General features: G+C 48.7%; 6 protein-coding genes and 1 pseudogene across 9 annotated transcripts; 3 read left to right on the top strand and 4 right to left on the bottom strand.

Annotated features, from left to right (window-relative positions):
• Positions 1–3,024: 3,024 nt before the first annotated feature.
• Positions 3,025–10,056, bottom strand: fah (fumarylacetoacetate hydrolase (fumarylacetoacetase)). The gene is made up of 14 exons (XM_086152952.1): positions 9,926–10,056; positions 8,914–9,024; positions 8,307–8,428; positions 8,186–8,235; positions 8,000–8,090; positions 6,247–6,344; positions 6,121–6,173; positions 5,953–6,052; positions 4,134–4,264; positions 3,945–4,020; positions 3,646–3,692; positions 3,465–3,566; positions 3,277–3,394; positions 3,025–3,189 (listed from the first exon to the last, which is right to left on the bottom strand). Exons 1-14 carry the CDS (start codon positions 10,004–10,006, stop codon positions 3,113–3,115), a joined length of 1,257 nt encoding a protein of 418 aa, XP_086009078.1. The 5' UTR covers positions 10,007–10,056; the 3' UTR covers positions 3,025–3,112.
• Positions 10,057–11,004: 948 nt separating this feature from the next.
• zfand6 (zinc finger, AN1-type domain 6) lies at positions 11,005–14,192 on the bottom strand. Its single transcript, XM_086153142.1, has 6 exons — positions 13,740–14,192; positions 13,510–13,649; positions 13,373–13,427; positions 12,526–12,581; positions 12,232–12,450; positions 11,005–11,470 (listed from the first exon to the last, which is right to left on the bottom strand). The coding sequence occupies exons 1-6, from the start codon at positions 13,757–13,759 to the stop codon at positions 11,322–11,324; spliced, it is 639 nt and encodes a 212-aa protein (XP_086009268.1). The 5' UTR covers positions 13,760–14,192; the 3' UTR covers positions 11,005–11,321.
• A 669-nt stretch (positions 14,193–14,861) lies between these two features.
• On the top strand, positions 14,862–21,895 carry pdcd7 (programmed cell death 7). The gene is made up of 5 exons (XM_086152948.1): positions 14,862–15,763; positions 18,135–18,273; positions 18,904–19,134; positions 19,206–19,293; positions 21,604–21,895. The coding sequence occupies exons 1-5, from the start codon at positions 14,954–14,956 to the stop codon at positions 21,731–21,733; spliced, it is 1,398 nt and encodes a 465-aa protein (XP_086009074.1). The 5' UTR covers positions 14,862–14,953; the 3' UTR covers positions 21,734–21,895.
• LOC147231519 (kelch repeat and BTB domain-containing protein 13-like) lies at positions 21,774–24,932 on the top strand. 3 transcript variants are annotated; one of them, XM_086152947.1, is made up of 3 exons: positions 21,774–21,796; positions 21,943–22,059; positions 22,746–24,932. In XM_086152947.1, the coding sequence occupies exon 3, from the start codon at positions 22,845–22,847 to the stop codon at positions 24,417–24,419; it is 1,575 nt and encodes a 524-aa protein (XP_086009073.1). In that variant the 5' UTR covers positions 21,774–21,796; positions 21,943–22,059; positions 22,746–22,844; the 3' UTR covers positions 24,420–24,932. The 3 variants fall into 3 exon arrangements, with proteins under 3 accessions (XP_086009073.1, XP_086009071.1, XP_086009072.1); XM_086152945.1 differs by lacking the exons at positions 21,774–21,796; positions 21,943–22,059 and adding an exon at positions 22,313–22,390; XM_086152946.1 differs by lacking the exons at positions 21,774–21,796; positions 21,943–22,059 and adding an exon at positions 22,348–22,390 and having other exon boundaries at positions 22,743–24,932.
• Positions 24,933–24,950: 18 nt separating this feature from the next.
• Positions 24,951–29,570, bottom strand: ubap1lb (ubiquitin associated protein 1-like b). 2 transcript variants are annotated; one of them, XM_086152949.1, is made up of 6 exons: positions 29,313–29,570; positions 28,384–28,495; positions 27,854–28,306; positions 26,282–26,416; positions 26,011–26,112; positions 24,951–25,116 (listed from the first exon to the last, which is right to left on the bottom strand). In XM_086152949.1, the coding sequence occupies exons 2-6, from the start codon at positions 28,486–28,488 to the stop codon at positions 24,982–24,984; spliced, it is 930 nt and encodes a 309-aa protein (XP_086009075.1). In that variant the 5' UTR covers positions 28,489–28,495; positions 29,313–29,570; the 3' UTR covers positions 24,951–24,981. The 2 variants fall into 2 exon arrangements, with proteins under 2 accessions (XP_086009075.1, XP_086009076.1); XM_086152950.1 differs by having other exon boundaries at positions 29,365–29,570.
• A 1,611-nt stretch (positions 29,571–31,181) lies between these two features.
• uqcrfs1 (ubiquinol-cytochrome c reductase, Rieske iron-sulfur polypeptide 1) lies at positions 31,182–33,035 on the bottom strand. Its single transcript, XM_086152951.1, has 2 exons — positions 32,767–33,035; positions 31,182–32,119 (listed from the first exon to the last, which is right to left on the bottom strand). The coding sequence occupies exons 1-2, from the start codon at positions 32,975–32,977 to the stop codon at positions 31,509–31,511; spliced, it is 822 nt and encodes a 273-aa protein (XP_086009077.1). The 5' UTR covers positions 32,978–33,035; the 3' UTR covers positions 31,182–31,508.
• Positions 33,036–42,999: 9,964 nt separating this feature from the next.
• Positions 43,000–47,034, top strand: LOC147231516 (tetratricopeptide repeat protein 21B pseudogene; annotated as a pseudogene).
• The last annotated feature ends 9,939 nt before the right edge of the window (positions 47,035–56,973 follow it).

Below are 56,973 nucleotides of genomic sequence, written 5' to 3'. Positions count from 1 at the left end.
CTTCACCTGCTTTGAGGACCATCGATTGAGAGGCAACCACTTCCTGCCTTTCTGCCTGCACAGAGACAGAGCAGTTCCTCCCAGATAGCAATGCTAGTTTAGCATCTGGCTTCTTCTGCCTGGGTTCCCCCCATATTCTGCATCTCCTCCCACATTTCTCTGGTGTCTAATGGTCTGCAGGAGCTGGGAGCAGCTGATTGGTTGGTCTGGGCCAAGGACGCCATGAAGGTCGATGAAACATTAGCGTTCTATGCTAATAAGGTTCTACGGCAGGAGAATGCCAAGCAGGGCATTCCTTCTCCCCGATGGTGTGGAGGTTCCTCCACAAGGAACCTTCACGGACAGGAGAACCACAGTTGCAGGCTCAGGACCTCAGCCTTGGGACCCACAAGCAGGTTTCACTCATTCATTTGTTTATTAATTAGTTTATTTGTTTGTTCATTCAGTCATTCATTGTGTTTATGAGTTCACTTGCATATTCATTCAATGTTGTTTTTTTCATTCATTAATTGGCTTATTCATGAATCTAATTTATTTATTCATTCCATCATTCATTTAGTCATGTAATTTGTTTATTCATTCATTTTGTTCATTGATTCATTTTGTCCCTTCATTCATTCATTTATTCATTCATTAACTCAATTGGTTACGTCATTCATTGTTTATTCATGTAATTTGTTTATTGATTTATTCACTCAATTGTTACATCATCCATCCATCCATCCATCTTCCCTCGCCTATCCGGAGTCATGTCGCAGGGGCAGCAGCTGGAGCAGTGAGGCCCAGACCTCCCTCTTCCCCGCCACATGGTCCAGCTCCTCTGGGGGGACCTCGAGGCGTTCCCACGCGATGTGTCCGGCCACCCTGCGGAGGAAAATCATTTCGGCCTCTTGTATCCGCGATCTCGTTCTTTTGGTCACTACGCACAGCTCGTGACCATAGGCATTGGCTTAGCTCCCTCTTCACCACGACAGACCGGCACAGAGTCCGCATCGTTGCGGACATTGCACCGATCTGCCTGTCGATTTCCCGCTCCATCCTTCCCTCACTCGTGAACAAGACCCTGAGATACTTGAACTCCTTCACTGGGGAGGAACTTCTTCCCGGACCTTACCAGGGAGGCTGAGGAGTGTGATCCCCCCTGTAATAGGAGCACACCCTCCGATCCCCTTAATTAAAAAGGGGGATCACCCGTCCAGCGGCACTGTCCCTGATATCCACGCAATGCAGAAGAGGCTTGTCAGCCAGGAAGCATCCAGAGCCTTGAGGAACCCAGGGTGGATATCATCCACCTCTGGGGCCCCGCTATTGAAGGGGTTTTTGACTGCTTCAGCAACTTCAGCCCCAGAAGTAGGTTTGTCCACTCCAGAGTTCCCCAGCTCTGCTTCCTCATTGGATGGCGCTTCAACAGACCACTGTTTCCCCATCCTGAGTTACTGCATGGTGGACCGGAATCTCATCGACCCCGACCGGAAGTCGTTCTCCATGGTGTCCCCGAACTCCTTCCTTTGCCTGAGTTTTTGCCTCAGCAACCACCAAAGCCTCATATGCCGCTCGGCCTGCTGGTACCTGTCAACTGCCTCCGGAGCTCAACAGGCCGGAAAGCTCCCGATAGGACTCCTTCAGTTTGACGGCATCCCTCACCGCTTGAGTCCCCCAGTGGATTCGAGGGTTGCCACCCCAACGGGCGCCAACCGCCTTACGGCCGCATCTCCAGTCTACCTCCTCAACAACGGAAGCACGGAACATGGCCCATTTGCAGTCAATGTCCTCCGCCTCCCTCGGGACGTGGTTGTAGTGCAGCCATAGGTGGGAGTTGAAACTCCTTCTGACAAGCGACTCTGCCGGATGTTCTCATCAGACTCTCACATTACGTTTGGGTCTGCCAGGTCTGAATGGCATCGTCCCCAACCTTCGGAGCCAGCTCACCACCAGGTGATGATCGCTTGACAGCTCCGCCCCTCTCTTCACCCCTGTGTCCAGGACATGTGACCGCAAGTCCGAGAATACGACCACGAGGTCGATCAAAGAACTGTGGCCCATGGTGTGCTGGTGGCAAGCGCAAAGACGGACACCTTAATGCCTGAACATAGTGTGTCTTATGGACAATCCGTGACAAACACAGAAGTCCAATAGAAAACACTGCTCTGGTTCAGATCAGGGGGGCCATTCCTACCAATCACATCCTTATAAGTAGCACTGTCATTGCCCACGTGAGGGTTGAAGTCTCCCATTAGAATGAGGGAGTCTCCGGTAGGAGCGCCCTCTAGCAGCCCCTCTAGGGACCCCAAGAAGGGTGGGTAAAATGAACTGTTGTTGGGTACATAGCCACAAACAACAGTCACAACCTGTCCCCCAACCTGAAGGCGGAGGGAGGCTACCTTCACATCCACCAGTTTGAACCCAAATGTGCAGGTGCCAAGATAGGGGCAATCAATATACCCACACCTGCCAAGCGCCTGTCAGCGGTGACAACTCCAGAATAAAAAGAGTCCAGCCCCTCATGAGAGGCCTGGTTCCAGACCCCACACTTTGTCTCGAGGTGAGTCCAACTACATCTAGTCAGAATCTTGCACCAGTCGCGCCAGCTTTTCCCCGCCAGAGAGGTGACATTCCATGTTCCAAGAGCCAACTTCTGCAGCTGAGGATCGGTCTATCAAGGTCCCATGCTCCGACTACCGCCCGTCCCACACTACAGCTGACCCCCTTGGCCCTTCCTGTGGGCAGTGAGCCCAGGGGAAGAGGGACCCATGTTGTTCCTTTGGGCTGTGCCCGGCCAAGCCTCAGAGGTGAAGGCCTGGACACCCGGTGTTTGCCATTGAGCCATGTCCCTGGCACTTTGTGTGTCCATCCATCAATCCATTCATCCCTCTCCACCTCTTATCTTGCTGATGGCTGAGGAGCCCATCACGGGACAGGTGGCAGGACTTTTTTTTTTTTTTTTGGGGGGAGGAAACCAGAGAATCTGGAGAACATAGAGAAGGTTCCACACCTCTAGAAGAACCACACCAGGGAACTCCAGGATTGAAAAGGTCTGCTTTTACTGGGACACACACACACACACACACACACACAGGGTTCTGTGGTTCTGTCAGGTTGGTTCCTGGGTCCTTCAAGGCTGCAGGGCAGGGATGATGGTTCCACAGCAGCTTCCAAATCCAACACGGATGCCGTCGCGCTCGCAGTGACCTGACACACACACACACACACACACACACAGTGTCTGTCACGTTCCACCCAAGATTTTCCATCAGCAGGCGGTGGGCTCCATCTCACCGGTGATGGTCACCTCGTCGCCGTCCTCCAGGAAGGTCCTGGATTCTCCGTTCCCCAGCTGGATTCTGCGGGCTCCTCTCCAGGAGAGCTCCAGCATGGAACCGAAGCTTTCCTGCTCCTGGAGGGGGACAAAGAAGGTCAGCAAGGAACCCGGAAAACCTCAAATGGGGAACGTGGGCGGGACCCACGGGACCGCTGATGGTTCCGGAAGCCAGAAGGTCTCCTGGTCTGAGGTTGCAGCCGTTGACGGTGTGATGGGCCACCTGCTGCTTCATGGTCCAGTACATGTGCTTCACACACACACACATACACACATGGTCAGGTTCATCTGAAGGAGAAGGTTCTAGGCTGCAGGAAAAGCCAGGGTACCTTGAAGTTGGACCTGCAGATGGTTGTGGGTGCCGCCATCCCGGCTCCTGAGAAGAACACAGGAGGAAGATTCAGCCCACGTGAAGAAGGTGATTGACTGAAGGTTAGATGGAGATGATTGTGGGTTAGATGCAGATGCCTGGCTGAAGGTTAGATGGAGATGATTGTGGGTTAGATGCAGATGATTGGCTGAAGGTTAGATGGAGATGATTGCGGGTTAGATGAAGGCAGATGATTGGCTGTGGAGCCTCCAAAAGCAAGCAGTCCAGGGTAGGAGAAGATGTCCAGATGTTTGGGACCTCTCAGGGACACCAGCAGCTGGAGGTCGAAGGTAAAGGGGTCTGGGTGCCTCAGGTAGGGGAGGGGCTCCGGGTCCTGCAGGGACAAGACACTGGAGTCAAGGTGGGGGGGAACCTAAGAGACACCGGTCCACCAGGAGGTCCCTGAAGGAGACAGTGGTCCTCGAGGAGGTTCCTGAGGGCTCTGACCTGCAGCGGGTTGGGCAGGGCAAAGGGCAGCAGGGCCTCCAGAGGAACCACCCAAGGGGAGATGCTGGTCCCGAAGCTCTTCCCCAGGAACGGGCCCAGAGGAATATACTCCCACGACTGGATGTCCCGGGCTGGAGAGCATACACACACAAAGACACACACATAAGCATGCATCCACGCACGCACACACACACACACACATGCATGCACACACACACACACACACACATATATAAATACGCACGCATAAACATAGACCAGACACATATATGCACACACAAATACATGCAGATTCACACACCCAGGCATGCACATGCATACACAAGTACACACACGTGCACACTTGCATGCGTGCACATACACACACACACACATGCTTGCACACACACACACATATACACATTCACTCACACACATATCTACACGCATCCAGACAAACATATATACATACGTGCACACACACACACGCATGCACATGTACATGCACACACACACACACACACACACACACACATATATAAATACGCACACATAGACATAGACCGGACACAGGCATGCACACACAAATACATACACATTCACACACCCAGGCATGCACATGCATACACAAGTACACAAAAACGCACACTTGCATGCATGCACATACACACACACACATGCTTGCACACACACACGTATACACATTCACTCACACACATATCTACATGCATCCAGACAAACATATATACATACGTGCGCGCGCACACACACACACACACACACACACACACACACACACATATAAATACGCACGCATAAACATAGACCAGACACATATATGCACACACAAATACATACACATTCACACACCCAGGCATGCACATGCATACACAAGTACACACACACGCACACTTGCATGCATGCACATACACACACACACATGCTTGCACACACACATATATACACATTCACTCACACACGTATCTACACGCGTCCAGACAAACATATATACATACGTGCACACACACACACGCACGCACATGTACATGCACACACACACACACACACACACACACACACACACACACATATATAAATACACACGCATAGACATAGACCAGACACATGCATGCACACACAAATACATACACATTCACACACCCAGGCATGCACATGCATACACAAGTACACACACACGCACACTTGCGTGCGTGCACATACACACACACACATGCTTGCACACACACACGTATACACATTCACTCACACACATATCTACATGCATCCAGACAAACATATATACATACGTGCACACACACACACACACACACATGCATACACATGTACATGCACATGGACACAAAAGTACACACACACACAAACACACTGTTACCACAGCAACCACCCAGGCCAGCACGCACCGCAGAACTCTACAATCAATGAGCCACTCAAAGGCATCTGTCTGACAAAAAAAGCCAACCCTTCAACCCAGCAGCTGCTCCTAATGCCTTGCTCACAGGCTTGCTGCTCTTCATCATGGGGTTTGCACTCAGGACTCGATGAGACATCTCCATTTAAAAGGGACCTCCTCCACCATCTCCATCCCCATCCATAATTCATCCAGGGATTAAAGAACAAGTGATTCCTAAGTGACCTGTCACAGCAGATTACCAATGAGGCAGATTAACGTGGGGGATTAAGCTCCGCTCCCCGGTGGGACACGCCGCTGCTTCTGAGTGACAGGCAGGAAGATCTGGGAGCTACTCCCAGATGCAGATGTTAAAGGAATAGTTAAAAGCCCCCCCCCCCCGCCAGAGGAAGTGGTTTGGCCCACTCTCACCGCTCCAATCGTTCATCAGGACCAGGCCAAAGATGTGCTGGTGGGCCTTGTGGATGGGGATGGGATCCCCGAGTGCATTCCCCCCTCCTACGAAGAACGCCTGCCAAGGAAGACGGTACCAGTCAGTGGACCAATCGGGGGGGGCGAACAGGAAGTGGTATTACTCACCATCTCCAGCTCAATGTCCAACTGCGTGGACGGGCCAAACACCGGCGGCTTGGCTGTGGGACGAGATTTAGCGTTGTGAGCTAACAGACTTGTGATGGATCATGCTGACAAGCACCTCAGTCTTACTCTGGTCAGGTCTCTTCTGGCCTGAAGGGCGCCGGATGGGGGTCCCCGAGACCACGATGGAGGAGGCACGGCCATGGTACCCCACAGGAAGTCTGAGCCTGGAAGAAGGGCGGGAGAAACACTGCAAAATGCCAAATACTAACTGCGTGAGGCTAAAATAGAGGCGGAAGACCTGACTTCAGTTTTCACAGAGCTAAGTTGCTAATGTATGTGGCACTGCCTGGTGGCCACAGGTAGATGACTTCTAGTTGCTAACCAGATGAGGCTAAAAGAAAGATGGAAGAACAGATGTTAGCATCTTAAAGGCTAGGATGCAAATGTATGTGGTGCTGCCTGGTGGCAACAGGTGGATGAATTGCTAATTACTAACATACTAAGGTTAAAAAGTGGTTGAAGAACTGATTTTAGCTTCCAAAGTGCAAACATGCTAATGTATGTGGCGCTGCCTCACGGGCACAGGTAGAGGAATTGCGAATTGCTAACCAGATTAAGCTAAAATAGAGGTGGAAGAACTGATTGTAGCTTCCAATGTGCTAACATGCTAATGTATGGGCACGGGTGGAGGAACTGCTAATTGCGAACCAGATGGAGCTAAAATGGAGGGGGAAGAACTGATTTTAGCTTCCGTTGCACTAACATGCTAATGCATGTGGTTCTGGCTGGTATTCCACAGGTGGAAAAATTCATAATTGCCAACCAGATGAGGCTAAAACAAAGGTGGAAGTTGTTAGCTTTGAAAGTGCAAACATGCTAATGCATGTGGTGCTCATGATCGGCCATATATGGATGATTGCTAACATTATGAGGGAAAAAGGGGGGAAAACTGTTGTTAGCTTCTAATTGCTAACCAGATGAGTCTAAAACAAAGGTGGAAGAACTGATATTAGCTTCTAATGCTTAAACATGCGAATGCATGTGGTGCTTGTTGGTAGCCACACGTGGATGAATTGCCAATTGTTAACATGATAAGGCTAAAATAGAGCTGGAAAAACTGATTTCAGTTTCCAATTCACTAACATGCTAATGTATGTGGTGCTGCCTGGTGATCATAAGTGGCTAAGTTGCTAATTGCTAACCAGATGAGGCTAAAACAAAGGTGGAAGAATTGATGTTAGCTTTGAAAGCACTGACATGCTAAACTATGTGGTGCTACCTGGTGGCCACAGGTGGATGAATTGGTAAATGCTACCAAAATGAGGCTAAAACAAAGCTAGAAGAACTGATTTTAAGCTTCCAAAGCACTTACACGCTAATGTATGTGGCGCTACCTGGTGACCATAGGTGGATAAATTGCAAAGTGCTTACCAAATGAGGCTAAAACAAAGGCGGAAGAACTGATGTTGGCTTCAAAAGCGTGAACATGCTTATACATGTGGCGCTGCTTGGTGGCCACAGGTGAATGAATTGATAATTATTAGCCAGATGAGGCTAAAAGGCTGAAGAACTGATATTTGCTTATACTTGCCAAGATGCTAGCATAGCTGGTGCTCCCTGGTTGCCAGTGGTGGGAGAATCCATTTTAGCTTCAATAGCTGTCTTCTGGCCCCGGGTGGAGACTCACATCTAGTTCATGACACAGCTAACACAGCTAGGCTACTTGGTGGCCCAAGGTGGAAGAGCCTGTTTAGCTTCTGGAGCCCTAAGATGCTAATGTAGGTGTCACTGCCTTATGGAATCAGCGTTAGTGTCTCAAGCTACACGGTGCCTTCAGAACCCTCTAGAACCTTCAGGCATCCGCCGGCTAAAAACTCACCAGTTGGGCATGAGGGCGTTCTCCTTCCCGCGGAACATGATGCCCACGTTGGTGGCGTGGTCCTTAGACGAGTAGAAGTCCGTATAGTCTCCTGAGGGACGCCAGAATGTTCCATCATTGGTCAGTGAAGCTAACACTAGCAGGGCTAGCAGTCAGTTCCTCCATATTTTCAGACGGCGATCTTACCGATGTCTGCTGGGAGGTGCATGGAGGCGGAGCTCTGGTCCACGAAGGCCCTGGAGACAAACGTACTTTGGAAGACGACAAGGGGAACCAGAAAGTGGTACCTGTTTGGATGATAGCTCACCTGGCACGGAGGGTGTTGTCATCCCTCAGCCTGCTGTTATTGGCCGACAGCAGCTCCTGCAGCGTGGACCTGGTTTCCTTCCAGGCCTCGTAACCCAGGGCCATCAGGGCGTTCAGGGTGGGCTGGGGACGGAGCGATTTCATCGGCATTTTCATCACAACCTTCAGCGTCATCTTCAACATTGTCAGCAATACTTTCATTGTTAAAAATCATCACTACAATCATCATCATCATCTTCATCTTCATGATCAGCCCCATCACTAACGTTGTTATTATCGTCATAATCTTCTTCAACACCAGTTTCATTATTATCGTCATCATCATCTTCTTCATCATCAGTTTCATCATCATCATCATCGTCGTCTTCATCATCTTCATTGTCATTACCATCACCTTCATCAGCACTACCGTCACCATCCTCATCATCACTACTTCACTATCATCTTCATCAATTCCAATCACGATCATCTTCATTATCACAGCTACCATCTTCACCACCTTCATCATGGTCTTCATCTTCCGCACCCTCTGGCTCTGGTGGCCATGCTGTCTAACTGCAGCATGGTTGTGCATGTGTGAGTGTGTTTGTGTGTGTGTGTGTGTATACCTTCTGGAGGACGTCCTGGTGCTGGGCCATCAGCGGCCCCTGGAACAGGAAGGAGACCACGCTCAGGTCCAGGATCTGGTCTCCGATGGCGACGCCGATCCGATGTTGGGGCTGCGGAGACACGACCGGGTCACGTGACTTGGTCTGAGCCAATATGAGCGATTCAGGAAGTGACCTCCAAGACAACATCAGGGGGTCCAAGACCAGGAGAGACTCCCAGGAACAAAACGAGCTTCCCAAACATCTCCGAGGAAGTGGGGAAAATGTCAATAAGAAACTACCAGGAAGTAGATAGCCTTTTAAAATAAATATCAGGAAGTAGAGAAAACGTCAATATAAACTACCAGGAAGTAGATAGCCTTTTAAAATAAATATCAGGAAGTAGAGAAAACGTCAATATAAACTACCAGGAAGTAGATAGCCTTTTAAAATAAATATCAGGAAGTTGAGGAAACATCAATATAAACTACCAGGAAGTAGATAGCCTTTTAAAATAAATATCAGGAAGTAGAGAAAACGTCAATATAAACTACCAGGAAGTAGATAGCCTTTTAAAATAAATATCAGGAAGTTGAGAAAACGTCAATATAAACTACCAGGAAGTAGATAGCCTTTCTAAATGAAGAATCAGGAAGTAGATAACCTTTCCAAGTAAACTACCAGGCAGAGGATAATCTTTCAAGGTAAATACCATTTCAAATAAACTACCACAAACACAGTACCTTTAAAAACTCCCAGGAAGTATTCAGCCTTTCAAAATAAAATAACAGGATGCGGAGAACATTTCAAATTTCAGGAGATAACCTTTCAAAATAAAAGGACCAGGATATAGAGAAGATTTCCAAACAATATGGAAGTCGATAACCTTTCAAAATAAAGTACCGGGAAGTCTTCACTCTAAACACAAACTCCCAGGAAATGGAGAACTTTTCAAGTCGGAATTTCAAAATAAAAGTACAACTTTGAATTATCGGCAGCTCTGCAGCAACCAGAAAGGTCTGCATGCACGTACGTTCTCGGCGGTGGAGAAGATCCCATAAGGCAGGTTCTGGAAGGAGAAGTCCGACTGCGGCTGAACGCGGATGAAAGACATGTTGAATGTGATGGAGGAGAAGGACGAGAAGGTCCGTCCCGCGGCAGGGACTTTGTACCGGAGTGCCTGGCCCCGCCCCCTCAGCCAAGCGGCCAATCACGACGCAGGACGCTCAGCCAATCAGACGCCGCCCCTCGTGTCCTCCCTCGCGCCCCTAATCGGAACCAGCCGGCGGCGTGACTCAGCGCAAGCGTGCGCTGGGGGCCCCCGACCTACTTCCGGGTGGACAACTCGCAGTAAATGGGAGTACTTCGCAGTACTTTTGAGTACTTCCGATACTTTTTCGGTGAAGCTTGATGTTTTGAGCGTCCTGTTATCAAGTCCCATTCTGCTTTGAACAGTTTCCTGTTCGTCCTCGAGACAATACTAAAAAGTACTATTTTCTGGCCAGGGGGCGGGGCCAGAAATGAGTACTTTTTAGCACTTCGCAGTATCTTTACAGCACTGCTTTAACAGTACATTTCATACTTTTGCACTTTTCAGAATTTTCTCAGTACTTTTCTGTACATTCCCAGTACCCTTGTAGTACTTTTCACTACTTTGCATTACTTTTGCAGTACTTTTCATACTTTTGCAGTTCTTTGGGGTACTTTTCAGTACATTCCCAGTACTTTGTGGTACTTCCAGTTACCGTGTAGTACTTTTCACTACCTTGCATTGCTTTTACAGACTTACAGTTCTTTACACCACGTTTGCTGGACATCCAGTACTTTTGTAGTACTGTTCAATATTTTCCAGTAATTTGCAATACTTTCAGTACTCTACAGTATCTTGACAGTATTTTCAACTTCTTTAACAGTACATTTCATACTTTTTCAGTACTTTTCACAACTTTCTCAGTAGTTGTCAGTTCATTCACAGTACTTTGCAGTACTCTTTAGGACTTTAAACTACTTTTGCAGTATCTTCAAGTATTTTGCAGTTCTTTACACTATTTTGCAGTACTTTTCCAGCACTTTCCAGTACTTTCACAGTACTTACAGTAGTACTTAAAATACTTTTGCAGCATTCTTACAATTCTCTTTATTTTCGCAGTACTTTTGATACTTTTTCAGTCATCTTTGCGTTCTGTGGCCCCGCCCCTTCCCTTTGAACTACTTCCTGTTTCCTAACCGATGGACTCATTCGCCAATTTATTGAAAACAAATCAATCAATCAGTGATAGGTTATCGATCGTCTGCCAGCCCGGGGTGTCGACCGCTTTTTCCGACGCCGTGACCCCGTGGCGTCGCCCGGCGGCCAACCGTCGCCGCCGGGTTCTCTTTGGCAACTGCAGGCCCACTCTGTGGTCCGGTTCTCCGCACCACCCCGGGTTCTAGATCTTGTGGATCTTCTCCCCGGCCACCACCGGGTTCTCCCTGCGTATCCGCTCGGCGCCGGCCGCGCGATAGTCGAAGGTGCAGTCATGGGCGTCCGAGTAGCGGTGGGTCGAGCAGAAGATGTTTCCACACCTGCAGTCGAAGCCTGGAAGAACCCGGAGAACATTAATTAGAAGCCTTATTAGTCTTATTTACTGTCTGTACGTACCTTTGCGTGTGTGCGCTTGTGTCCCTTGGATACTTGTCTGTGTGTTTGTGTGTACGCGTGTGTGCTTGCGTGTGTCTTTGTCAATGTTCGTGTTGTGTGTTTTTGCATGTCTGTGTGTGCATTCATGCATGTGTGTGTTTGTCTGAGTGTATTGATGAGTTTGTTTGTCCCTTCGTGTGCTTTTGTGTCTGCGTGTGCGTACGCTCATGCTTCTATGCGTGTTTGTAAATGTGTGAGCCCATTCTTATGTATTTGCCCTTGTGTATATGTGTATGTGTGTTTTAATGGGTGTGTCTCTAAGTACAGTATGTGTGTGTTTGTCCGTGTTTGGTACCTGTCCGTTTTGTCCCTGTGTGTGTGTTTAACCTATGTAGATGTTTCCTTGTGTTTCCCCGTGAATGTGTTTGTGTGGTTTTGTCCCTGTGTGTTTGTCCCTATGTGTGTGTCCATGTTTGTGCTTGTGTGCCTGTGTGTATATGTGTTTGTGTTTTTATCCCCGTGTGTGTGTTTGTCCCTATGTGCTTGCATGTTTATGTGTGTGTATGTGTTTTTATCCATGTGTGTGTATATATATGTGTGTGTGTTTTTGTCCGTTTGTTTTTGTCTGCACATGTATTGTTTGTGTTTCCCTGTTTGTCCGTGTGCTTGTGTATGTTCGTGCTTGTATGTTTTTGTCTGTGTGTGTGTGTGTGTGTTACCTGTAAGTCCAACCCTCTTGCGGCAGGTGTAGCACCTGGTCCTCTTAGGTTTGGGTTTCTCCTCCACGTCGGCTCCGGCCTCCTCTGGTTCCTGCGCTGTCACCGCCGTTTCAGCAATGGCGGCGTCCCGTGGCTCCGCCTTCTGCTTCCTCTTCTTGCCCCGGCGTGAGCGCCCAGCCTCGGTGGCCTCGGCAGACCCACGGTGCTCTGGGGGGGAACCTGGGGGCCCCAACAACCGGCTCATCAGAACCAATCGATCGATCGATCAATCTTTGCGCCACTGCTAAAACATACTTTGGGTGCCATCGGGAACTTGAGCGCCTCCCGCCGCCGAGGATGAGGCCGGCTCGCTGGAACACAGGGAACAGCAAAGAACGTTAGGGGCGTGGTCAACGAACATGAGCCCTCTGATTGGCTGGCATCGCCGGCACCTGATCGTGCCGGAGACCCTGAATGCAGCACCAGCTCCACCTGGAGTGGAGGTCTATGTCTCTATGTTGAGTATGTGTTTGTGTCTATGTATGGGTTGTTCTTTGTTTATAAGTGTGTAAGCATCTGATTATTTGTCTTTGAGTGTGTCTGTGGGTGTTTTCATGACTGTGTATTTGTGTGCAATGTCTGTGTGTTGTATGTGTGTGTCAATCAATACTTTCATTTAAAAAACAGATAAGCTATCTTGTGTGTTGAGTGTGCGATCTGTGGTATATGACTCATCTGGAAGTGTGTGCAAAATGTAGGGTGTGTGTATGTAGATATGTGTATACATGTGTATAAATTTGTGTGTGAATGTATTAGTTTTACTGTTTGCATGTGTATCTATCTGTCTTAGTGTGTGTATGCATGTCTGTGTGTGGATAAGTATGAATATGTATGTGTCTGTGTATTTGTGTGCCCTGAATGTGTATACATGTTTATGTGCATGTGTGTATGTGTGTTTCTGTGTTTGCATGTACAGTATGTCTTAGTGTGAGTGTATGCATGCAGTGTGTGGATATGTACGTGAATGTTTATGTGTATGTGTGTGCATGTATGTGTATACATACATATGTTTGTATGTGTATGTATGCATGTGTCTATGTATGTTTATTTATGTATGTACGTACATGTATGTGTTTGCGCGTATATGCGTGTGTGTGTATACCTGCGGTCTTCCCTCTCCTGTGTGTGTGATGAAGGTCTGGTTTCATTCGAGGGTCCTAGAGGAGAGAGTAAGGTGAGTGCAGCGTTAAGCTCCCCCCCCCCCGGTAGAAGGTGGAGAAGGTCTACGTTGGAGCAGACCTGCGGGAGGGGCGTGTCTTTGCAGGAGGTCCCGGTAGCACACCGAGCACATGCCGTTGTTCCTGGGGTTTCCATAGTAACCGCAGCCCGTGGAGCACAGCAGAGGGGCGGGGCACTCCGTCTCCTGGGAAACGGTCCTCCTGCGAGGGGGCGGGGTTTATTCCTTTGTTTACACGTGTCTCACAGGGGCAGGGCTTATCCCGGACAGGTCACTTTGTCAATCATCCTACCCTTTGCGCTCGTCCGTCATGGTGTCCTCTTGGGATGGTTGCGGGTCAAAGGTCGGGTGAGATGGGGGGCAGGGACTCCGGACGGCGTGACCGAGCTCGCTGCCGCCACCCGCCCCCACTTATGCACATCAGCATCGCTACTTATCACAGCGGCATCCTCTTCCTTGCCACCTGTGACCTTATATGGAGCATCACAGATGTGGCGTGGTGACATCACAGCTTCTGGGTCTTCTTCTTCTGCTGTGAGGCTGGAGGACCTCCTGTGTGTGTGTGTGTGTGTGTGTGTGTGTGTGTGTATGTGGCGTCTGATGACAGTGACATCACAGGGTGGCATGCTTCCCTCCCGCCATGGCGCTGCTTGGCCCTGTCATCCCCAGCATCACAGAGCTGTGATTGACAGCCGGGGTGAAATCCCGCCCCCGGGGAAGGCTGGGATTGGTTCCGCCCACCCGCATCCTGAGGGCTCATCGGATTGGCTTACATTTGTTTCACAATAACATGAAATAAAATAACAGAATTAAAGTGAATTGAGATTGAAACGAAAAAGTGACTTTAGAGTAAAAAGGGATTAAATTCTTTATTTGTGTACAATTAAATTTAAGTCATTATCCTCCATTATCCATTATCCTAAAAACAAACAATGAAATGTAAAAAATGGAGATTTGAAAAGAATGATTTTAAATAATGATCTGACTATGCGTATTTCTCAAGAATACATTTCAGTAATTTGGATTTTGTTTCGTAATATCAAAATAACAATGAAATCTAAAACAATGGAGATTTGAAAAAAGGTTGATAAGAAAAAGGGATTTCACTCTGAGTGTAATTTGTATATTTTAAAAATACATGTATACAATTAAACCCCTGTATTTCTTTTTAATTAGTTTCACAATATTAACTATAATAACAATAACATCTCAAAAAAGACATTTAAAAAAAAGTTGATGTATTGAAAAGTTTTAGAATGAAATGTGATTTCAGTGCATAACTTTTATTTATTTATTTGTTCAATTTAATAATAAACTCAAGTAATGATTGTCAGTTATTATGCAGTTCCCATTCCCCACACCAGATGGCGATGTTGCGGTGCGGCGCTGTTCGCCTGCCGCCTGTGTGCGCGGCGAAGAAGAAGAAGACGGAAGTACCGTGCCGTTTGCTACACGGTCCACTCGCGCCTTTGTTTTGGTGGATCAACCTTGAAATTGTGAGTGGAAATGGACCGTCCGTTCCACCCGGGGCCCCCGGAGGCGCCCCGGCTTCCGGGATACACCGGCGGCTACCAGCAGACACCGTACCCTGCGGACCCCGCTGTCCCCCGGTGGACGCCACCACCGTCTCCAGGGTACGACGGACACTCGTTGGGCTTCAGGAGCGGCTTCCCGTTGCCAGTTCCCGCCGCTGGAGGCTTCGGCGGCCCGCGGTTACCTCCCCCGTTCGCCTTCGACCCTTCCGTTCCGCCGCCGCCGTTTGGGTGCCCGCCGCCAGCTCACTTCCCCGGAGCGTTCCAGCCCTTCGCCCCGGGTGAGCCTGACGTGGACCGGGGTCCGCGGCCGCCCGACGCCGAGACCGACGTCCAGAGGAAGCAGGACGAAGTCTGGGTGCGGAGCTTCGCCCAGACCCGAGTGAAGGGCACCCCCGACCCGGCGGCACAGGAGCCGCGGCGGCTGTCGGTACCGGAGCTCCGGGAGCGGCTCTACGGCGCCGCCGCGCTAGCTAGCCGGCTAGCGGAGGCATGCCGCGGCCTGCGCACTCAACTCGAGGACCCCGGTGCCTGGAGCTGCGCCTACCCGGCGGCGCTGCGTTTGAGAGCGGAGCTGGAGGGGCGCTTGTCGCGGCTCGGCACATGCGCAGAGAGCGCGGTCGCCAACTTAGCGCGGCTGCGGCGGCGGCGGCAACGACTGCGCAGGCGCAGCGAGGCTCGCGACGCCGAGTGGCGTGAGCGCGAGGAAAGGCGGGACGCGCGCGAGGCCGCCATCGACGCCTGGAGGGGCAAGCAGGTGCAGCGCGTGGAGGAGAAGAAGAAGGTTTGGATAATGAATGAAGAAGTTTATTTGTAATTTCATTTTTTAAGTCAAATTTCTGTCACAATGTGACCTACACTCACCGGCCACTTTATTAGGTACACCTGTCCAACTGCTCGTTAACACTTAATTTCTAATCAGCCAATCACATGGCGGCAACTCAGTGCATTTAGGCATGTAGACGTGGAGTTCCTGCAGTTCAAACCGAGCATCAGTCTGGGGAAGAAAGGTGATTTGAGTGACTTTGAACGTGGCATGCTTGTTGGTGCCACAAGGGCTGGTCTGAGTATTTCAGAAACTGCTGATCTACTGGGATTTTCACGCACAACCATCTCTAGGGTTTACAGAGAATGGTCCGAAAAAGAAAAGATATCCAGTGAGCGGCAGTTCTGCGGGCGGAACTGCCTTGTTGATGCCAGAGGTCAGAGGAGAACGGCCAGACTGGTTCCAGCTGATAGAAAGGCAACGGTGACTCAAATAACCTCCCGTTACAACCAAGGTAGGCAGAAGAGCATCTCTGAACGCACAGGACGTCCAACTTTGAGGCAGATGGGCTACAGCAGCAGAAGACCACGCCGGGTGCCGCTCCTTTCAGCCAAGAACAGGAAACTGAGGCTACAATTTGCACAAGCTCATCGAAATTGGACAATAGAAGATCGGAAAAACGTCGCCTGGTCTGATGAGTCTCGATTTCTGCCGCGACATTCGGACGGTCGGGTCAGAATTTGGCGTCAACAACATGAAACCATGGATCCATCCTGCCTTGTATCAACGGTTCAGGCTGGCGGTGGTGGTGTAACGGTGTGGGGAATATTTTCCTGGCACTCTTTGGGCCCCTTGGTACCAATTGAGCATCGTTGCGACGCCACAGCCTACCTGAGTATTGTTGCTGACCACGTCCATCCCTTTATGACCACAATGTACCCAACTTCTGATGGCTACTTTCAGCAGGATAATACACCATGTCATAAAGCTGGAATCATCTCAGACCGGTTTCTTGAACATGACAATGAGTTCACTGGACTCAAATGGCCTCCGCAGTCACCAGATCTCAATCCAATAGAGCATCTTTGGGATGTGGCGGAACGGGAGATTCGCATCGTGGATGTGCAGCCGACAAATCTGAGCCAACCGTGTGATGCCATCATGTCAATATGGACCAAACTCTCTGAGGAACGCTTCCAGCACCTTGTTGAATCTACGCCACGAAGAATTGAGTCAGTTCTGAAGGCAAAAGGGGGTCCAACCCGTTTCTAGCATGGTGTACCTAATAAAGTGGCCGGCGAGTGTATAATCCTGATAAACTTGCTGTGAAATTGCCAAATTTTCACAAGCTGGCGCCGCTGGCATGGAAGATGTTGCACAACCATCAGTTTTCACCCGAGAATTGCTATCTTTGGAATAACAGAAGTATTCACTACTAAAAGATATCATTGTATTATAAAAGCTGGGTCGACAACAATATCATTTTGATTGCACAACTTTTAAAGGTTAATGGTCAGTTATTACTATATGAAGGATTTATTACCATTTTTTTGCTGTTCCACCAAAGGAATATGACTTAATCAGTAAGGCTATCCCAAAAAGTGTTTTGCAACTGCATTTTGGGTCCATGGCAGGGCGTACTGGTCAATTCTGAACAAAGTCTTTCTGGGAAGGGTGGATGTTACAAAGGTCAAATGTCCAAATAAATATATTCGCTAGGTAAAACTGTTCCTACAGCAACAGTTTTTCGGTCTTCTTTGTATAAGGATTTAAATTGGAATAAAACATGACCGACCAGTAATAAATTCTGTCTAAATTCTGTAAAGGAGGTATCTTATAAAATTGCACACAACATATACCCAGCAAAAACAATGTTGCAAAGATTTAGGATTGATATTGGTGACTTCGGTGATATTTGTGGTATACATGTAGAATGTACTTTACATTTATTTTACTATTGCTTGTATTCACAACTATTTTGGTTAGATGAACAAGCCTTTATTGAGAGGAGGACTGGATTCTCACTGCAACTGCAGAATGAGGACATTTTTCTTTCCTATGAAGACTGCATCAAGGAAAAGGACTTTGTTTCCTTTGTACAACTTGTGTTGCTCTTGGGGAAATTTCCTAGTCACAAAAGGAAATGGATGAAGAGCAGACCAAACTTCAGTCTTTCTTCAGGAAGTGGGTCACTACGGCACCACTATTATTGGCCTTCTGAATCGGAAGGCAGTATGAACGAATTTTATTTGGGAAAAATTTGTTGAATATTTGGGTGTATGTATCAGCGTAGATAGTATTTTAGTATAAAAAAAAAGCAAGAGGTTTGGTCACTCCCCCATCCCAACTCTGAGCCCTCTCTCTGACATCACTTCTGCTTCCCCCGCAGGAGGCGGAGCTTCGGCGTACAGCCGACGCAGTGCTGTGCGAGGTACGCCGGAAGCAGGCGGACGTCAAGCGCATGCTGGACCTCCTGCGATCCCTGGAGAAGTTGCGCAGGCTCCGGCAGGAGGCAGCATCCCGAAAGGGTGCGGTGCCACTTCATGTTTGGCAAGGAGGGAGGTTGACCCCGGGGGTGCCACTTCCTGTTTGGCAAGGAGGGAGGTTGATCCCGCGGGTGCCACTTCCTGTTTGTAGAGGGAGGGAGGTTGGCCTGAGGAGCGCCACTTTTTCTTTGGCATTGAAGGGAGGTTGACCCCAGAGGTACCACTTCCTATTTGACAAGGGAGGGAGGTTGACCCCAAGGGTGCCACTTCTTGTTTGCTTAGGGAGAGGAGTTCATCCCAGGGACTCCACTTCCCAATTGGCGAGGGAGGGAAGTTGCCCCCAGGGGAGCCACTTCCGGTTGTGCGGAGGAGGAAAGTTTACCCCAGGGGCACCACTTCCTGTTTGCCGAGGGAAGGAGGTTGATCTCAGGGGTACCACTTTCTCTTTGGCAAGGGAGGGAGGGAAGTTGACCCCAGGGGTGCCATTTCTTGTTTGCTGAGGGAGGGGGTTTCACCCCAGGGACTCCACTTCCCAATTGGCGAGGGAGGGAAGTTGCCCTCAGGGGAGCCGCCACTGGTTATGCAGTGGAGGAAAGTTCACCCTGGGGGGACACTTCCTGTTTGGAAAATGAGGGAGGTTGACCTTCTAGCGCCATCTATGTATGTCTGCAGGGATCCTGGCCGACCCCGAGTGTGAGTGCGAGTTCGTTCGGCGCCTGGAGCGCCTGCGGGTGGTGGCCAAGAAGAGGACATCCATCTACAGCGCTGAGGAGAAGGCCCTCAGGGTGATGCTGGAAGGCGAGCAGGAGGAGGAGAGGAGGAGGGAGCAGGAGAGGAGGATGAAGAAGGAGAGGGAGCGGCAGGCGCACAGGAGGCGGCAGGTGGACGCCATGCTCTTCGGAGGTATTTCCCAACCTTTTGGAACCCGCTGTAGAATGTTCCGCTCTGTGGCTGACCAGCTGTGGTTTCTCCAGACCAGGTTCCAGGGGATCCGGCCCTGCAGCCCATGGCAGGATTCTACGCCCATGTGGAGCACTCGCTCTACGCCCTTGTCCACATCAGGTATGCTCCTCTTCTGCACCGCTGAACTTCTAGAACTGCAGATGCAAAGAAAGGGGGGCGCCAACAGGGAGAACCCAAGAATTGGGTAACAAGGGTTGGAGCTGGGATTTGGGAACCAATGGGGAGAACCTGAGGGTTGGAGCACGGTAGAGGACCAAACTGGGGTTCCGGAACTGAAGGGGAGAACCAGAGGATTGGACCTCAGGGGGAACCAGGTTCCCAGGAACCAAGGGGAGAACTGGGATTTTGGAAACAGTGGGGAGAACCCGTGGAGAGGTGTGCACAGAGCTGGCAGCCAATAGTCTAAATCAGGGTTGTCAAACTCATTTCCAATGGTGGGCCACATTCGACCCGGGTGGATGTCAAGTGGGCCGGACCATTAAAATAATAGCATACTCAGCAATAAATAACCAAAGTATTATGTATTTCCTCTGTTTTGGTGTGAAGAAGTGCAAGGACATAAGGAAAATCTTGGAATTTAATGAACAATCCTTTTACAAAACATTTCATGAAACACCTCATATTTTCTTAGACAAAAAGTGCAGTTTACTTCTATGATTCACATGTATGCATTGCAATCATGTGATCATGCGATCCCACTGATCGTGCAAAGGCACAAAACTTTAACAAGTAATTGGTATTGAAAAATATAGTAATCCACTTTAAGATTAAATGAGACTTATAAAGAAAATTTTTAAACCACTTCCACACGTGCATATAAAATCTAAATTGAATCCCTACACCTTACAAACTAAAGAGAGTGCTATGAAATGTGTAAGGATGAGAGTATTTACCTGTCCTGTAAATGTGTAAACTTCATCCATGAAACATGCAAACACATATAGTACATACTGAAATGTATGGAGTTGCATGAACAGTAGAATTCCACCATACTAGTTTGTAGTGAAGCTGCTGACTTACATTAAATTGCACATTTTTGCTAGCATGAGTCTCGTGGTGGCGCCGTGTATTATATTCCCTAAATACCGAAACTTGTTGCAAACACGCCAAGCACAAAGGTTTCCCGTGCGTCTCGGTAAATAAATAGGACGTAGTCCATTTTCCTTTGAAAATTCTACACTCTCGATCTACTTTTCTCTGTTTTGATAACGACATTTTGGCTAATGAAGGAGTAGCAGGGAGGTAGAGAACAGGGTGGAAACGATGTCATAACAAGCAGCAGGTGGTGCATTGATAACGTCTCCTGATTGGTCCGTCTCAGTGATGCGGATTGTCTTCTACTCTGACCAAAATAGTGCGCCCCCTAGTGGAAAATTCTTGAATTGCATTCAATTTAAAAAAATAAATCCTTGTCTTTTATGCACTTTTTCACTTTCAAATTATCCTGCGGGCTTGGTCGAACCCCTTTGCGGGGAAAGAAAAGTCACTGATTTATTGAGAATTAGAAAAATTGATCAGTGGACACAAAGTGATCAGCTCTGGAGGAACCTGATCCCAACATGGGTTCAGTTTTCACCAGATCAATAGGTATCACTTTCAATTTTCATTCGGTCGGTAGTTCAGTATTGATATGTTCAATGTTGATCAGTTCCGTGTTCATTTTTTCATTCATCAAATAGTGATTGTTCAGTTCAATATTTATTCATTTATTAGTTCAGTATTGATTTGTTCAATGTTGAGTATAATAATGATTGATTCGGTTCATTATTGATTTGTTCCTCGTTGATCGGTTCAACAGTGATTCAATCAATGTTGATCAGTTCAATATTCAGTTCTTCATAGTTGAATATTGATATGTTCAATGTTGATCAGTTCAATATTGATTCGTTCATTATTTCAGTATTGATTTGTCCATTGTTGATCAGTTCAATATTATTTTGTTCATAGTTCAATAATGATTTGGTCAATGTTCATTAGATCAAAATTGATTATTTCTGTATTAAGCAGTTCAATGTTGATCTGTTAGGTTTTGATTGGGTTACTATCACTTCATTAGTCCAATGTTCACCAGTATTGATTGAATCATCAGTTCAATTTCAAACTGTTCAACACTGATCAGCTCATTAGTTCAATTTTGATCAGTTTAATATTGATCAGTTCAGTAGTGATCAGGTCAATCCTCAGGTCGAGTTGTGTGTTGCCCTCCGGCTGGTGGACTTGCTATGAATGACAGTCTGAATCAATCGGCAGTGAATCAGTGGTTTCATTCCAGACATGGATCAATAATCAAAACCCGGTCACCTGGTTCCGTAGTCTGCTCCGAAGAAGAAACGAGATGGAACGAAGTATCAATAAGTTGCCTCCTCGATCAGCAGAGGCCTGATGTGTTATTATTTGATCTGCCCCCAGGAGGGAGTGGGACGCCTTCCTGGTCCAGGACGATCACCCTGAAGGTTCTGCAGTTCCTCAGAGCTGGGTTCTGCCAGACGTTCCGTCCGACCCGGCTTGGGCCTCGGCCCTCGTGGGCGACGGGACCTGACCGACTCAGGCGGAACCTGGATGTGGAGAATCGTCCAGAATCATGTCCTCTCAGCACCTCCAGGTCCGGTTCCCTCAGCTCCCTGGTTAGAAGGACTAGGACACCAGGTCCTTAAAAAGTCTGGAAATGTTGCTGTGTAATAAATTTTAAAATGATAAAAAAGGTGCTTCAGGAGATTTTCATTTTTTTTTCCTATCAACGTAGGACAGGTGTTCTCCACGGTAACACTGACAGGGAGCCTGATGGTTCTCAGTGACGTTTGGTGAGGTTCATGGCTGGTGAGGCACTGACTTTATCATCACATGTCTCTTCCTCAAAATTGAACGGTAAATGGGAATTTTTTTTGCGATTTTGGAAAAAAAAAAACAACTGAAAATGGCAGTGGCAGTGGCAGAGGCCCCGCCTCCCACTGCCACTTCTCCCCCCCCCAGATGGTCACATGTGGAAGGTGTACTCCTGTCCTCTGCTGCCCCTGGTAGTCACATGTATTTGTTCTGTCCTCTGCTTCTCCATGGCGTTCATATGTACTTTCATGCTTGCTCCCTGCTAGTCAAGTGTACTCTTGCCCTCTGCTGCCCCTGGTAGTCGTATGCACCTCTGCCTTCTGCTGCCCCCTTGTGATCAGGTGTAGGTGTATCCTCTGCTGCCCCCTTGCAGGTACGTGGAGTAGTAGTTTTGTCTTCTGCTACCCCCCGCTAGTCAAGTGTACCCTTGCCCTCTTCTCCCCTGGTAGTCCCAAGTATCTCTATCTTGAGCTACCCCGTCTACACATACTTAGTCCTCTGCTACCCCCTGATTATTAGGTCTACTTCCGTCCTCTCCTGCCCCCTGTTGTTCTGGGTGGTCAGCTGTAGTTCAGACCCCTGTCGCCCTCTGGTGGTGGTGTATCCGGATGTCTCTGCCCTGTCAACAATCTGGAACTATTGTCCTGTCTGTGTGCTGAGGTTCAAGGTCAGATACCCCCCCCCCCGGATCACATTCCCTACAGCCATGTGTCTCCCCCTGTCAGCAGCTCCCCCTCCCCGTGGATCGAGTCACAAGTCCCGGCTAAGTTTAGTCAGACAGACCCATCCCCGGATGGAGGACCCCCTTCTCCGCTGGGACACAGTAGATGACCTCCCCTCCGACTCCCCTCCCCGATGTTCGCTCCGGACCCGACGGATCCACAGCGGCAGAGGAGCCATCGGGATGGTCTGACAGACGTTTTTCTCCAAGGGGGAGAAGTGGGGGTGCGATGGAGGTGATGGAGTTGGACAGCTGCCGGGCGCCGACCCGGATAAGGGTGAAGCTTCAGGACCGGGTTTTTGTGGTGGAAAAGAAGCTCCTGACCCAGAACTGCGAGTATTTCCAGGCGCTGTTCCGTTCCGGTATGAAGGAGTCTGGTTCCAGCGAAGTCCGATTGCCAAGCGTGGGAGTCCTGGGGTTCCTGGTTCTAATCCAGGTCCTGGAAGGGGAACGCCCGATGCTGGACAGCGACCAGATCGTGGAGGCCGTCCAGTGTGCGGCGTTCCTGCAGGCGCCGGCGCTGACTCGGCACCTTATCCGTATCGTGGACTCCGAGAATTGTCTCCTGATGTTCCACACTGCCGCCACCTTCGGTGTGAGGGAGCTGTTGCACGGTGCTGCTCTCTTCATCCGGGACATGTACCAGGACCTGAGGGAAGACCTGCGGGTGCTTCCGGAGTCTCTGGTGGACTACGTGTCCTCGCTAAGCCCGAGTTCCTACGTGGCGGTTTGCAGCCACTCGCCGTCCAGCGAGCTGCTACCGGACCTGCAGCGGAACATCTGCTACCTGGATGAGGACCTCGGGGACTGGAAGGTTCTGACCAGCCTGCCTGTTTGCGCCAGCACCACCATGGCCGGCGTGGCTGTCCTGGAGAACCGCCTCTACATCATCGGGGGCGTCCATGATGTCAGCAAGAGGGCGGTGGAGAGCGGCTTCTGCTTCGACCCCGGCGCCAACGCCTGGTCACAGATCCCGGGTCCCCGTCAGCGGCGCTACAACCTGACCCTGCTGGCTCATGAAGACTCCCTCTACGCCATCGGCGGAGAGTACAACAGGGCGCCGCTGGCGTCAGTCGAGAAATTCAAGGCATCCGGCGGTGCCTGGTGTGCAGCTCCACAGCTACCCAGTGCCGCTGCCTCTGTGGCGTCTGCCGCCGCCATGGGGCGGATCTTCATCTGCCTCTGGCGGGGCAATGGCGCCACAGACATCCATGAGTTGGTGCCGGAGGCGGAGCATTGGGCTCTGGTCACCACCCTGGTCCGGGAGCAGAGCTATGGGATCCACATGGTGGCCCACAGGGACAACTTGTACATGATGCGCAATGGACCCTGTGACGACTTCCTGCGGTGCGTGATGGACCGCTACAACCTGAGCACCGGCCAGTGGAGCAGTGTGATGGGGCAGTTCGGCAACAGCAAGGGGGCGCTGCTCACGGCGGTGGTGCGCGGGGATTCGGCATTCACGCTCGGCAAGAAGGTCACCAGTGAGTACGCCATCCGGGACGGCAGGTGGTGCCCCAGGCGTGAGATGAAGGGCTTTGGCAGGATTGGGTCCATCTACACCTTCCTTATGAGGCTTCCAGCTTCTGCGCCGCCCGCCAACCAGGGTTTTACCGGTTTGCCGCGGAACCGCCACACCTCCGGGCGGAGAATCTTCATCCGATGCTGCGAGGACCCTTAGTGACTGGAACCAACAAAACCTGGAAGGCGAGTGGAGGATTCTTGGTGTACCTCTTACTTTGGACACAAGAGGGCAAGCTGCTGGTAGATGCCTCCTGGTAGCATTCAAGCACTTGATGTGCAACTGTTTGTCATTGTAGCTCCCCTCCATCCGACAGGCTTGTTGCACCACTTTAGAGGGGCAGATTGCTAACAGTGGCTATGACTTGCCACATATTAGGGCTGACGGAAAGTAGCTTTGTTGCCGTAGCGGCGCCCCCCTTTGGATGAGCCTGGCACTGCAGCAGAAGAACTCCCAGTAAGGGAGGGGACGCTTTTAGCATTGCTAACACAGAACAAGACTTTGTATTTGTGAATAAAGTTTTATTTGAACCCGACAGATTTTTTTTAAAATATATTTTTAATAGAATTTTATTTAAAGTGCGAATGTGTAATAACAGGGTGACTCCATGAACAGACGGTAGCAAAACACGCTGTAATAAAGGTATAATGATGGTGTAATAAAAGTGTAATAAACAGGGCATTAATAAAATGTGTTTGTGTGAGTGTGTGTGTGTGTGTCCTCAGGACACCCTCATCATGAGCTCTTCCAGCGCCCTCTCCCGGTGGTTCTCGTGCACCAGCAGCACCTCCTTGATGGTGCTCTGCTGGAAACCCATCTCGTTGAACTGATCCAGGAGCTGCAGGAATTCCTGGGCCTGAGACAGTCAGCTTGTTATTTATGGTTTGTTTCGAAAGTCTTTTTTTGGTGTTTTAAAGACAAAAAAAACAGATTTTTTGTCTTACTTTTCAAGGTTTTTATCTTTTTCTTAGTAGAAATTATTTGATCTTATTTAACTATTTGTTTTGTCATCATGTTACTTTAAAAACTCCTGCTCTACACAAACGCACACTTAAACTTATACAAACACACACACTTAAACACACACATAACCAGACATGAACACACACATACACTGCCACTCAAACAGAACACATAGATGCACTCAGACAGCCCCCCCCCACACACACACACTACAAGAAATTACACATGCAGACACACACACACACAAAGGTGCAGAAAAAATGCACACTTTCACACTGAAAACACACAGAAACATAAACATGCAGACACACACACAGACAACTTACAGAACTGTCTCAAGAAATAAGAATATTATGATAAAGTTCTTAATCTTCTATATTGCCATTAAAAAACAAAAAAATACTTTTTCATGATTTTCTAATATTTTGAGATAGGATTTTTGAGTTTAATAATAATAATAATAATACATGGGATTTTATAGCGCTTTTCATGACACTCAAAGACGCTTCACAAGTAAAAAAAAAAAAGTTAAAATGTAAGCCATAATCAGCAATATTAAAATAATAAAAGGCTTGGAATATTTCAGTTGATTTATAATTAATCCAGAATGTATGACATTTTTGTTTTTGTAATTGCACCACAGAAGATAAAGAACTTTATCACAATATTCTAATTTTCTGAGACAGTCCTGTATATCCACACATAAATAAAACTTCACAAATAGAGGCGCGCACACACACACACACACACACACACACAGATGTAGTCCTGCCCCCTGACCCCATACCTTGTTCTCGCTGTAGTGGAACATCTCCAGAGCTTCCTCCACCTGAGCCTCGTCATGGCCCAGCTGGCACAGGTGGTCGCAGGCCAGCAGGTAGGCTAGCACCTGGAGCGAGCACACACACACACACACACACACACACACACACACACACACACACACACACTAGTGTCAAACCCTGGTGCCGCTGTAATCTGACCGGATCAACTTGGATTCTGTCATAATCTGGCGGGGAAGATGTTCCCGGCGTGTCGTCATGGCGACCCCCACCCACCTGCTCAGGCGTGCGGCGGCCCGTCTTCTGCAGAGCCAAGATGGCGGTGGTGAGCGGGTATCCGGCGGCGGTGACAAAGCCCAGAAGCTCCCTCTCCTCTGCGCTCAAAGCCAAAAGCAGCTCTGCAGACGAGTCCTTGGGGGGGGCATTAGCATTAGCATTAGCATTAGCATCATCAACCAACAGGCACAGGGAAGGTGGAGCTTAAAGCCAGCGCAGCGAGATGAAGTGCGGTTGTGCTAGCTTAAATGTTTGGGTAGAAATCCGGCAAAAATATACCCAAGTGATAAAATGCACAGCCTCAGCTCCGTTCAGGTCAATCGTCTAAAATTAGCGATTAGCCACATTTGCGGCAGGTTCCCGAGAATGGGGGATTGAGCTCCCCCCCCACACACACACCTCCCAAACACCCCATGCCCTGTTAATCCCTACGACCTCGGAGAACCCGACCCATCCAGACACCGGCTTCACACGGGCTATTTCTGTCCCCTGCCCCCCACAGGCTCTGTGCCTTCCTGGCAGCCGAAGGGTTAAACGGGTTCCAGGAAACCGTTGAGAACAAATAGCACTGGCGCACTGAAAAACCGAGAATGCAGAGTGATAGAACCTAGATCTGGGGGAACATCAAGCGTGTGGAACATTGAGATAAAAGAATGATGGAGGGGAACATCGTGGTAAAGGAACATAGACATATAACGTTAGGGTGGGGGTACATCATGCTAAAGGAACGTAGATCTTGGGTGAGTGAACATTGAGGTAAGGGAACATAGTGTAGAACACAGGGGTGGAGGATCATTACGGTAAAGGAACATAGGTCTTGGTAAGCGTATGGCTGTGGGAACATGGTGGTAAAGGAAAATACTGTAGATCTGGGAGAACGTTGGGCTGGGGGAACATTGAGGTAAAGGAGCATACATGTAGGAGAACCTAGTGTTGGGGAACATAGTGGAGATGGAAGGTATATCTAGGAGAACGTTGGGCTGGGGGAACATTGAGGTAAAGGAGCATACATGTAGGAGAACCTAGTGTTGGGGAACATAGTGGAGATGGAAGGTATATCTAGGAGAACATTGGGCTGGGGGAACATTGAGGTAAAGGAGCATACATGTAGGAGAACTTAGTGTTGGGGAACATAGTGGAGATGGAAGGTATATCTAGGAGAACGTTGGGCTGGGGGAACATTGAGGTAAAGGAGCATACATGTAGGAGAACCTAGTGTTGGGGAACATAGTGGAGATGGAAGGTATATCTAGGAGAACGTGAGGTTGGGGGAACGTTGTCCTTAAGGAACAAGATGCTTTTAGAACCCCGGGATGAGGAAACAAACACCAGGGGTTCTCAAAGTTCCCCTCTGACCCAAAGCGCGTTCTCCATTGAGTGCTCCTTCAGAAAAACATCGCTGGTACAGCCACTGAGTTGATCTACGTTCTCGGCTATTCCCCAAACTTGAACCCGCCCGCCCACCTCTGGCTCCCAAAGTTCCCTTCAGCTTCTCGATTGAATGTGCCCAGGAACGAACGTATTGATAGGTCCACTGAGTTGCCCTAAGCTCTCCAATGGTCCACAGACTACCTGTTGTTGGTGCCGCAGTGGCCTGGGGTGGAGTTGGCTGTCCAGACCCTGGCTGGACGGGTTCTGGTTCTTGGGGGTTCCGTCGGCCGTGTTCCGCAGGTTCTTGCGGCGGCGGTGAGGGAGGCTGCTGAGGCAGGCGGGTGGGTTCAGCAGGTCTGGAACAAAGGCCTTGCGGGTTCTCTGTGCCGGCGGCGGTGGAACCTGGTCTTGGGAGTGGTTGAGGCGAGTTGTAAGGGCGGCCGGGTTGAGGCTGTGCGAGCGTGGCCGTGGGTCAGGTTCCCAGAAGTCGGAACTGTGGCGGCTCGCCAGGCGGCTCTGCTGGGGGCTGCTCAGCAACATCCAATAGGGAGGGCAGGTGGGCGGAGTCTCCTGGGCCACCGCCGTTGTGACCGGTGCCGCGGAGAACCCACCCTGGAGGCCGGCTAGAACTCGCTTCTCCAGGTGGAAATCATACTGGAAGGCAATGTGAGCAAAGGTCAGAGGTCATCGGGTGATTGCACACTCATACACACACGGACACAAACACACACCTCTGTATCCTGTAGCAACCGCAGGTAGTTGGGGAGGTGAACTTTGACCTCTTTAGTCGCTTCCAGTGGGGAACCCTGGGGGATCCGCAGGGGAACCCCCTCCATGGTGACCCTGGCATAGAACATTTATTACCATCAACAATAATTATTACTATGATGATGATGATTATTATTATTATTAGTAATAATAATAAAATAATTAAGTTATTCCACAACTTTTATTAACTAGTTATTACACAATAATTTAACATAATTATAACAGTTTGTATAAAACTTTGTATCGTTATAATACCTTTTAATAGAACCTGATACATATGTTTAATTATTTGAGGTTATAAATAACCTGTGATATAAAACTGAAGTAACTATACAGTTTTATATAGCCATATATAGTTATTACCGTTTTGATGTAATGTTATAGACAGTTAAATACACAACTGTTACATTATTACACAGGTATTACACATTTGTTATACAACTGTATATAAAGCCCGAGCCAAACTGTTATATACAGTTTTCCAGCATGAAATAATGTTATATACAGTTATTACTAATGTTGCTATATAACATCATATACAATTAACATTGTTACTTCATAACACCGTATGCATGTGTTATAATTACAATATAACCTTATATACAGTGATTACAGTTAACGTTTTATATATATACATACATATACGCAGTTATTATACAGTAAATGTTCTCAGAGGGATTAGCGGAAGTTTTTGATTTCTATATATCTCATAGTTGTATATAACTGTATATAACAGTTGTGTAATAACTCATATAGTTTATTATAACAGTTGTATAATGATTATGTAATAACTTTATACAACAGTTTTGTACTAACTATGTACTAACTATGTATAACTTATAAGACTATTACACATCTGTAAATAACAGTTATGTAATAACTATGTACTAACTGTATATGACAGTTGTATGCTCCAAGTTGTATGCTTTGCTCCTGACAAGAACCTCAGCAGATGGCCTTGATGAACTGCGGTCCAGATGGTCAAGGAATTAAAGAACACCAAAACAGATGGTCCAGGACTTAAAGAACCTGCGTCAAGATGGTCGTAGAATTAAAGCGCCCCACAATCCAGATGGTCCAGGACTTGGAGAACCTGAGTCCAGATGGTCCAGGAACTGTCCTGTCTGTGAGGTCTGTGGTCCAGGCTCTACTTGACCAGAACCTTCGAGGCTGTGGTTCGACGTTCCTCCTCAGGTTTCAGGTTTAGGACTTCCAGGTGAGGCGTGATTCCTGGAATTGGACATGTATCTCCTCTTCCTCTTGTTCTGCTCCTCCTCTTCTTTAGAGGAACCTCCAGCCCAAACCTCGAAGAAGTCCTCAGAAGGAGAAGAAGAGCGTCTACTAACCGGGAGGCTCAAGATGTGGAGATCTTCCTACTGGTCTCCTCCGAGCTACTGTCTCCTGGAGGAGTGGCTCATCTGCCTGATGACATTGGTGCCACGTTGCCATAGAGACGTAAACAACCTGGGGGGGAGGGGGGGTGCTGCCCCCGGTGGTAGCGATGGGAACTGCAGGGATTAGAAGGCTATTCCCAGAAGTATCAGAGGAACGCAGTATTTATAGCAAGGTATATTTAAACAAGTACACACAAGTAGATAAATACACAGTATTTATCTACTTGTGGTAGTGCCTTTAACACCTTCAACACTCTGATCCTGCTGCAGGGGCGGGGCTTAACCTGGAGGGGCGGCTGGCCATCATCGAGGAGGTAGAACATGGAGGAACCAAGGAAGAACCTGGAGAGAGCTTGGTCAGAAGATCCCAGTTGCTTTAGAACCTAAAACCTTCCACAAAAGGTGGACAAAGTGAAAGGTTCTCTGTTCCTTGCTGAAGGAGAGGATGGAAACAGGAAGTGGAACCTGGAGAACCTTCTCTCGAATTTAACAGAATGCTTCGCGAACTAAACTGGAAAAGACACCTCACCTGGTCAAGTTCTTCATACACAAAAACAGAATGAAAAAGTGTTTCCCCAATTTCACGTTCTTTATAAACGATTTTGAATTATATAAAAAAAATCCTTAAAACTTAAGGAAAAATCCAAGAAATATAGTTTGATGTCTGAGATTCCTTGTGAACCACCAAGTTAAATGCATATTATATTCCCCTTGCAATTTATTTACGTTGTTTTTTTTTAAATTAATTTAGTTATTGATTTATTTTCTTTTTCTTCTGGCATTAAACATTTCTCACAAACCTTTAATACTGTTAACTTGTACAGTTAAGTGACTACATACAGAACAAATGTCCTTATATCCTTTGCTTCCTCATCCCGTTGATTGATTGACATTCGATTCTGCTTTGCCACGTTTGTTTGTACATATGGATAACTATTTATGTTCAATAAAAAAAAAGGTGTGAATGGTGGAATGATTGACAGCTGACCTGTGCGGGTTAAGCCCCGCCTCCTGAGCTGTGATTGGCCCCGTCATTCTGTTGTTCATTTTGCTGTCAATTTTTTGTAGATTTATTTTGCTATATCTTAATTGTCTCCTATATTTATACTCAAATTAATTGATATTATTGTTGCGCTGCTGCGACAAAAGAATTTCTCTTTATGGGGATCAATAAAGTAGTATCCTATCTTATTACATTGTAATAAGTTTATTACATTGTAATAAGAGGGTTATCATGACACAGGTGCTTATTACGCTGTAATAATAGTGTAGCATGCAGCTGTCCATTATTACATTGTAATAAGCCATAGTCCAGCCAGTCTGTGATAAGTGTAGTTGTGCGTGCTTATAGGAAGTGAAGTCAGGGCTTTCTGGACAGTGAGATAAAATAGACTTTATTGACAAACGCTGACGAGCACTAGAGATCATGACGGGATTCAATCTGAGGTATTTGGGACGGGGACGGGAAGAAGACGGGGGTGGTACTTTTATAGGGGTCCCCTAGGACATTTCAAGGACGCGTGGAATATCCTCCACTCTTTGCTTTATTTGTTGTTAACTTGTTTCTTGAGTAACATCCCCGGGATCCTAATAACCTGGGGTCTGTTCTTAGAACGCCGAAGTCTGAGCCAGCGGACGTCCACATTCCCTTCCCTCCCAGCTGAGGTCCTTTCAGTCCGAGGCGGGGACAGGGCTTAGCCCACCACCACGGTATCGTCGTCGGGGAACTCGTAGTAGGGCACTTCCAGATTGAGGGGGGCCGGGCCTTTGCGGATGCGCCCCGAGGCATCGTAGTGCGAGCCGTGGCACGGGCAATAGTAGCCACCGTAGTCGCCGGCATTGGCGATGGGCACGCAGCCCAGGTGCGTACAGACGCCCAGCACGATGACCCAGCTGGACTTGAGCACGCGGTCCTTGTCATGCTGCGGGTCACGCAGCTCGCCGATGTCCACTGCCTCCTCTGCGGCGATCTCCTTCTCAGTGCGGTGGCGCACAAACAACGGCTTCCCGCGCCACTTGAAGGTCATATTCTTGCCTTCGGGGATGTCGCTCAGCTTGATCTCTATCTTGGACAGCGCCAGCACGTCAGCAGAGGCGCTCATGGACGACACGAACTGCGTGACCACCGTCTTAGCGGCATACAGGCATACCACAGTGGTGGCCCCCGTCATCAAGTAGGAGAAGGTCCGCCGGGCCTCGCTGCTCTCCTGGGACCCCTTGTTAGGATCCTGGACGTCGGGGCGCCGGTAGTCCGAGAAGTCCGGGATACGAATGTCGGTGTGGGCGTAGCGGACTCCGGCGCAACCTGCAAGGCAAACGGGAAGCTGATCAGCGGGACGGCGGGCCTGCACACCTAGCAACAATGACGTCACTTCCGGTTCTGTTCTTTGACCTCCCAACCAATCAGATACAGCCTGGGAGCCGGTCACCGGGGTCCGGCTGGCGAACCTGGGGGGTGTTGAACCGTGACGGGGCGGTCGCCGGTTGAGGGCAGCAGTGCGAGGCGAGCACCCACAGTACGCCCTTCGGCATTAATTTGATGCGCAAAAAGGTTAACAAGCCGCAAGCAATAGCTAACGGGCAACTGGCCATGGGTAGGGGGTAGCAGTGGCTAAAAAGAGAGTAGCAGAAGCTATAGGTCAGCAAGGGAGAGCGTTAACCTATATACGGCTGGTGGGAGCTAACGGTCAACTGGGAGTAAATAGATAGCAGCTAATGGTAGCTAACCAACAGCTAATGATAGCGAAAAGGTAGCTAGCGGTAGCTAAAGGGCAGCTAACGATAGTTCACCTTGTTGCTTAACCTGTTTACCGACGACCTCGCAAGCTAATTATAGTTAATGACCGATTGTCGCCATGATAACGTCCCTGGTTAACGGTTACCGTCCGACCAGTAAAGAGTGAGGCCCAAAGAGGGCGACAATTTACCAGGGAAAACGCCGCTCGCACTCACCGTTGATGCTAACGGTCACCGCGGGCCCCGTCTTAGCGCTCTGGCCGCTCAGCGACTCCCGGGACAGGAAGCTCTTCTTCGGGTCCAGCAAGACCGTCTCCCCCTTGACGACCACCCCCGGGACCAGGGCTTTCAGCGGCCCCGCCACCGTGAACGCAGTGGCCTGCATGTACGGGGCGAAGGACCCCGAGCGAGCAGCAAGCGACATCATCTTACCAGGCAGCCGCTGACGACCTTGTGTAACTGAACCAGGTGACGTGGCGTCACTTCCTGTCGCGGTAAGTCTTCTTCGTGTGCGAGTCTTTCCGGTGCGGCGACACCCTCGGAGCTGCATTACTGCCCCCTTCCTTCTGGGAAGCCTACGAGATAAATCGCACACAGCATTAAAACCACGTACAATCAAACCTGAGAAGAAGAGGAAGAAGAACAAACATGGCAGCTGGACCCCTTCATCATCATTATCCTCCTCCTCCTCCTCCTCCTCCCAACTGTTCATTAACCTCCGAGCTGGAGGCGGAAGATGGAGCTGCTCAGTGTAAATAAAGACTTTCTGATGATGACCCCCCCCCCCCCCCCCCGCGACCGTGTGTGTGCATATGTATGTATGTGTGTGTGTGTGTGCATATGTATGTGTGCATGCATATGTATGTGTGCCCCTGTGTGTGTGTGTGTCCCTTCATATTTATGCGTATAGATATATACGCCATGCATGCGTACTTGTTTGTCTGCACGGGTGTACCCCTGCAAATGTGCTTGTCTGTGTGTGCATGTGTTTGTGCACATTTGTGCACCACACACACATGTCTGTGTGTTCTCCTGCATATACATATCTTTATGTGTGTGTGTCTACTGCATGTGTGTCCATGTGCATGTGAGAGTGTCCGTGCATTTTATTGCGCCCCTGCATGTGTGTCCCTGCATATGTGTGTGTTACTGCACATGTGTGTCCATCTGTGTGTGTTTATGTGCCAGTGTATTTGCATGTCTCTCTTTACCCTTATGCCGTTGTGTCCGTGTGCGTGTGTGTTCTTGAATGTGTGTGAATCACTGTGTGAGTGTGTGTGTCACTGTATATTGGTTCCACTGTGTGTGTGTGTGTGTGTGTATGTATCCATATATGTCTGAATGTCGTTGTGTGTCCGTGAATAACTGTTTCTGCTTGTGGGTGTGTTTGTGTCGCTGCCTGTTTGTGTGTTTCCCTGCATAAATATGTGTCTCTATGTGTGTGTGTGTGCGTGCGTGCGTGTGTGTGTGTCGGGCCGCAGTGAAACGACACTGTGATGAATGGATTATGGGTTTTTAATGCCATCAGAGTCTTCTAGAGGAAAAGATTCCTAACTGTGTGGAGGAGGAGGAGGAGGAGGAGTAAACGAAAAGGACTGGGTTTTTCTCCTCTTGGTCTCAGTGAAGTTGGTATGGATGAACAAGTGAAGTAGTCCCTCCATCTGCTTCCACATTTACCTTCGCTGCAGCTGGTCCTGGAGAAGGTTGAGAAGAAGTCCAGGAGTGGGAGAGGGGGGAGGGAACCGGGGAGCGGAGAACCTGAAGGTTCTGGATTCCAAGCAGGGCATGGAGAGGTGAAGGAACCTGGCGAACCGTTCGAGAGTCCTGGAGATTTAATCAGAGTGAGACCTCTGGTCCTTAATGATTCCTCATGTCTGACACCTGCTACACACACACACACACACACACAGACATGGATGTAGAAACACATTGACACACAAACACAAACATGGATACGCATATACAGTGATACACACATCATACACACGGACACATCCAGACATGCACAAACACACACACCCCCGTTGATGTTGTTGTTCTTCTCCAATAATTTCCACACGGAACCGATCGACGTCTCAATCCACATTCATATCACCATTGATTGTTGTGGCAACAAGCAGCCTCCCCAGCAATTGGCTGCGCCGGAGGGCGGATCTGTTCAGAGCAGATATGAAGCAGGAAGTACCAGGATGTTCCAGCAGGGGACTATAGTCAGGATCAGAGGGCTCTCCAGATGAGGCGGAGGGTGAGCAGCTGTATTTCTCTGAGGTGTATAACTCAGATCCTGTCACGTGGAAATCTACTCTGACGCTGGACACCTGGGGATCTGCTGGCTCCCGCTTTATTACATGGTCATTAGTCCTGCCTCCCTCCAGGGTTTGTTCCTGATAGGCTGTTCAACGTTCTGTTTAAACACAACACAGAAATGTGACAATACCCTGGTAGTTTCAACAAGCTACCATTATATTTGGCAGGAAGTCATTGTCTGTCTGATCAGGAAGTACCCGTCTGATTAGAAAATACCCATCTAATCAGGAAGTACCTTTCTAATTGTGAAGTACCCATATGATCGGGAAGCACCCGTCTAATCATGAAGTACCCATTGGATCAGGAAGAACCTGTCCATTCAGGAAGTACCCATTTGATCAGGAAGTACACATTGTTCAGGAAGCACCAACTGGTCAGGAAGTACCCGTTTGATAAGGCAGTACCTGTCTAATCAGGAGGTACCTGTCCATTCAGGATGCACCCATTTTATCAGGACATACCATGTGATTTGGAAGTAACTGTCTGATCTGGATGTAGCCTTTTGATCCAGAAGTATCCATTTAATCAAGGAGTACCTGTCCAATCAATAGGTACCCATCTGATCAGGAAGTATTTGTCTGCTCAGGAGGTACTTATCTGATTGGGAAGTACCTGTCAAATCTGGAATCTGATCAGGAAGAACCTGTCTGATCAGAAGGTACCCATCAACTTACTACTACTTGTTGGAATACTTTAAGAACCCTATCTGGTAGGCTAGCTGTGTGAGTGTAGCTTCTCTCATTCAAACCACTGGAACCAGAACTTGGCTGATGTCAGTTATGACCTGTTATGTTTCCGTCCCCAGTGGTACCAAACAGAACTCTTAACGTTCCTGCGCTGGTTCTGCACCATCCTAATGACATTAGCTAAGCTACAAGATTCAAGTCAAACCCTATATATCAAGCTAACGCAGCTTGTTGTGGCTATGATCTTTAAAGCAACTTTGAAAGAGGGGTTAGCTTTGTAGCTAGCTAGCATACAGCCCCCTGTCATCTCTGTGGAGCATGATAGCAGCTGTGTCATCCAAATGATCTGCGTGCAAATGGTCCGCTTCATTCCCGTATGGTTTAGTATAATTGGTGAGAACATCAGAACCCCCAGCAAGGCTTGGGGTCCTCCTGGGGGTAAAGAACCCTGAAGGTGCTTGGACAGTCCATCATCAGTGCAGAACGATCTCATGGGGCCAGCATGAGATGCCGATGTCTGAGGGAGCACCTCGTCCAGCAGTGATGTTTGTAGTGATCCAACCAATCCTGGATGATGGACAAGGCTCCTGGGAGAAACACCTGCCTGGAGACTTCATGTACGAGCACCACTGCTTCTTTGTAGGGACCACCTCCATCACCTAGGCACTGTCTGGAGATCCACATCTGAAACATTGTCAGATGTTTTTACAGACATTGTCTATACATTTGTTGGACACTGTCTGGATAGAGACTCGATGTTTGTTAGATGTCTGTATGTCCATATCTGGACACTGTCAAGGACATTGTCCGGATGTTGGTTAGATGTTGTCTGGATGTTTTTCGGACATGGATCTTGTCCACCTTTGTGAGATGTTGTCTGGACATCCACATCTGGACAACAACGGTTTGTTTGACACTCAATGTTGTCTGGAGGTTTGGTTCGATGCTGTCTGGACATAGTTGGACGCTGTCATGGACACTGTCTGGATGTCCACCTTTGGAAGTTTGTTAGATGCTTTCTGGATGTTTGTTGGACATTGTCTGGACGTTGTCTTCAGGTTTTCTGGAGGTTGTGTAGATGCTCTCTGTTCTGTAGATGTTATCTGGACATCAATATCTGGACAATGTCATGGAAATTTGTCCATGATTGTCTGGACCGGGGTGCTCACACTTAGCATGCAAGCTACTTATAAAATGACCAAGTCAAAATGATCCATCCACAACAAAAATGCAAAACATTCTTTATATGTACCTTGCATAACCGTATGAGCTAATATTGCAGAACACAAAATAATTATGCACATTTTTTGTCAATACCCAAGTTCACTCTGATGACTTGCACTGAATTGAATCATCATCCGGACAGTAGCTGCTTACAGCCGGCCTTATTAATGATGACGTGACTCACCCGGAACAATGCTTTGGTTGCGGCTTTCGCTTTTGAAGTATGTTGTGTGAAAGGTGACTGGTGTCCGGACAACTGGGATTTTTAGTTCCTTTACCTTTCTCTTTCTCAGCTCGCTTTTCGGCGGGATATCCGTGACGTATTTTCCACGAACGGCCCGAAAATGCCGCTCCACATTACCCATCTTTGGTATTGCGATGTTAGCAGATGAGGCAAAAATCAATTCGAAAATGTCATTGTGAAAAAAAGTCCTCCTCCCATTCGATATGAAAGTGCCACGTTTTTGTCTTCTTACTTGGTCCAACTCCCCCACTCATTTTATACTCTTTTTTTTTTAAGTTTAAGAGAACAAAATGAGGGCTAAAAATTGAAGCTAACTTGCTGACTAGCTTGTTAGCTTTGCTGCGCTTCGTGCCGTTGTTTGTGCATGTGCAGTGACCTCAGTGTCAGAAAAAATCAGATGTTATCTGATCGGCTGCCCTGTATATCAATCAAGTGACGGGATGGATGATAGGCTAACGTCTATTTTTTTTTAATGCCATGCGATCTACCAGTAACACCCTTGCGATTGACGTATTTAGCACCCCTGGACTGGACGTTTGAGGACACTCTCATTGAGGTTGCCTAGATGTATCTTAGATGCGTTCTGGATGTTTGCTGGACATTTGTTAGATGTTGTCTGGACATTTGTTTGACATGGATGTATCTATCTCTATGTGTTTACATCATGCGTGTGCGTGTGTGTGTGTGTGTGTGTGTGTGTGTGTTGCTGTCTGCATTAGCAGTAGAGCCCTGTTGAGATGTTCAAGTTCTCCAAGCCTCCTCTCTGTGGATGGGAGCTGCTAGTGCTTTGAAGAACCCTGTTCCTCTGGCTCCTCTGAAAGTCTACCATGAAAGGCCTGTTTGAAGCTGCACACACACACACACACACACACACACACACACACACACATACACATGAACCAAGAACGTAATGAGTGCGTGTTCTGACTTCTGATGTTCTCGTTCAATGCGGACAATTTGTGTGTGTGAGAGAGAGAACCTGAACGAGAACCACACACTTCAACTTTCTGATCAGGGGATTAATGAGGCACCCCATGGACACACACACACACACACACACACACACACACACTGGAAATCTATCTATCTGTGTGTGCTTGTGTTTGTGTTTATACTGTATCACACGTAGTGATACAAACACACAAAAAGGGACACAAACTTTCATCCTATTACGTTGTTGTTTCACTAATGACACATGATTACACTGTTGTTAACTGCTGTTATAGTTATTACACCGCTGCTAACTTATTACACTGTTATTACAGTCATTATACTGTTGGTGCACTTCTTGAGCCATTGTTACACTGTTGTCAGACATTGTTATACAGTTGATAGACTGTTGTCAGGCATTGTTTTGCTCTTGGTACACTGTTGTTAGCCATTGTTATACTGTTTGTACATTGTTGTTTGCAGTTGTTACACTATTGGTACACTATTGATAGGCATTGTTATATCGTTGTTAGCCATTGTTACACTGTTGTTAGCCATTGTTACACTGTTGGTACGATGTTGTTATCCATTGTTATACTGTTGTTGCCCATTGCTATACTGTTGGTACATTGTTGTTCGCCATTGTTACACTGGTGGTACACTGTTGTTGGGCATTGCTTCACTGTTGTTAACCATTGTTATACTGTTGTCAGTGTTGTTAGCCATTGTTAAATTGTTGGTACACTATTGTTAGCCATTGTTAAATTGTTAGTACATTGTTGCTGGCCATTGTTATACTGTTGGTACACTGCTGTTGACCATTGTTAAACTGTTGTTAGCCATTGTTATGGTTGTTGCACTGTTAACATTGCCAACATTGTTAAAACATTGGCACGTGGTATTACACTTTTATCACACTAATTACACCTTTTTACACAGTGGTTACACAATTTTTACACAATTGTTACTGTTATCATACCGTTGTACACCATTGTTATCTGATGTCACGCTTATTACAAGTTGTTACGCCATTCACACCGTAGTTACACTTATTGCGCCATTATTACTGACGTTGTCCATTGTTACTGTTACACATATAGGAAGACAGGAAGTGTATGATTGACAACCTTCTGTCCCGCAGGCATAACAAAGGTGTCCTATACATGTGAACCTGCCTGGAGGTCAACTAATCAGTCTGTTGATCAGCAACTGGTATCGGTTATTGATCGGTAAATACCCGTCAATCTCGTCAGCCATCGAAAGGGATATTGAAACATGCTAACCAGTAAGATGTGAGATTGATCCGTTGTCTCCATGACAACGCTTTGGGTTCCGATCGATTGCCGGCAGCAGCTTCATCAGGGAGGTTATTGATCAGCCTGTAATGGGGAGGGAGGGTTATTGATCGGCCCCTATCAGCCACTCGACAAATCCAATTCCATTACTGGCAGGTGAAGAGGACATATTGATCGGGTGATTGGGGTTTTTACAGTGAAAAATGGCTCCATTGATTCCGTGATCGGATCCGGAAGGTTCTATGAAGGAACCGGATAACGGCCAAAGGGCAGAACCAACTTTGACTTATCAAGGACCTTCCGAAGATTACAAAATTAGATCAGATGACTGGAGATGACCATTCAGGAATGTTGTAGAAAGTCTTCAAAACCACAGGAAAAAATCTGCAGAGGGGAAGCCCCCAGAGCCCCTGGAACATCCAGGCTCTGCTAGAAGGTCCAATGACAGGGCTCAACCGGAAGCAGGAATCCTGTTGAGAACCATGAGGAGGTTCTGAGTGAAGACCTGCTGCAGGTCTTAGCCCGGAGAGCCTTGAATCGCAAAGCACCTTAAGGAAGAGGTCAACTACAGGAGAGGAACCACACAGGAATTCATGCAAGAACCTACAAAAGGAGAGGGAACCCAAACTAAACTAGAGAACCCAAACTAGAGGGTACCCAAACAAGGAGAGGGAATACATACAAGAACCTAAACAAGAAGATAGAACCCAAACTAACCAAGAGAATCCAAACAACAAGAGAGAACCAAAACTGTAGAGTCCAAAAAATAAGTGGGAACCCAAACAAGAGAGAACCCAAACTAGAACCCGACAAGAACCTGATAATAAGGTGCTTATTATCACCACTGTTGATGGCTAGATGGTCCTTCCTTCCTCACTCTACTGCCTGGGTTCTCTGGACGTTCTCCACGTTCCTCCAGTCTAAAAGCCATCAGTGGCCATTGAAGACTGGAGATGGATGACTTACAGCTGGCTGTCCAGGTTAAGCCCTAGAGGGGAAATGAATGAATGAATGAATAAATGAGTGAGTGAGTGAGCGTTGCAGGGTCCTGTTCAGATCTTCCTGATCTCCAGAAGGTTCCTCTTAGATCTAAGGTAAACAGGAAGTTGCTTCGTATGCTTCCTCCTACCTCCTTCCTCTTACTTACTTCCTACTTCCTCCTCCCGTGGCGGTGAAGCGAAGGCGTGATGTGACAGATTGAGGTCGGCCCGTTGCCGTGACGGCGCTCTGCTCTGCCATCTGCTCGCCTGTCACTCCCGCCACCCACCCATAGGGGGCGCCCTCCCTCCGCTCCGGCGCCCACGGCACCCACACAGATGTCTCTCCGACGGGAGGAACGGCGCCAGATGTGGAACCGGGCAGAAGAACCCGCTGAACCTTGGCGGCCAACAGCTGCGCTGGCAGGAAGTGATGTAACCATGGAGACACCATGGGAACGAGGCTCTTCAAGTCTCAACAAGATGCCCCTCACAATGTAATAGATTACAAAGTCATCCTTCATCCAAGGTGTAAACATCCAGAACTACAACTGTCTGAAATGAAGCTACAATCATCTGAAGAAGAGGTGACCTCACAGAAGGTACCTGGAGCATTCTCATCTGCCCGACCCTCCGCCAATCATCTCCAGCTTTGGATCGCGGTCCTTCTGACCACTGGTCAGTAAACCTTCACAGACCAGCCCTGGAACCTCCAAAGAAGAACTCCAGCCTTCTTCTCCAGCCTGAAACTGAAAGGTCTCATTGTTCCCATGACAATGACAGCGCCACACACAGCCAGCTGGTCCTCCTGAAAACATCTGACCTTCATCCAGTCTTCCACCTCCAAGGGGGTGGAGCTTGTAGAGCGACCCCTATCATGTGACCCATTAAGATGAGGCGGAGGTCATTGACCTGTCATTAGGGTGAGCTGGAGGTCATTGAATTGCTCCCATCTAGGACTTGTCAGGATCGGTTGGACCTCGTAGACCCGGCGCTGCCATGTGACTCATTAGGATCAGGTGGAGGTTTTTTGATCCGCCTCCATCTTGGACTCGTCAGGTGCTGGTATGCCTCAGGACTGAACCATAGCAGAGAAGTTGTTAAACAGCATCCTCTCTGGTGAATGCTGGTGGTTCCATAACTGTCCATATCAGGACCTTTGAAGGAACATCATCAGTTCTCCAGGTAGGGAGCGGTTTCTCCGAGGTGGCAGGTGTGTCCACTTTGTCTTCAGGGGAGTTGTGGAACAAAGGAGTGGGTGATGTACCCTTCACGTATAGACATAGAATGTGGAACCCCCCACATAGATCAGAGAATCATAGGAAGAACAAAAGAGCCGTACGTTCTGCAACCCCTTAAATTTATGTATTCATCTCCCTCCTTCCAGCGGGGAACCACTTCTCGCCACAGGACGCTAATGGACAATGTTCTCCCGTGTTCCTTTCAGCTTCCATCTCTCAGGTATTAGCAGCTGGCGCTGGAGAACCCAGTGGTCTTTATCACTAATCCCTGCCGGTAATGGCTGCCAGCTGTTCGCTCCGAACAATGTGTGTGTGTGTCTGTGTGTGTGTGTGACACGTCACCTCCGGTCTCTATGCTCTTCTTTGTTTTCAGACTGAGAGCCGGGAGGTTCTTCTGGACTGCAGATGAGGACCTGTGTCCCAGGTGGTCACTTGTTGATCGGATGATCAGAAGATTAGATCTGACGGTAAATTATCCTGTTTCTCAAAGCCGTTCATATTCCTTCAGGAGAACATGAAGTACCTTCACAGTAGGTTCTGTGTCCAAGTCAGCAGGTTGGAACACAAAACTCCACTGGTCTACGGAGGTCACACCGTACTGCCTGTTTGGACTGGAGGTACCGTCCTGTGACCCAGGGATCCACAATATGGCCACCAGGGAGTGATGGCCTCTAAACTTCTTTGCAGTGGTGATGGACAGGTGGACAGATTGGGTCAGGCAGGAACCTCCATGTACCATGATGTTTTCAGATGGTATCGTGATCTGGCGAGAGCAGGGAACTTGTGTAGGAACATCTAGAGAGGTGAGGGTATGCTCGGGAAATGAGAGGACACTCAGGGATACATGTGTGTGAATGAGAGGAACCCAAGTGGAACGGTAAGGCTACAGGGAGTGGAGATGAAGACATGGAGGTCCCTCTTTGGGAGTGAGGAGGATGGAAGGACAGCACAGTTTGATGTTCTGGAGATAAGGTCACACTTATCCGGAGATGGTTTGGGCATGGACAGAGAAGGGATGGAGAAGATCCAGGTAGATCGAGGATGCTGAAGTTGGAGCTGCCAGGCAGTAGGTCTTGAGGAAGACTAAAAGGGGGTGTGCGGACAGGAAGTTAGATGGAGGGCGATTGGCCGTGGCACCTTCTGAAGGGAGCAGCCCAAAGGAAAAGAAGAATCACCTGCACCTCACAACGGCTTCCCCTTTCAAAGAACATTGGGGGTGGGGGTGGGGGGGGGGGGTCCACAGCGACATCACAACTTCTTCTTTCTCAGATTTGACTCTGGGCTGATGTCACTCTACAGGTGTGATATCACATCCCCTATGTGACATCACAAGGTAGGAAGTGCAGGGAGGATGCAACCTGCACTGCTCGTCATCACCGTTGCATCATGTGATGTCACTGTCATCTTGTCGCCGTGACACCGATTGGCCTATGATCTCCCAGCACAAAAAGACTGCGGGGCAAACCACTGTGGATGTCAAGCCTGAAATCAGCAGAGGTCACCACCCTCCACATCACCTGCCAACGCAGAAGTGCCGCAGCCAAGATGGAGGTCGAGGAGGCAGCATTAGCTTCCATCTGCCATTATTGCAATGAGAAGTACTACGGTCATGCGGCGAGAGCCGCTGCCTCCGCCCAGATGACATTTGCCCATCCTGTTTACACCTTCTTCCATGCCTTTGGCAACCTGATGCAGGGGCGGATCGAGGAAGCCACTCTCGAACTAGACTCCATCAGAGACGCTCAGGACATGTCCCTCTGTGCATCCATGACTCTCGTCTTCGCTGAGACGAAGAAGACCAGCCCGGACAAGGAGACCATTCAGACGCTGGAAGAGGAGATAAACAAGTTGAGGGCAAGTGCGTCTCCTCAGAGTTTGTACCATGTTGGGATGTTTCTCTGGTTCTTGGGACGGAGTGACGAGGCCAGGGCCTGCGTGGAGCGCATGCTTCAACTATCAAGTGGTTCCACGGAGGGGCTAGTTTTGAAAGCCTGGATCGACGTGACGTCCGGAAAGCACACCAAGAAAGCAGGGAAGTTCTTTGAAGGCTTGGGTGAAGGTCCTGGTGTTTTTGCGCTAATGGGAAAGGTGGAGTTCTATGAATGTCGCCAGAATTACGCCCAGGCGCTGGAGGTGGTGAATCAAGTCATCATTAGCTTCCCAGGGTACTTGCCTTCCCTCGTCAAGAAAATGAAACTGCTGCTGAGCCTGGAGGACTGGGAGGGAAGCCTGGATGTGGCCCAGAGGCTCTTGCAGCTGGATCACAGTCACCTTGATGCGCTGCAGATGCTGGCGCTGCACTCATCTTGTCGAGCTGGGAACGTTATCAAGTTGAAAAAAGAGCTCTCGGACCTCATTAAAAGCCTGGACACGCTTGAACCGCACAACCCTGAGCTCTATTACAGGATGTCGCTCCCATTCACTCGCGTTTGTGGACGAAACAAGGAAATCATATACCAAACATCCAGGATGGTGAAAACGGCCTTTAGTATGGCGTCAGATAACTCAGACTTTGCAGCGGAGCTGGGCTACCAGATGTTACTTCTTGCTCGGATAGACAAGGCCAGGAGGTGGTACAAGACCGCCGTGACTTTGGACAAGGTGGGTTTTTCCTCTTTGAGCGGAATCATCCATTGTCAGCTGGCGGAGGGACAACTGGAAGATGCCGAACAATGCCTGGACTTTCTCACGGCACTCCAACAGTCCTTTGGGAAATCTGGGGAGCTACTCTACCTGCATGCCATGCTGGCAGTAAAGAAGCAGCGTCCGGCGGACGAGGTCACAAACCTTCTGAACGAGGCGGTGGAGACTCACATCTCGGCGCTCCAGGGTTTGTCATTGGGAGCCGAGTACATGTGGAGACTCAACCCTGAGTTCCTGCTGGACATTGTCAAGGAATATCTCGCTCTGTGTCCAACGAAACCCGATGTCCAGGGCCGACCTCCCACCCCTCATCTCAAGCACTGCTCCTCACTCCTGAGCACTGTGGTCCAGTGTGTTCCCAGCCACATTCAGGCACGTTACCTACTTGCGAAAGTCAGGTATCAGTCTGGGGATGCCGAGGCTGCTCGGGACACTTTACACACCTGTCTGGACCGCTGTCCTTCTCACGCAGATGCTCACCTTTTAATGGCCCAAATCCACCTGCTGCAGGAAAACTTCACGTCTTGCTCCCAGGCGCTGGAACTTTGTCTCAGCCACGACTTTGCGATCCGAGAGCTGCCGCTGTACCACCTGATCAAAGCCCGGGCAAGGAAGAAAACGGGCCATCTGGCCGAAGCCATCGAAACGCTGAAGACGGCGGTAAGTCTTCCAGGCATGCGTGAGTCCTTGTCCCCGTCCAACGAGAGGTTGAGTCCTGCCGACTGCGTCTCGGTGTTCTTGGAGTTGGCTGAGGCCTTGTGGCTTATCGGACAAAAGCAGGAGGCGGCCAAGGTAATGCAGGACGCCATCAGTGAGTTCTCAGGCTCCCCGGAGGAGCTGCGTGTCACCGTCGCCACCGCGGACCTGGCTCTGGTGTGCGGCGACGTCGAACTGGCATTAAGCGTACTCAGGGATGTCACCCCGGAGCAAGCCAATTACATTGAGGCCCAGGAGAAAATGGCAGACATTTATCTGAACCACATGAAGGACAAGGAGCTCTTCATGAGCTGCTACGAGGAAATGGTGAAAAGGCACCCAAATCCGAGAACATACAGTTTGCTGGGCGATGCTCACATGCGGGTCCATGACCCCGAAAAGGCCATTGAGGTTTACCAGCACGCGCGAGTGGACAACTCAGAAGATGCTGTTTTGGCTCGTAAGATTGGGAAGGCCCTGATTAGGAGCCACAGCTACATGAATGCATTGCAGTACTATGAGTTTGCGCTAAAGAGCAAACAACTGAACTTCCTGTGCCATGAAGTGGCCGAACTGCTGCTTAGGCTGAGGCAATACGAGCGATGTGAGAAAATCCTGAGCGAGGCCGTCGCTTCTAGCCCGGTGAACGAATTGCCGGTGCTCATGGACATGTGCCAATGTCTTGTCCTGCTGGCGCAGGTGCAGAACGAGGTGGGCAAAGGAGAGGAAAGTTCCCTTTCACTACAGCGAGCCCAAGAGATGCTGGACAGGGTGCTAAAGTGGGTGGAATCAGAGCAGCCGAGTGCGGTCGCCAACGGGAAGCGCCTTGCCGCGGAGATTTGCACCAAGGTGGCAAAACAGTGCACTGCCCAGGGTAGCTCCAAGAATGCAGTGGAGCTCTACGCTAAAGCCCTCTTGCTTGACGCCACTGATCGGCGGGTTAATCTCGAACTGGCACGGCTTTGCCTTGCTCTTGACGACCTCGATGCTTGCAAGGAGAGGTGCAGTGCCATTTTGAAGGTGAACCAGGATGACGAAGATGCCATTCTGATCATAGTGGACCTTTTGTTCAGGAAGCAAGACAATGACCAGGCGATCCTCCACTGCCAACGGCTCCTGATGAGGACACCGGACAGCTACCCGATGCTGTCGCGACTCATCAACCTGCTGCGGAGGGAGGGTAAGTTGGAGGAGGTGCCGACGTTTCTGGAAAAGGCCCAGAAACATCGTTCTGGAAAAAACACGAACACCGGATTCAACTTCTGCAAAGGGCTTTACCTTCGCTACGCGGGCGATGCCAACGAGGCCCTGCGCTGCTTCAACATGGCACGGAAGGACAAGGACTGGGGACAGGAGGCGGTGTTCCACATGGCTGAGATATACCTGAACCCAGACATTGGTGTCATGGGGGGCGTGGCCTTCAAGAGTCTGTACAGTGACACCACGAATGCCGCTGAGAGGCAGGTTGCGGCGAGAACAGCCGAGAAGCTGCTGAAGGACTTCAACCCCCAGACTGCGGGTGGATACACGCGGCGCCGTGTCCTGGAGAGCCTGATGGCGACCAGGCAGAGCTCTGACATAGACAAAGCCATGGCTGTTTTCACTGAGATGGCGCAGAGTGAGGAGAACTACCTGATGGCAGTGTTAGCCATGGCCAGGGCTAACATGATGCTAAACAAACCTCCTCAGGCCCGCAAGCTGCTGAAGCGAGTGGCGAAGGTGAGCTGGAGCGCTAAATACGCCGAAGACTTTGAGAACATCTGGCTGCTCCTGGCTGATATCTACATCCACTCAGGGATGTATGACATGGCTGACGACCTTTTGAGGAGGTGTCTGAGTCACAATAAGTCGTGCGGTAAAGCCTATGAGTACCTGGGCTACATGAAGGAGAAAGAGCGCATGTTCCGTGAAGCAGCGCTCAACTACCAGCTGGCGTGGAATCACACCACTCGGACCAACCGGACTCTCGGCTACAGGCTTGCGTTTAGCTACCTGAGTGCTAAGAGGCCCATCGACACCATTGACGTCTGCCACGAGGTCCTCGCCGCACACCCCAGGGATGCCCAGATCCGGGCGGACATCTTGGAAAGAGCGCGGGCCTCTCTAAAGCCGCGCTGTCTACCCGTACCTTTGATCGATGCCTCATCCACGCCGCTGTCATCGCTAGCCGGCGCCACTAGCGAGGATTCGCAGGTGTTCTCGCTGGTGGATTCTCCTAACTCGGGCCCGCTAACCAGCTAAAGTCTGACTAGCTGGCCCCGCAGGTTTATTTTCAAATAAACAGAAGTTTGTTAGCTGTTACTGTTACATGCTAATCCTGAAATCTGTCCATGACTGAAAACAGATCTGCGACGGTACCTTAGGTTTGACCCCAGCGATGCTAGCCCCTGGCGGCTATGGTTTTGATTTAGCATCCAGCGGAGCCTCGTCTCTAATTCCCCGTCTTTATGAGAGATGAGAAAGGAGGTCGCGGCGGTGGCGGCGGCTAAGGCCTCCCGCGCTCTGCTACCGCTCGGTACGCTTATCTTAATTGATGGCAAGCTATTTCTGGCTGTAGCCCTCCACATCACTCTTCCCACCCCAACCCCCATACCCACCGATTCACCCGTCAGCGCTCCTGGCTCTCCTCCCACGCTTCCCACTGCCACTCGCCGTATCGCCGTGGTTACTGCGAGGTGATTTATAGGCAGGGTGTACTGGTCTCTATTATGGAAATAGCTAGTGATGCTTCACATTGTCAGAGATAAAAGGGGGGGAGGGGGGTCAGGACACACACACACACACACACATACATCATCAGTGTGTTCTTCTAGAACATCTTCTGTCATGAGGTCCCCCCCCCCCCCAAAAAAAAACAAACAAACAAACAAACTGCAGGCTAATGTGATGAATGGGAGCAGCAGTGAGTGGAATCTCTCCTGGTTCCCCCCAGTTTCCCTTGTTCCCTTGTCTTCTCCTTGGTTCCCCAAGTTCCCCTCGGTTCTTCAGGTTCTCCTCAGATTCCATTGGCAAGGACCCTCCTTCAGGCTCTTGTAGGTCTGCAATGGCTTCCTCTGCTTTCCAGCCCTTCCACCACCTTACTTCCTCCTTCTTCATCCCAACATCCTCCCCCTTTCTCGTCCAAAAGGGAGACAGTGATGAGGGCCAGAATGATGAAGATGAAGATGGAGGCAAAAGAGCAACCGTCTGGTTCCTCTGAGCACCAGAACCATCCAAAGGGTGGTGCTTTGGCAGGGAAAAGCTAGAGAGTTGGTTGACATGAAGCAGAGAAGGAAGGGGGGAATACTGTGTGTCCAGGAGACCAGGTGGAAAGGTAGTAAGGCTAGAAGCTCAGGAGCAGGTCTTAAGTTGTACTATCATGGTGCTGACAGGTAGATGAATATAGTAGGAGTTATCTTGAGGCAGGAGTTTATGTAGAATGTTCCAAAGGCGCAAAAAATGTCAGATAGACCTATGAGTCTGAAGCTAGAAACTGAAGGCGTGATGCTAAATGGTGTCAGTGGCTATGCGGAGTGGAGAAGGAGAAGTTGTGGAATGGGTGAAGTGATGCAGAATATCCCCTGAGGTGAGAGAGTGGTATTTGTGGATATGTTGGTGTAGGCAATAGAGGTAATGAAGAAATGATGGGCGGGCAGGTTTGGTATCCACAACAGGAACGCAGAAGGACAGATGGTGGCAGACTTTGCAAAAAGGATGGGAACGGGTGTGATGACTACTTTTTTTCCAGAGGAGGCAGGAACATAGGGCAACTTATAAGAGAGGTAGAAGTACGCAGGTAGACTACACCATATGTAGGCTCTGTAATCTGAGGGGCTGCGGGGATTTTGGCGCGCTCGGTTGTAGTAACTTGTGACTGTCGTGATGGTACCTCATGTGATTTCTTTCTTAATATTTGAATCCCTTCATACTAATTATGTCGGGCAAAAAAGAAAGCGGTCGGAAGAACACGTACAATACGGATTCACATGTATGACGGAACGTGATTGGAATCGATGTCCTAACTGCATGATTTGCAAAGACAAGATGAGCAATTCTAGTCCGGCACCGGCAAAACTAAGGGAAGGCTTCCTTCAGCCGCATGGAGATGGGAACTACAAGAAGGGAGCCAGATTCGATGAAAAGGCTACTCCGCCTGTTCTTTGTACCCATCAACGAACCGATCCTCCATCCAATAAAGAAGGGTTCGGTGAATGCGCATGTAAAACAGGTGGGGTTCAGTACCTCCAACAAGGTTAAGAACCACTCCCTGACCACCTAGAGTCTAGGTGGTCAGGGAAATCTCCCAGGTGACTGGATAACTACAGCTGATGTGATCAGGGAGACTAAGGAGAGTACTTGGTGTTTCCTCTGGAAGAGAAGTAGATAAAGAGACTTGTTGGTGGAATGAGGAAGTGCAGGAGTATATACAGAGAAAAAGGATCGCAAAGCAATGAATTGGAACACTGAGGGGCCTGAAGAGAACAGACAGAAGCAAAGGGAGATTCCATGCAAGGTAAAGGTTGAAGTGACAAGGGCCAAACAGGGCACATGATGATTTGTATGCTCGGTCGGACAGCAAGGAGGGATAGAATGATTTATACATGTTGGTAAAACAGAGATAGAGATTGAAAAGATGGAGAGCAGATTCGGGTGATTGAGGATGGAGAGGGAAATGTATTGGCAGATACTGGAAGAGTGATGGGGAGAGGGGAAGAGCACTTTAAATGTCAGATTATGAATGTGGAAAATGAATGAGAGGGAATGATTGAAGAGGTGGCTATTGTAGACTACGAAGTAGCAGAGATTAGTCAAAGTGGAGTGAGGAGGCTATTGAAGAGGATGAAGAGTGGAAAGCCAGTTGGTCCTGATGATACACTGGTGGAGGCATGGAAGTGTTCAGGAGAGGCAATGGTGAAATTTCTAAGAGAGTGAGAAGATGCCTTGGGAACTGAGAAGAAGTTTGTTGTTGCCTGTTTTTAAGAATAAGGGGGACGTCCAGAATTGCGGCAACTATAGAGGGATAAAGTTGATGAGCCATACAATGAACTTATGGGAAAGAGTAGTGGAAACTAGATGGAGTGCAGAAGTCAGCATTTGCGAACGGCAGTATGGCTTCATGCCATAAAGAGTACTGCAGATGCAGAATTGCTTTGAGAATGCTAATAGAGGAGTACAGAGAAGACCAGGAAGTCTAGAAGAAGACCAAAGAGAAGATTTATGGAGGTAGTGAAAGAAGACATGAAGTTAGTTAGTGTGAGAGAAGAGGATACAGAGAGGGTTAGATGGAGGAGGTAGACTATGTAGTCTACATACCTCTGGAGGATAGCAAACCAAAGGAGAAGAAGAAAGAAGAAGTGGAGTCTGGGAGGAATGAGTGAAACTTCTTCTGAACGGATGAATCTCTTCCCACCTTCAATCAATCTTTTCCTGAATGAATCTTCTTGAATCTTCCTGAATGAATCTTCTTGAATCTTCCTGAATGAATCTTCTTTGAATCTCCAGAATTAGTGAACCTTTTCCTTTCCTTCTCCTGGGCTGGTGGAGGCCACCATGGCCTGTTTTGGGTCACAGACCACCTTGAAACATTCACACACACATTGACACACACACACACAAACACACACACACACACACACACACACATACACCGTTTCTGTCTTGACTCGGCTCTACGCCTCAAGAACAAACTGTTTTCAGCCGTCATGTCCTCCTAGAAGTATGGTGTGTGTGTGTGTGTGTGTGTGTGTGTGTGTGTGTGTGTGTGTGTGTGTGTGCGCGAGTGTGAGGGTGTGTTTGCCGCAGGTAATCACAGTAATTGAAAAATGTGTGTGAGAGACAGAGACTGTTTGCTCTGGGTGATGACAATAATTGAAAAGTGTCTGTTTCTGTGTGTGTGTTTATGCCTGTGTGTGTGTGTGTGTGCAAGTATTTGTCTGTCTCCGAGTCTGTGTATGCGTGTGTGTATGTCTGTGCCTGCAGCATCTGTATGTGTGTATGTGAATGTGTGTGTATGCTTGCGTCTCTGTATGTGTTTCTGTGTGTGTGTGTTTGAGTGTTTGTATGTATACGTATGTGTTTCTGTAGGTATATGTGTTTGTATGTGTGTGTGTGTGTGTGTGTGTATCTTTGCAAGTATTTTTCTGTCTCCGCGTCTGTGTATGTGTGTGTCTCTGTATTTGAGTGTGTGTATGTGTGCATGTGTCTGCAGCATCTGTGTATGTGTGGTTGTCTCTTTATGTTTGTGTGTTCATGCATCTGCAGCATCTGTGTGTGTGTGTCTGAATGTTTGAATGTGTGTGTGTCTGTATATGTGTGTGTGTTGGATCTGAAGAGATGTGACTCAGACGATGATTTGTTCTCTAACTGCAGTGATTAGACAGACTATCAACACACACACACACACACACACACACGCACACAAAAAGATGTGTATTTTAGTAGATCATGTGTGTTTCCTATTGGCTGATTGATTGGTGGATTGACGGATGTGGACCTTTTTATCTTCTCCCTGGTTGGTCAAGATGATTGTTGCTCTGTTGGTCCTCTTAGAACAGAAAACCAGAACACGAAGAACACAAACAACATGAAGAACACCACCTTCCTGCTGCCTCACGTGCACTGCAGTGTGATCTGCTGCAGACCACTGTGTGTCTGTGTGTGTGTGTGTATTTGTTTGTGTGTCTGCATGTGTGTGTGCGTTGCTCCCTCCAAGTTCTCCCATCTTCTGTCCATCTGCTGTGCCACACTCCTTCTCATGCTGTGAAGCCCATCTTCTCTGGAGCTGCTGACATTCCGGGGAGATTCTCTGGAGTCCCGTGAACTTCTGACCCTTGACCTTTGACCTCCACTTGGTAATCATGGCCGCCAGGGGGGGGGTTGACATTTAATGTGGAACGTTCTTCCTGTCGGTTCTCCGTGTTCCACGCCGATGTTCCGTGTCCAGAGTACGTGTGTGTGTGTGTGTGTGTGTGTGTCTGCGATCACATGCCTATCATCTGCCGCGTGCCCTCCGGCTGAAGGGGGCGGGGCTTAAGAAGGTCAAAGGTCATCACCAGAAAAATCAATTTTAACATAGATTTTTTTCTTAATTAAAAAAATCAAATGAACATTTAAATTTTCTTATGACATTATTTATTAGGTTATTAACTGTGTAATATTAGTGTAATAACTGTGGTGATGTCGTGTGGGTTGCCATGGCAACGCAGTAAGTGGCCATGGTGGCGTGATTCTGGGTGTGTACTGTGGAGGGAGGTCATAGTGTTTGAATATGTGTGTGTGTGTGTGTGTGTGTGGGGGGGGGGGGGGGGTGCGTTACTGCAGAGCCGACGCAGTACAAGAAATACTTTGACCGGGCCAATGTATTTATAACTGTGACTCAAAAACGAGGGGATGAAAAATAAATACTGGAGGAGATGGAAGAAGAAGAAGAGGACGATGGCGGGAGGAAGATGGGAAGCTGGCGGGGGGGGGAGGTGTCGCCCAAGATGACCTGGAAAACAGGAAATACAACAAGAAGTACAAGAAGTACCACGGAACGGCCGTGAATGAAGTCCAGGAATGACCCTGAACTTTCAAAAGAAAGCGCTGGAAGAATCTTCTGGATAGAACGTCCCAGAAGGGGGATGTTCATGGCAGATGTTGACATGGGCAGAAGCTGCAGGGTTGCAGAGTGCTAGCATGATAATACTAATATAGTGTAATAAACATGTAATAACATAGTAATAGCATGGTAATAAGATGTGTGTATGAAACAGGAAGTGAAGCGGCGTCCTGGTTGCGGGTTTTCATGGCGCGCCGGAGTCAATCAGGTTCAGTCGTGTTTAAAAATAAATGGCGGCTGGGGGGGGGGGCAGGGGAATGTATTTCCTGGGGCGCAAAGCGACCCACGGGCGGCTCCCAGAGCATCCATTATTCACGGCCACCCGGCGCCACCCGCAGAGGGCGGGGTTTCCGTGGCGACCGCAGGATGAGTCGGCAGGATTTGGACATTCTGCAGTGGGACGCACCCTCCGGTGCCCGGACACGATCGTATTCCAGTGGGTTACATTGCCACTGCACGCGCTCACTTTCCCCTGGTAACCAAGATGGGTAGGTTCCACAGAGGTTCCCCAGGCGTTCCTCAGAGAGGAACCTATTTCCTTTATGCCCACATTTGGTTTCGTTCTTCTCGCAGGTGGAACCTACAGAGATGTTCGGGTTGTGGCATCCAGATGTCAGGAGGTCTTGGGGTTACAAGGCCTTGAGAGTCAGCACCCGCAACTGCACTTCTGGTTCTTGGGTGGCAAAAAGGATGTTCTGCGATGGTCATGGTCTCCAGCCTCAGGAGCCAGAGAACGGGAATGCAACAAGCCGGGGGCTCAGGGACCCTCAATATCTGATCAGCAACCAGGTGTGACACTTTGGCTCCTCAACGTAGCTTCATGCCTGGATGCGCGCACACACACACACACACACACACACACACACACACACACATACAACTCATTGTGAGTTGCTGGCGGACGTCCCCGGAGGGAGGTGAACTGCTGCGGCGTTCTGGGCCGGTGAGCTTCACGTCAAGCCTCATTGGCCAACGGAGGCCAGGACGCCCCTCCATCGCTGGACGTGGAAACATCAGGCCAGCATCCCATAATGAGTTACCGCTCCGCCTGGGGTGACGTAACCAAGCAAAACTTATCTCACGAGCTCGCTGGCTCAGAGTGAAAAACCAGCAGAGTCAGAAGCGTCCTTTGAGAGTTGCGGTTTTGGATTGTCCACCAAACACAGGAACCTGTTCTAATGGGGCCAGGCAGAACCTGTCATAGTGAACCTCCACAGAACCCATCATCTGTCCAGAGAACTAGACTTTCACAGGACGATCGGGTTTAAGGCAGCAGGCTGGAAAGGGTTCAAGACCAAAGAACGTCCTCCTGGAGTTCCGTGGTGATGCCAGAAGAGGCAGCCTGGGAGAGCATAGTCCAGCCTGTGGTGGTGAAGAGCCTCCAAAGAACCCTCTGGCCACACCTGGACATGCTTCTGAACTGGTGTGGTGGTCTGCATGCTAGCATTAGCATTACACTAATGTGGTACCCAGCGGGGTAAGAGTAGGACCTTGCAAGCTCCTTCCTTGGTGGCCTCCGCATTGAAGTTGTGGTCAAGAGAAGTGTCTAAAAAGCATATGTAAGCTGGTGGGGATGGCCATGTGGGCCGATCACAGGCAGGAGAACATGGAGAAAAGCCTGTGATAGAGGAAAGGTCAATCATCCATTTCAGGTCATCAAGGAGCCAATGACTGATTTTTTTGGGGGGAATGGAGAACCTGGAGAGAAGCCAGGTGGAGATAGAGAACAGATGTCCCTAGGAGAATGTTGTTGGGGAATAATGTCACCTAAATCACCTCAACATTAGCATAAACCACCAAAGTTTGACCAAAAGTTCTCATCTTCTGAAGACATGATCTCCATCCAAGAACATTGCTGATTCCCTGATTGACCGGTGGAAGAGCTATGGCACAGTACCCAAGATGTTCTGTAGGCACACCGTTGACCTTGAAGGAAGAACCAAGCGCTTCCTGGCGGAACACATGGCTAGCGTTAGCTAGCATAAGCTAGCATAACATCACAGATGGGACAGTCTGTATAAGTGAGGAGGTTCTATCACAGACACGGTCAAGATACTGGGACTTTCTATCAGAGACTCATAGTCTGGATAAGTAGGAACGTTCCAAGGACGCCTTCTGACAAAGTGAACATAAGTGAGGACGTTCCGTCGGAAACTCCTGGACATGGTCAGTAGAAGTGAGGACGTTCTGTCGGAGACACTGGATGGGGTCCATTTGTATGAAGATGTTCCGTTGGAGACACAAGAACAAAATGACTTCTATGAGGACATTATGTCAGAGGCCTTGGATAGGGTCCATTTCTATGAAGACGTTCTGTCGGACAAACTGGACGAGCTCCATCTTTCCGAAGATGATCTGTCGGAGACATTGGACAGGCTCCATCTTTATGAGGACGATCTGTCTGAGACGCCGGACAGGGGGCATTTGTATGAAGATGTTCTGTCGGAGATGTTGGACAAGGTGACAATAAAAGAAGATGTTCCGTCAGAGACGGTAAACACAGTTCAAGTGAGCGAGGATGCTCTCCAGGAGACACCGGACACAATCAAACTTGAGGATGTTCTACCACAGACAGAGAACGCAGTCGTTAATATGTCTGAAGATGTTCTCCAGGTAACATCTGAAGACGTTCTACCGCAGACGAAGAACTGTGTTTCAACTTGTGAAGATGTTCTCCCAGAGACACCGGACAAAACCATCTCTCAGGACGTTCCATCACGAACAGAGAACGCAGTCGTCAATATGTCTGAAGACGTTCTCCAGCTCACGTCTGACACCATCAGTATATCTGAGGAGGTTCTAGCACACAAAGACAACATGATCTGTATGTCTGAAGAAGTTCTACCAGAGACATCGGACACCATCGTTATGTCCGAAAACGTTCCACCGCAGATGGAGAACACAGTTGATATATCTGAAGAGTTTCTACAGGTGACATCTGAGGACGTTCTGTCACAGTCAGAGAAGATAGTATGTATGCCTGAAGATGTTCTACCATAGAATGAATGAAGGTGAAGGTTCTCAGCAGATTGCCTGGAACCTCATTTCAGACCATGGGACTGGTCTTGGATTCAGGTGAGAAGGATCTGCAGGAGCTGCCTCTGGATGAGGTTCCTGAGAATTTGGCACTGGACCCTACTGCTGCAGGTCCTGCAGGTGCTTCTGCGCCACCTCACGCTGAGGGATCAGTTCTGCGTGTTCCCGTTGGTTGGTATGCCGAGAACCAAACTAGGTTCCATCTGCCGCTGAAGGAGAACTCGGAGGTAGTAGCACACAAGTATTTTAAGTGTAGTACTCAAAGAGGTGCTGCTGAATGCCTTTTCTATGGAACTTCATTTTCCATCAGCAGAACATCAAGTGTGACATTCACTGACAAGATATGAAACTCCATGTTGGGTCGACAAATACAGGAGTGTACACTGAAGGACTGTGAGGTACTTAGTACTTAGAATACATAGTAAAGTATTCAGATGATACATTGTAGTACTGTGATATGAAGAGCTATGGCACTAGTATTATGATATCAACTACTAAGATACTGTAGTACTGTGATATGTTGTACTGTGATACTGTAGTGCTGTGATACTGTCCTACTGTGATGTGAAGCGCTGTAGTCCTGTAGTACTGTGATATGTTGTACTGTGATACTGTAGTAGTGTGATAGTACAATTGTGTAGTACTTTGAGAAGGTCATGTGACGTAGCAAAGGTGGAGGCTGGGTTCTCACGGTTCCCCCCCATATTCTGCCACCTGGGTTCTCCAGGTTGTCCTTCCTGAGTTCCATTTATGGTCTCATGCCAGGGTTCTCCATGTTCTCCACGCTCTCCATCTCAATGAAGACTAAATTGTCGACCAGCTGGCTGTGATTGACCATGACAAGCCTCGTCCTGGAGAAGGACGGGTGCTGCGTGTTGTGGAACCCATCAGTGATGGAGAACATTTCACTGTTCTGCTCCAACTCCTTCACTGGTGTCTTGGCTCCTGTGCCGTGGAACATCACCTTGATCCTCTGCGGATCTAGGAACCGGACACCAGGGTTGGACCTGTCTGGAAGCAGAACGTGCGGTGGACCTTCGAGAACATTCTCAACCAGAAAGGACTAGAACATCTGACGGGACACTAGGTGGAGTCCACAACTGGAAAGGAACTGACCATTTGATGGAACAACAAGTTGAGATAGAAGATCTGATAGAACAGAATGTTTTTTTGGAGCAACCAAAAAGGAACAGAAGGTTTTTTTGGAACATCCAGAAAAGAACAGAACATCTCACAGGACAACCAAGGGGCACCAGAACATTTGAAAGAACATCCACGAAGGAACAGAGGATTTGATGGAACAAGTAGAGATAGAAGGAACAGAATGTTAACAGATATTTGCTCCTCACCTAAATAGGCTCTAGATGACCAATGGTTCTGAAGTTCTCTATTTTTTTCCGGTTCTCTCTGGTTCCTTCCAGATGCTTCCTTTATATATGCCTTGTTTTTTCTAATGGAGTTCTGTATGGGAGCCGGGGGGTGCACAAAGTGGTACGTTCCGGAAAACAAACAACTCATTTAAATTCATTGCTGCCCCCCCGACAGAAAATTAGTGCCCTCCATCC

The sequence above is a fragment of the Fistularia commersonii genome, chromosome 9 (genome assembly GCF_037954325.1).
Source record: "Fistularia commersonii isolate RoL2024-O1a breed Wild chromosome 9, RoL_Fcom_v1.0, whole genome shotgun sequence".
Taxonomy (NCBI): Eukaryota; Metazoa; Chordata; class Actinopteri; order Syngnathiformes; family Fistulariidae; genus Fistularia; species Fistularia commersonii.
The sequence above is the reverse complement of the archived record's forward strand: the minus strand, read 5'-3'. Positions and strand labels throughout refer to the sequence as shown.

Bases quoted from the DNA above. Each gene is read 5' to 3' on its own strand.
- pdcd7 (XM_086152948.1), top strand. From the start codon at position 14,954: ATGGACCGTCCGTTCCACCCGGGGCCCCCGGAGGCGCCCCGGCTTCCG. The intron at 18,274-18,903 runs GTGCGGTGCCAC...GTATGTCTGCAG, and splicing joins GGAGGCAGCATCCCGAAAGG to GGATCCTGGCCGACCCCGAG. The intron at 19,294-21,603 runs GTATGCTCCTCT...ATCTGCCCCCAG, and splicing joins TACGCCCTTGTCCACATCAG to GAGGGAGTGGGACGCCTTCC.
- LOC147231519 (XM_086152947.1), top strand. From the start codon at position 22,845: ATGACCTCCCCTCCGACTCCCCTCCCCGATGTTCGCTCCGGACCCGAC.
- ubap1lb (XM_086152949.1), bottom strand. From the start codon at position 28,488: ATGGAGGGGGTTCCCCTGCGGATCCCCCAGGGTTCCCCACTGGAAGCG. The intron at 26,113-26,281 runs GTGGGTGGGGGT...TGCTCGCTCCAG, and splicing joins GCCGCCGCACGCCTGAGCAG to GTGCTAGCCTACCTGCTGGC. The intron at 25,117-26,010 runs GTATGGGGTCAG...TGACTGTCTCAG, and splicing joins TCCACTACAGCGAGAACAAG to GCCCAGGAATTCCTGCAGCT.
- fah (XM_086152952.1), bottom strand. From the start codon at position 10,006: ATGTCTTTCATCCGCGTTCAGCCGCAGTCGGACTTCTCCTTCCAGAAC. The intron at 9,025-9,925 runs GTACGTGCATGC...GTGTCTCCGCAG, and splicing joins TCTTCTCCACCGCCGAGAAC to CCCCAACATCGGATCGGCGT. The intron at 8,236-8,306 runs GTGAGCTATCAT...GTTTGTCTCCAG, and splicing joins GACAACACCCTCCGTGCCAG to GGCCTTCGTGGACCAGAGCT.
- zfand6 (XM_086153142.1), bottom strand. From the start codon at position 13,759: ATGACGGACGAGCGCAAAGG. The intron at 13,650-13,739 runs GTAGGATGATTG...GCCCCCTCGCAG, and splicing joins ATGACGGACGAGCGCAAAGG to GAGGACCGTTTCCCAGGAGA. The intron at 12,582-13,372 runs GTATACACACAC...CCTGTGTTCCAG, and splicing joins CAGGAGAGGGAAGACCGCAG to CGAGCCGGCCTCATCCTCGG.
- uqcrfs1 (XM_086152951.1), bottom strand. From the start codon at position 32,977: ATGATGTCGCTTGCTGCTCGCTCGGGGTCCTTCGCCCCGTACATGCAG. The intron at 32,120-32,766 runs GTGAGTGCGAGC...TTTGCCTTGCAG, and splicing joins GGTGACCGTTAGCATCAACG to GTTGCGCCGGAGTCCGCTAC.